The following is a 72089-nucleotide window of genomic DNA, read 5'->3' as shown; positions in this document are numbered from 1 at the left end:
TGGTTGGGAAATGCATATATTCATATGAAAATGGGTCTTTTCCCACCATCTTTGGTAAAAACAGAGGACATAAGAAAATCAAGGCCTGAAAGGAGGTTGGGTCCGTGTGCATTATGTTCTAATGCAAAATCCAAAGGGCCTTATTAGGGTCTAGGAATCTGCGGATTCTGGACGCCCTACCAATATTTGTTAAGAGTTCCAGCCAATGTTGTTAAAATGGACGATTCAAAAGGGCAGCTTCATGTGTCATTTGATTAATTTTTAAATATTTTTAAGGGGTTAAAAGTTGTCTAATTTTTAAAATGTTTTTTATGATCTAATGACACGTCATCTGATGATAAAAAGTTGTCAATTCACGAACGATTCAATTTAATTCGATTCTTGGGTATTTTTAAGAAACTGGTTGACCTAGTGAACCGATCTTAACAACAGGGTTTCCACCCAACCACATGCAAATGCGCTATCTGGAGATGGCTTGGAAACAGTTGCGTCATGCCAAATGATGAGCCCCAAATTTATTTTTTGTGAATTTTTATATAAACCCGTTGTTGATTTTCGCATATAACAACTCAAATAACACTGAATGTAAGCAAATAGATATTCAAATCATTTAAACATTTAAATGACTTGAAAACAATTAAATATATAAACAATAATGTCATATACAAATCATTCAACAATGCTTTAGAACATTCAAGAGTGGTTTTAGTTTAAACATTCGAATCATTTAAAGATTCAACAGTGGTTTTAGTTTAAAAATTCAATTAAAATCATTTAAACATTCAATAATGGCTTCAATTTTACATTCAAATCATTTAAACATTCAATAGTGGTTTTAGTTTTATATTTGAATAATTTAAACATTCAATCAATGATAATATATACAAATGAATGACAAACAAATGACTATATTAAAATTCATTCATAGAAATATTCAAATGACATTATATACAAATCAATGAGTTACAATGTTGATCTTTGAATATATAAAATAAAATAAAAATTAATCAAATAAATTTCTATGGTTGAGGATGTTGTGATTGTCGTGAACGTAACTCCTCGATGACCTTATTTGCATTCTCTAGAAGGCCAACTTGAATACATATTATATCCTCTTGAGTATGTACCATATTCTTCAGCATACATATTTCTTTAAGTGTAAGAACCAACTCTCCCTCCAATCCACTTACGATTTTTTTGTGCTTCTCTCCAACTTTCTTTTCTCCTTAAAACAACCTATTTTTCATTGAAGAATATGCAACATGTTGGAAAGCTACAAAATTGTCATTGGTGGCATGTTCCATGGACGACAAGCCAATATTTTCGTTGTCCTTGTGCTAGTCTTGAAGTTTGGAGAGGAATACCGTTGAGTAATCCTTCATCGTATGCGATGAAAATTTGCTAATTGCGTGATGGTGACTAGTTGGTTGTTGAACAAACTCAAATTGTCAAACAACTCAGCTAGCCATTTGACGCTCAACTCCATTCATGTCGTGTATCCAAATGTTCTTCCTGGTGATGTCTTTTGTCTCCATAACCGCATAAGCATTTTGCTACTCCTCCAACAAGCATTCATAGGGGCATCGGTTTACCTACATTTTCTTTATAGTTAGGCCTACAAACATGCATTTATTTAAAAAACACATAAAATATCAATAACAATACTTATATTTACCCTAATTAGCCTGCAAAACGATGCAACGTAGTCGGCACGTGACATGTGAGGATCCACCAATCTTCAATCATGGCCATCTTCATTGCATGATTGACTCCATATTATGACACATGAAAATTCATGGGCAACGTCACACATCTTTGGCCTTTCAATGAATATATGCTCTCATATCCAAACTTGCATAACAATGCTTAACAAAGATTAATATACAGTATGTATCAAAATATAATATGTAAGTATAGGAATAACTATAAATCAAAAGTTTAAGTACAATGAAAGAATAAATACCTCCAACAATAACACCATCTTGACAAGGTTTTTTCTTTTGTTTCTCGTGCTACTTAAACTTACACACAGATGTGCAAGTGTGGCTGCTCTTCATGCATATTGATCGATGCGATCAAGGTCTTCCAATAGTTCAATGTATGATACATGGACCGGCTTCCCAACAGGGTCGATGAATAAGTATAAGCCAAAGAAGTGTAGTAAAAATACTCTCACTATCTTGTCCACCCTACTACCTCTCTTCCCTCCAACACACGATAATTTTTTCTTTATCCTCCTCGCCTTACTAGGGTCATAATTGCTTCTAAGCCACAAAAACTTGATTTTATCGGTTTCAAACACAACATCATCTGCTTGCAAATAAGTATCTCATAAGTGGTTAAAATTTCTCCACTGATGCCCACTAACTGGTTCCACATGGCACTTCAGTCCGGTTATTCATGTCACCTCCTTCAATGTGATTGTCATCTTAAGATCTCTGAACTTGAATATGTTGGTTGTTGGATTCTAAAACTGCACAACGGCCTCTAAGAGGGGGTAATTGATGTTTCATAGTTTGATCTTCAAGAATTTATGAAAATACATTTGATCTAACAACTCCTTTTCTTCCTCTGTTAGTGTTAAAAACCATTGGTGTTTTTGGTTCTAGTAAAGCCGATGCATGCAAAATGTTGGTTCTTCTAAATCAATTGGATGAGAATCCTACAATCTAAATTAATTTTACTCAAATCATTCAATTTTAATGAATTCATGTATAATAGCAATATATATATATCAATTTAATCAATGAAATTAGTTAATTGCAATGGATTTCTACATATTGTACACATATATGATAAACTAATCAATTGCATTTATGTATAATAGCAATATATATATATATAATCAATGAAATCAATCAATTGCAATGAATTTCTACTTGTTTATAAGCACCTGACCTTTTTTCCCGTTGTGACCTATTCATCAAAGCATGCACTTTCTCCTGCACATGGAGATCAACATCGGACTCCTGAGCAGTGTTCTTATCCGACCCAACCACGTGAGCCTCACTTACATCTACTTTCTGAGGAGGGTTCACATTAACATCAACTCCTTGGTCAAGTACCTCCTCCACCCTCTCACCACTACAGGTGGTCGCATCTCCAAATTCATTTATCTGAGCATTGTGGTTAGTAACAACCTCATAGCCAGCCAATGGGTCACCCTCCCCCTCCTTAGATGCTTCTAAGATAGGAGAAAAGATTGTGCCTACAAATTGCTTAACTTTTTCTGCACATTCTACTTTAGATACTAACCACTTTGAAATTTATATATGTTAATTGTAAGACCATTTATGTTGTGCATCCAACTCATTGCTTGAACTGTATGTGGTTATTGATGGTGCATTTTTTATGAAAAATGTCGGACACTTACATTTTTGGCAATGGACGTGGCTCCCTCTCTACCCACTTATGCACACTTAGTCGTGCTTCTAAATTACCAGGATGACCTAGTTCATAGTTCTTTATTGGCTTTTGTTGTTATGCTTGAGAAATTTCAGATGATGTGGGTGTGGTTCCATTCTTCTTATTGGCCATATTATATTAATAAATAAATTCAAATTTTTCTACAATAACAATATAGTGAATATTGAATAAGCATTGCAAAAAACAAACAAAATATTTGCATTAAAAAAAATATATTGTGCTTACTGAAAATAATAAAAAAACATTTCATTTCAAGCAAAAAAAAAAAAGTAAATATTGTTTCATTCAGTCGTTAAACAAAATGGAACAATATTTGATTCAACTGTTAAACAAAATAGAACAATGTTTGATTCAACCATTAAACAAAAGGGAACATTGTGCTTACTAGAAAAACACACCCTTCGATGATTCGACAACGTTGAAATGCCTTCAATGAATAGGTGCCAAAAATATTTGACGAAAATAGTTGTCAAAAGGGAAGTAGGTTGGGGACCACTTATTGGAGACAAAAGACAAAAAACCCTTAAATTATGCAAAAATAATAAGGTTGGAGACCACAGTGGGTTTATATATTATTCAAGAAATTCATAAAAATAAAAAATATCGCATATTTGTTATAATTTTGTAAATATTTAAGTACAATATTTGTGATATATGAAGATTCACAAATAACTTTATGTGAGAGCGTTCAATATATATAAAAAAGCAAGCTATTTGAAAAATTAATGGTAAGTGCTTCGCATATAAATTTATGCGATTTCGAAGAGTATATGCAAAATAGTAGGATATTTGCGAGAGGTGTTTCACAAATATATTTATAGGAAATATTAATGAATATGCTAAATAGTAGGACATTTACGATTTTGGTGGTTTCAGTTTTACCAAAATTTCATAAATAAATTTATGCGAGTTCGTGAGGTCTAAATTCATATAAAAAAAACTGTGATTCTAGATTTAAGTGGGTATTAAAGATAGCCGACATGTGGTACAATTTTATCGCAAAAAAGGCCTAAATTCATAGTTGTGAAGGGTAAAAATGTCTTAACAATGCCAGATATTTGCGATTTTGAACACCAGGAGAATATAAAAAATTACCGGGTTTTAGGAAATCAGGTCAAATTACTTGTATAGTACAATCATTTTCTAATTGAGAAAAGAATAAGACAACTACCTTTTGGGATGATTCTCTATTCCTTTTAAATGAGATGAACTAGTGAGAATATCATCAATCATAAAGAGTTAGAGCCTTCATATTTCTTACATATAGCTATGTTTTGAGTTAAAAAGGTTGCTTTCATTTTTCAAATTCAAGTTGCTAAAAGTGTTTTGCATCTAAAGAGCTGAAACATTCTTATTTCTTACATGGGTTTGCAATATTATTTTTCAAAATCATTGTTTTTTTTTATAACAGAGCTGAAGGAATTAGGGCCCTCTCCCTTTTACAAATAGCATTCAGTCAACCCAGGCAAGCCAAATTTCTGTTGATGCTACCAGGCAGTTATTCAACCATCCATGTGCCACTGGGGTTCGAACTTGCAACTTTCCATTACATGGTGACTTGCACAAATTGCTCCTACCAGATGATCAGAGTCCTTGTTGGTAACTTTTTGAGGCTATAAAGGTCATTTTCCCTTTTATAGTGCAACTTGCTAAGTATGCTTCATTGCTTTCTACATTGTTTTCTCCCCTCCAAAACAAGTTTGAGACTTTACCTCAAAAAGTAACCAAGTTAAAAAATGTTGTTTTGATGAGTTGAGCAGTGTTTGCATCTAGTTTGCTCATTCTTTTATATTGTTGTTTTCAAACTCAGTAGCTGTTTTTCATTTGGATTTTTAGCTACTGCATTTTCCGGGAAATGACTGAGACCTGAAGTCTGAATCGAAACCGCTAGACTGTAGAAGATGCAGATCAGGTGCCATCTAAAACTGTGCAGAACATAATGGCAAAATTTTGATGTGAGCTGAATTTTTCCTATTTTTTCACCCATAATAAACGAGCCTAAAAGCCACTATGGGGTCACTTGTGTGCCCGGTAGGGTGGTTGCGAGGGTGTTGAGATGAAGGCACCAGATCAAACCCCACTGGTGTACAGGTGTGTCCTAAGCTTTCAGAGGTGGGCCATGTAAGGCAGGATGCTCGTGGAACCCACCCGGGGTTTTCCTTGCTTCGACGAGGGTTGCTCATCGTCAAAAGGAGCCTAAAAATATCATGTCTGCTGTATCTCTAATTGATGCATCATTTTTTTTTGGTGGAGTTTCCTAAAAGATTTGTCTACACAAAACATGACATGTTTGGCTAGTAAAATTTTTTTTTTGAAAGAAAAATATTATTACTAGATAGTGAAAATTACAATATGCAGACCAAACGATGAGATATCATTAGAAAGCCAATCAGTACCATAGGTAGGATAAAAATTGAAAGAGACATCTTAATAGGATAACCAAAAACCATAGAATTACATGGGAAACAATCAAGCTATAAGTCCACATCCCAGCGTCAAATGCCAATGCAAGTAAGATTGATAGTAGGCTCGTTGAATCATCAGCCATGGTTGTTCGATAGCAGGCCAATTGAAGCAGCAACAACCAATTCCCCGCTCCAACTTGCTTTGGTTGCGCAACCTCTTATCTGAAATAAGGCAGGCTTAATCCTGAAAGTCTAGTAGACCTCTCTGAGCGAAGTACACTACCATGGAATCAGAGCCCAACATTTCCATATAGAATTCTAAAGGAGCCTAAGCACTCCCTTCCGAATCCCTGCAGCGGGATTAGATTTTGTAGTAGAAAAACCAAGCCCTCTCCAGGGAAGAGTCTTGGTTACAAGAAGGAATGCCACCTGCGATGCCAGATGCTTAGATGCTAAAGAGGAAGAAAAATAAGAAACACAAGTGCTGACGAAAGGAGGGTCGTACGCATAGAGCAAAAATGAGCAATGGATGTCGCATCATACCCCCTAGGGCAATATTGTATGTATTCACACACCCACATGAACACACACACTCACGCATGCATGCATATCCACCCACTCACACACACATAGATACACCAGCCAATTTTAGACCAGGATTCTTCTATTGTCCAGACACCAAAAATCCTTCCCTATCCATTTTTTGAACCTTTCTTTTTAATTCCAATTTCAGCAGAAAACAAATTTTGTTCCAACTTTGGTATTTTTTCCTGAATAATCTATCATTTCTTCTCTAACCATATTAGACTCCACGCTGACAGCCACCAGACTCTCCAAACAAACCTTCACTCACCACGACGATGTTGAAAGTGCTCAGCAGTCAGCACAACCCTTGGAAAATTAAGATTCTCTCAACCAATAATAGTCATCCCAAACTTTTCTCCTCAAGGAAGTAATGAAAGGACACTTCCAAAAAGTATGATGCACCTCTTCTTTATGACATTGGCAAATAGAACACCTACTTGTCAAATGGAAACCACATTTTCAACCAGTCCTTCAGTTTGAATTTTTTCATTGAGAATAAACCAACCTATTAAGGAGGCTCGATGCGGTAAGCCAATCCCCAATAGCACATCCTTGAGCAACCAAACGATCGATGGGTCATTCATAGACAAGTAGAGAGAGATGGTTGAATTCCTCCCATCCTTCATAAGCTTCCACACGAGAAGCTAAGATAAAGAGATGATATTGATGCAAGATATAAGAGAGTTCTATTGTCTGAACACCACCTCTAATGGATCTCTTCTAAGAGTTAACTCTCGTTCATTGAAATTTGGTAAATAATAATCTTTTACCATAGCATAATACTTTTGGGCAGCTTGATAAAGTTGAGAAAATTCATCACACAAAAAGGTTTCATCGTACTACACATCTTGCCAAAAAAGTATGCTTTCCCCATTGCCAATGCTCACCTTAATGAATTGGCAAAAAATATCAATCACTTGTATCCACTTCTTCCAAATACTCGGTCCCCTCTGCCACCTATAACTTCTGCTCCATCTCCAAGTCACATAATATTTCTTTTGCAAATAATCCATAACCATCTAACAAGAAGAGCCAAGTTAAACTTATGAATGTCTCGAATACCCAACCCTCCAAAGATCAATGATTTTTCAATATGACCCCACCCCATCAATGCCTTTGCCTTTCCTTCCAAGCTCCCATTCCAAATAAAGTTCGTAAAATTTTTTGTAAGCTTTTTTTCAACCTTTCTTAGCATTTTAAAATTTTAAATAAAATGTAGGATCATAGTAGAGATGCTAAATTTTACCAAGGTGATTCTCCCTGCCTTAGATATGAGGCGGTTCACACAAGACTGGGTTCTTGCTCGAATCTGGTCTTCCACCCCACCCCACCCCAATGAGACTCGCTAGATACACCAAAGGTGGAGAGGCAAGCCTAGGTATGTGAAAGGTAAATCACCCGCCACACAATAAAAAATGTGATAAGCTAAAGTTTGCTTTAAACCATTGTCATCATCATTGAATACCAAAACTTGGCTCTTACCTCCATTCATTTTCAAACCTAAAATTTTAAAATTACCCACGTTACTAATATGTTCTCTCCAGTAGCCTCACCAAACACTAAAGTGCCATCCACAAAAAGAGGATGAGTGATAGAGTTGGAAACCCTACACTTGTGAAAAATCTCATTTTCTTGAGTTGAATTAATCATCACTGACAGTGCTTCCATTGCCATAATAAACAATAAAGGTGATAATTGGTCCCTTTGTCTAAGCCCCCTCTTAGACTTGAAAGGATCACTTCTCTCCCCATTTATGGATATAATTATAGGAACAGCTCGGAGCAAACCCCTTATCCAAGAGATCCATTTGTCACCAAATTTCATACACTCCAAACAATGAACTAAGAATTCTTAGTCAAGTCAAAATATTTTCAAGATCAAATTTCAAAACAAAGGATGGCGTACCTGATTGCTTTATGGAATGGATGGACTCATGAGCCAAAATGCATGGCTCATATAATCTTCGGCTAGGAATAAAAGCAATTTGTGAGGAGAAAATAATGGAGTGAATATGAACTTTCACTCTAGAGGCCAAGGTTTTAGATATAATCTTAAAACATGAACCAATTAGTGAAATAGGCCGAAACCACTCAATATCTTCTGCATTAACTTCTTTTGGAATAAGAATGATAGTCGAACGACCCAAAATGCTTGAAATGATGGCATTAGCGTGAAAGTCATTCATTATCATAAGCAAATCAAATTTGACATACTTCCAATTTTCTTTGAAGAACTCAATAGAAAAACCATCTAAGCTCAGAGAGTTACCATTGGGTAGAGTAGATACCACTTTTTTAATCTCCTCCATGTTGAAAGTTGCAAACCATCTTGAACTGCAACACCCAAAGGAGTAAAATCCATAGCAGACGTACCAAATAAAGTTGTCACTAAGTTAGAGAAGCGGTTTAGGAAGAATTTTGTAGCTTTCGCAAGAATATTGGGACCCTCCCACTGCTGCCCCTTAGTCTTCAAAGTTGAGATATGGTTCCTTCTCCTTCTCGTGGAAGCACACATATGAAAATACTTGGTATTTGCCTCCTCCGCATGTAACCAATGCACTTTGGCCTTTTGCTTCCATTTTATTTGTTTTCAGAATCTCCATTAATTTAAAGATTTAACCAAAGCTTTTTAGAGCTTTTCTCAATTCCAATAGCTCTATAACATCATCTATGCTTTCCTCCTTTTCCTAAATGGCTTGAAGTTGGCTAGTAAATTAACTATGGAGTTTTTATTTTGTTTTATGATGTGTTTGATTGCCTGCATCCTTAAACTCTCAGAAGATCCAAAAAAATGAGGTTCTAATATACATGCATCTCTTCTCCGACTCCTTTAGTCTGATCATCATTTCTATTCATATGAGATTCAATGATAAAAAAAAGTATTAAGTCTTAACAAGATGTTTAGAGGTTTGTTTTGTTAAAATTTGCATGAACATAGCCCATTTTTGTTTGAAAATGGGTATCTCCTCACACTCAGTGAAATGAACACTCCTCCAAGTACCAAAGGAGGCTCCGCTTGTCTGGTAGGAGCAACTAGTGTATGCCATCTTGTGTTGGGATGTTGCAATTTCAAATCCCAATGGCATCATTGTATAACTGGTAGGGGTCTACCAAACCCCAGTTTGCCTTTGAAAAAAACACTCCTCCAGGTAGGTCCTACACTTTTCATAAGAAAAAATGGTTTTTGTAGTGACTTGTGCCCCTCCCCCCTTAGAGAAAGTTTTTTAATTGATTTTTTTTTGTGCCCATTTCTCATGGTAGTGACTGCAACAATCGGACCCTAGAGTGGAAAAAAGTTGCAATATGTGTGAAATTGTGACATGTTCACTTTGAAAGTTAACCCCTATGAGATTCAATGGTGAAACAATTACTAAGAATTCAGAACAAGGAGTTTGAGTGGAAAAAAGGTGCAGTACGTGTAGTGCATGTTTTCTTTGAAAGTTGTCTTTCGATATGAGTTTTTTTTTAACGGTGGGCACTAGGGAGTTTTAATGCAAAACAATTTACTAAAAGGGCGTTTGTTACACTCCCAATCAAGGGAAGCCTCTTTCCTTTGAGAGAGACACTTCGAAGGGAAAGTGCTTCTCGGGGAAGAAAGGTATGAATCTTTTTTTATAGGAAAGCTGCCCTTTTTGCATTTATTATGTGGGTCCTACCATATATTTCCCATAGACATGTTTGTTTCACTCATTGTAGGAAAGAGGCCCTATTTTGAAGAAAGATAGCCTCTATTTCATGGGAAAGGGCTGAAACAAACACCCCCTAATGGCACATTTGCATGTCACAGAAATTAGAGGGTTTTCACACCTCATCCTATGTGTTCTCGTGGGCCTTACCACAGCAACATAAATGGGGGGGATCCTTTTTTGCAAGGAAAAAGAGCATTTTTTTTAATGGATGCTCCACCCTGCCTTCCCCCTCCTTTGGATCATAGTGTCATTGCCTTCAATGGGCTTGCTTGAAAAGACCAACTATGGCCTCTCTTACCTACTAGCAACACCATCCATAAGTGGTTGATATATTTGGTGTTCATTTGCATATGGCTATTTTTTTATGAGGAACCCTCACTGAAGCAAGTGAAACTTCGGGTGGGGCCCCACGACCACCCTTCCATACGTGACCCATCTCTGAAAGCTACAAACACACCCATGCACCTGCGGGGTTTGATCCGGGGTCTTCAACTCAATACCTTCACAAACACCCCACTGGATGATATATTGACATTCATTTGCAAATGCGTATGTTACTCTAATACTTCAACTTGCATTCATTTGTGTCATTTACAGATACCACCATGGTACTCTTCTAGAACCTTTTTCGCCTCTTCCTTATCTAGGCATTTGGGAAGCTCACTACTATAACCCTTTTTATAAACAAAAAATAACCATATTGTACAACAAAAATAATGCATTTTCTAAAATCTCCCACAATTTTTGAATTTTCTCCATGTCCAAATTCATAAATTTATGTGTTTAAAAGAACCTTTTTACCCTTCACAGAAGCAAATTTCCTTCAAAAATGTGTATTTCCTTTCAAATATGCAAATATGCAGTTTTTCTCTTAATTATGTGAATTTCCTCATAAATATTTGAATATATGAATTTCCTCCAAAATTTCTTCTAAATATGTGAATTTCTTCTTAAATATGCATTTTCCCTCTCAAACATATGATTTTCCTTCTAAATATGTGATTTTTCTCCTAAATATGTGAATTTCTTACATTCTGGAGCGAGGTATAATATTTCAAAAAGAGAATTTTGCATGAGCGTTATGAAATGGGGAAGACGCATTTATTTGTTGTGCAAAACTATAAGAGAAAAATCTCATATTTAGGAGGAAATTCACATATCTAGAAGCAAATTCTTACATATACATGTTCTTGACTTGATATTTGATTGTTACTCGTTTGATTCTAGTATATTTTCTCTATTGTACATTTAATACTTGGACAAAGACACAATTTAATTTCATGCATGTACATATATCCTATTTTGTTGTATTTTAGGAGAAAATCCATATATTTGGGAGGAAAACCACATATTTAGAAGAAAATTTATATATTTAAGAGGAAATTTGAATATTTTAAAGAAAATTCACGTGTAAGAAGATTTATATATTTAGGAGGAAATTTAAATATTTGAGAGAAAATTCACATATTTGGGAAGAAATCACATATTTAGGAGGAAATTTACATATTTAGGATGAAAATCACATATTTTGGAGAAAATTTGTATATTTGAGAGGAAATCACATATTTAGGAAGAAATTCATATATTCATATATTTGGGAGGCAATTCATATATTTGAAGGAAAATTGCATATTCACATATTTGGGAGGAAATTCACATATCTACAGAAAATTCGCTTGTGCAAAGGGTAAAATGCCTTTTAAAGCAAAAATTTTATGAATTTGGACATGGGGGATTTCAAAAATTATGGGGTATTTTGAAAAATACATAATTTTTGTTGTATAGTACGATCATTTTTTTTGTGAAGGACCCCACATAGAAGGTAATATTTTTGGGCTAGTCTTCTAATGGCTTACTTGTCTCTTTGATGAGCTTTCTCGAGAAAAGTTCTATTCTCTAGAAAGTTTTTGATATCATAAAACCAAGTTTTCTTATCATTTGGGCCATGGTAGTTGACCTCCTCCAAACTGGCCTTCTCTCTCTTATCACAGGCTAACTTTTTTAATTTTTTAATAGAGAATGATATTTGATTATGCCCCTGCTCTATCTCGATAATGGAAGCAAGGTTAATTAGGCTATCAACAAATTGATTGTTATTTCTTCTAACATGAGAAAATTTGCATGATTTAAAATTTTTTATCAATTCCAAAACTACTTCCACATAGGAGGCTAACCTTTCTTGCTTGGTTTTTCATACCTCGATGACTTGCTTGATCACCAACATTTAATCTCCATGTGCATGGACCTTCTTAGCTCCCACTTTAATAAAATTGTTCAATCCTTGGATCAAGACCTCATATTCCATTATGTTGTTGGTACCATTGATATTTCAAGAATAATCAAAATACAATTGTTATATTTTTTCTTCAAAAAATAATCATACTATATGGCAAATTTGATGCATTCTCCCAAATGCCTCACAATTTTTGAAATTTGCTTGATGTCCAATTTTTCAGGGTCTCAACTTTTTAAGGACCTTTTAAAACTTAGCATGAGCAGATCTCTTGATTTTGTGCATTACATCGCAATGCTCTCCTAATCTTGCTAAATTTTACTAAAAACAAAATTTGCTAGATATTTTAGCAGAAATCATAAATTTTGCACAATATACAATGCAAAAATGGTTACTTTGCATCCCAACATGTTCTCCACCTCGCAACCCCCATGTGAAATTTCTCCTTGCTTATTTTGCAACCCCCATGTAAAATTATGAATTTCACGACACTGCTTGAGAAAATCCCTTACAAATTTTGTCAACAATTTTGCGTTGGTGGTTGTGAAATTCTACTTTAGATGTGAAAATCATGAAAAGTTTATAGAATTCATGAACTTAGAGTGCGAATTTCATCAAGAGTTTCGCATTGGTGGTTGCAAAATTTCTAAAATGTTTGCACAATTCATGAAAGGTTTGCATATAAAATGTTTCACATGAGATAATGCAAAATTCCTTTTCACTGTAAGATTTTTGTAATCATTAAAAGCAATGTTTCATTTCTTAAAACCTTTGATGCATAACCTAGAGTTATTTTTCCATAGCATAGGGTTCTTGTGGTCCCCAAACCTCTTCCTCTCCATCAAATTTTTTTGGTGACTATTTCTGGCAAATTTCTTTGGCAAAACAATTGGAGAAAATTTGCACAATTCAATTTTCAATTCAAACTTTATTTCAAACTAAGAATTTTTTTTACTATTACACAATTCAAACTTAATTTCAAACTAGGAATTTTCCTTTTATATACAAAATTCAAACTTCATTTCAGCATAATCACCTGTTATATATACAATTCAATATTCATTTGAAACTTCTATATAACACAGTCACCTGTTATATATACAATTAAATCTTAAATTAAAATATATTTCAAACTTCAATTCAACAAAGTATCACCTATTATATACACAATTTAATTTTTAATTCAAACACATTTCAAACTTTGTTTCAACAAAGTGCTACCTGTTATATTCACAATTCAATTTTCAATTCAAACATATTTCAAAGTTCATTTCATCACAGTCACATGTTATATATACATTTCAAGCTTCATTTCAAAGCATTTTAAACTTCAATTCAACAAAGTGCCACTTGTTATATATACAATTCAATCTTTGTTTCAAATACATATATATATACAATTCAAACTAGTCAAATTGGTAAGAAATAATTAAATTATAACTTCATTTACAATAATATGTATAACAAAGTTTAATATTATTTTTATTTTACAAAACAATCCAAAAATATGCAATCACTGCTCATATTGCTTAAGGCACTGCAATAGCTCATTGTTGACCTTATCCATATTTTTTGTAAGGTCAGCTTAACTTTGTAGCATGGCGTCCTTTGCTTTAAGTAACTTCCTTAGCCTGCCAACTTCTTCCCTTAAAAAGGTCACCTTTGCATTTGCTCTGGTAGTACTTTTTCTTGCATGTTTCAGACTCCTTGCCCTAACTTTCTCTTCCATGGATGAGTTGTTGATGTCTTCCCCACCATCATACTAGACTTTAAGTTCAAATTCAAACAATGTTAGGCAATTCTTCTTCTGATCCTTGTATGTGCTATGGACGATTTTGCTTATTACACCAGGGCGATGGGGTGGTTACTGAATAAAACCAAATTATTGGATCACTCAGTTGGATAGTTGACGCTCAACTTTATTCATGTTGTGCAACAAAATATCCTTCATCATGAGACCCTTCACTGCCACAACCACATCTTGTTTATCCTCATCCACCACATCTACATAGAGGCACACCATGTTACCTACGATAACATTTTATTCATGGTTGATCCTATATCACATTATAGCAAAAAATATAAAAAGTTATTTCAAGAATACTTACATTTTTCATGGTCATCTTGCGCAATGTTGCAACACAAGCTTTCTTGAGGATATGAGGATCTAACCCTCTTTGATCATTCCTACCATCATCATTGTTTGACTGTCTCAATATTACAGTATAAAAAAATTCAACAAAAATTTCACGTCTTAGGGGCCTTTCAATGGATATGTGCTCTCATTTCTTGACCTACAAGGATTAATACAAATTAACATACAATATAGTATATCAATAATTTCTACATAATGAGTATAAATCAAAAGTTAAGAAAAAATGAAAGAATGAATATCTCCAACAATACCAATACTTCAGCGATGTTTTTTTATCATTCCTACACTCATTCAAACTTGCATGTAGATTGCAAGTGTGATATCTCCCCATACATACTCATTGACATGATCCAGTGAATGTAAATTTTCTATGTATGATCATTGGATTGTCTTCCCACCAATGTCGATGAATAAATATATGCCAAAAAATTAGAGCAAGAATGCTCTCACCTTCATGTCCAGACTATAAATGCTTTTTCCTCCAAAACTAGGCAGCTTCCCACTCAAACTCTGTGAAACGGTAGGGTCATAGTGGCTCCTCAACCATCCTAACTTAAACTTGTCACCTTCAAAGGCTATCAAAAAGTTGATTTTCAAATATTTTAAACTGCTGAAAAAAAATTAGACATAAAAATTTTTCAAAACCTCATAAATGGCTAGACATAGTCTAGCCAATTTTCATAAAATAATGAAAAAAATAAAGAAATAAAAATGAAACGAGGATCTTATCGGATGATCCGCGCTTGGTCCAATACTTGAGGCCTCCCACGGCTTCTTCTAAGCTTTTAAAAATGTCTGCAAAAGCAACTCATAGAAGGAATGGTGGCGGTGGTTCAAAGGATGGTAGATGGGAAAGAAAAGCTAGCCCAAAAAACTCCTCAGCTCGCTTGAGGGCCCGAAAATCTCCTCCGCCGGATCGCACCCAAAAAACTCCTCGGTACGAAGATCAAGCTCCTTTAATGGCTGCCGTAGTGCTGCAAACAAAAATCAGAAAATTAGTAAAAGCTTGACACAAAATTAAAACACATAAAAGACATGGAAAGAAAGAAGGTGGAAGATGCCTGGAAAACTCCTTGGCTAGGAAATGGAAGTGGTTGGTGCTGTGGAGAACTTCTTGAAATTTTGGACAAAACTGCAACAAGAGGGGCGTCCCCTATTTCTTTGTTTCATTTCTCAAAATTTTCAAAAACACTCTTATGAAAAAGTATTTTCAAAAACACTCAAAAATTCTCATAAATTGTTGGGCACCCCTTTTGGAAAAACATGAATGGAGCTTGGGTTGAGTCAATGTGATCCAAGATCCAAAAATTCATCATTCTTATATGGGTCTGGATCTGGATCCCGACTGGATTCATTCTATTACACGAAAAAGCCCATAACTTCGCCAATTTAACTCAGAATTGGATGAAATTTGAGACGTAGCTTTCTATGACTTGAATCAACATAAACATGGGTTTTAAATCTAAAAGTATGGATAATGACATGCATATTATGTTTAACTTATAATGTATTTCATGCATTATCAGATTCTCTCATGCTTAAATGTTGCTAGTCCTCGAGCAACACCAAAACTGAAAACATAATGAAACTAACTAACTACTAATTGATTCTAGCTTTCATTTTATGCACATGTAAGAGATAACGTATGAAAAGAAGCCGCACCCCCACAATACAAATATTTTTTATCAAATTTTTGTAAATCTCGTAATCATCTACATGTCTTTTTAGAAATTTGAACACCTTCATGTCGTCATCTTTCTCTCCTCACTTGTATGGTTTCTGCATAGTTAAATTCTCTCTTTCCTTTCTAAGCAGTGAATTTTTCTTTCAAGCTTTTGTTTTTTTCAATTGAGCTCTACATCCATCATCAGACTTCGTAACCCTTATAATGAGCATTGGGGTGATAACTCCCAGGCCAGACGACCTTAGGTACCAAATACAAAGATTTCTCAGCCTTAATAACTCGAGTTACTAGGTCCTAGACTTTTATAGTGTATGTAGCCTTTGTTGTGTGCAATGTTATCGCCTATTAGGCTTTTTATTGGGTTCATGTAGCGAGCTTTAGGTTGATGACTCCCAAACCAGACGAATTTGGGGCCTCAGGTGTAAAACACCCCTTGGACTTAATTACTCAAACTCGATAGGCCTCACTAACAATGTCTAAGCAAAGTGTTCGACCTCCCAATTGCCTCTTTTCAGACAAATGAAACACGTCAACTAGTGTCTGTCTTTACTACTCAAGTGACAACTTAGAAGACTTAGAACAACTACATTTTCTCTACAATGTATGTTTTCACTGCTTTTATTTATATTATACTATGCATTATCATACAAGTAATTCTATCACGACTCCCACAATCACATGTTTTCTTTTCATCAAAATCTATGCAACAATTAGTCCTTTTAGATCATTTTTTTGAAAAAAAAATTGAACATGAGATTTAAAATTCTAAGCATATGTCAAATCCTACAAGCAACATTCTATGAAAAGCTGAAAATTGAGTTTCTAAAAAAAATAAATTTTTAATAATCCCTCCCCCATGCTTAAATAGTGTTGTCCTCAGCAGCACTCCTTCATGCTTAGATGAAATTATATGCATATATGAATGTGCCACAAAAACATATATAGATTGAGACAAGGATAGATACAACCTGACTATGTGTTAAAGCTCATCTGAATACTCCATTGCCACGTCCATGCACCACCGTCGTGCACACTCGGATGTATGATTTTCTGTGAACTTGACATGAAGTTGACTTCTTAATTGCTTCTCCATCCTCGTGTCCTGTAAAAAATAATCACCATTCTCGCACAAGAGATTAGATCAAATTACTAATGAAATTAAAAGAAAATAAAAAGTAAAGCAGATATTGAAAAATAAATGAAAAATCAAATTCTACTCCTATGTACATATGGTACATGATTTCTACTTCGATCCTATTCTATTCTTCTCTTAGGCACAATATGTCTGAGCACACTCCCCTCCTTTGACACAACATAAGACATCTTAACAAAATCACTGTCTAGGCTATCTTCTACTGTATAACATACATAGATTGGATCTCTAAACAACTGCAAGTCTGAGTCTTCTTCTAGTAACTTCTGAACAATATCTACATAAAAATAAGACTCATCTGTGATGGGTATCATGACAGCATCAAAGATATTCAATCTCACCTTCTTGTTGCCAAAGGATAAATCCATCGCTTTGGTACGATAGTTGATGCATGCATTGGTCGTTGCCAGGAACGACTTGCCTAAAATGATTAGAGTTTGGCGCTAGCTATCCACATCCTCCATATCTAGGATGATGAAGTTGACTGGAAAATAAAACTCATCGACCTTCACTAGCACATCCTCTATGTTTCTTCTCAGAATCTTGACAAAACGATCTGCTAGTTGCAGGGTTATAGGTGTCAGCTTCATTTCTCCTAACTCAAAAGAATCATAGAAATATGCAGGTAGGATATTCACACTAGCCCCTAAATCCAGCAATGCTCTTGCAATTTTGATATTTCCAATAACACGAGATGATCGGGGCGCCAGGGTCCTTGAGCTTAGGTGGAGTTTGATGTTGTAACATTGAACTCACCTGCTCGGTCAGAAAGACCTTGGTAGAAACTTTTCCTCTAGATTTCTTCTTTTGTGTATATAGTTCCTTCAGAAATTTGGCGTATGTCGGCACTTGCTGAATGGCATCCAACAAGGAAAAGTTGATTTGCACTTGCTTGAATACTTTAAGCATGTCTTTCATCTTAACCCTTTGTTTGCTAATGCCAATGGGAGATTCTAATGCTTTAGGATAGGATGGTTTAGGGACATATTTTAGGGGTTCCTCCTCTTGCTGAGGGGACTCACCTCTATCCTTTATCTTATTGGGGGTGGACGATTGAGCAGAAGTAGATGGCATGGTCTCACTGGGCTCATCGGTCATCTCTCTTAGGGCTACATGATAGTCGTGTCCACTCCTAAGGGCCATCACTATCTTAACCTGTTGTTGGTATCAGTCATGTGCAGGCCAAACATAGGTTCCTTGCCCTTAGGGCTCATGACAGGTTGGTTGGGTAAACTACCCTCAGTTCCCCACGTTAAGGCCTCTGCTAATTGTCCTATTTGCTGCTCAAGCTTGGCTATTGATTGGGTATGGGAACTTAGCACTTGGTTACACTTCTCAAAAGCAATTTGATTGAAAGTTGTCACATCCTGAAGTGCTTGGAGAAGTTTCTCCTCAAAAGACGACTGTGGAGCGGTCTCTTGAGGGATAACTATAGGAAAGATTGGAGAGGGTTAGGGATAGTTCAGCCTCTAATAAGTATGAGTGAAAGCACTAGGCCTAACTTGTTGACTCGAAGGGATAGAAATTGATGCTTGTCAATTTCTCCATGAAAAATGAGGATGGTTTCACCAACCCTAATTATATGTAGAAGAATATAGGTCATGCATGGGTTTGGCGAACCCCTGAGCATTCTGAACTTGTTGGATAGAGAACCAAGACAAGGTCGTCCCCTCAGACTCCTCAGAAACCATCAGATCTAGACATGACTATTCTTTAGACAATCTGAGTAAATGTCCAGGAACAAAGCCACGTGAGTCTCAAGATTTTCCGTCCCATTGAACTTAACGAACTTTCTGGAGGTGAGACCCAAAGGTTCATTGTCTTGACTCAGGACAAAATCCTGAATCTCATAGGGTCTCCTCTCTCCCTTAGTTCCTTTCATCTAACGGTTCATGTCTCTTAGTTTATCTTCCAAATTTTGGACACACTTTTCATACTCGTTGGGCTGGGAGGATGTGGCTCTGACTGTCGAGATCACTATCTTTGGCACACTGATAGACTGAACATTTTTTGTCAAGACACTCAGACTCTTTTGTCTATGCATATGTCTATAACTTCTCAATTTGGCTTCATTTTCCATAAATTTTTGTTGTATCTCATATATCATCAATTTCAGGTTGACGTTGGAGTTTTTCAATTCCTCCAAGGCAGCCACTCTTGGAAAATTTTGAACTATTGCCCTTCCTTTATCTGACATCGTCAAAAAATAATTAATGAATGCTAAGATACAACTCTAATAACACACCTAAGATATAAGAAAAACAGGCACTGGAGCACCTATTCCAACTGTTATAAGCTAACTTCTGTCCACCAACGATGAAAATCAGAGAAAATAGCAAAAATAACATAAGTATATTAAGAAATTAGCTTTTTAACACCACCAAGATTACCCTGATCTGATGAGCTTTCAGAGAGAAATGCTTTTGAAAGGCAGACCATTCAGTGACTGTTGTCTGTGAACCAGATTTCCATCTCAGATTTTCTAACCCTAAAATGAGGACCCTAGAAGGGTTTTTTATTATGGCCCAAAATAGCAAACTTTTAGATTTGTGTCTCATCTTTTCAATGACGATAAAAACAATAGTTTTCAACATTGGAGCGCTGAGATACTGTAAAATCCGTGAAATTTATGAAATTCTAAATGAATAAAAGGGAGCAGTTATGTGAAATAGTAAGATTTTAAGTTAAGCATTACAATTTTTATGACTTGTGGTTTCTAGAACGAAACCGATAACAAACTCTCACAAGTGGTTTTGGATTCGGATCTTGGCGAGATCCGATGATCCGACCCGGTTCACAAGTCCAAGTAAGGAAACCTGATGGTTTCGGGATGATAGCGTGAGATCCGAAGCACATTTAGAGTAAGCGAGTGCAAGTTTAGACCAAACGTGTGAAAAATCCATGTGAAAACGAAAGAAATCCATCAACAGGGGAAAATGTCCCACTGTGACATAAAGAGAATTTTCTGCAAAAATAAACACCAAGTGATGGTGTGGTGTTGTGGTAGGACACACGGTGTGTGATACCACCACCCAAGTTCAAAACCCCTTGTGCACAAATTATTTTTTTTCAAGAAAGTGATTATTTCTACCTTGGTGAAAAGGGTAAAAACGTGGGATTATGTTAAGCCTAAATTTTTGGCCTTTTTCATCTAGCTCTACCAAGGATTGAGGAGAATCCCAGGTGACATGGAAGAGGGATACCCATAAAGAAAATAGTGAGGGAAGTTAGAGGAAATCATGCCAAAGAGAGGAGGGGGCATTGTTGGAAATAGACATCACCCACCAAAAACGTGAGATTTGGGTGAAGATTTAATGCTTTAAAAATTTAGTAACTTCCCCCTAAATAGAGGAGTTAAATGGGAGATTTTGGTAAGGAGTTATATTAGACGTCTCTCTCTCTCTCTCTCTCTCTCTCTCTCTCTCTCTCTCTCTCTCTCTCTCTCTCTCTCTCTCTCTCTCTCTCTCTCTCTCTCTCTCTCTCTCTCTCGGTGGTGGTCGACCTCCATTGGTGGACGGTGTGGACCTCCCTTGCTGAACGCGTGAACATTCATTATCGACGTGGGGTGCCGCTCTAACGAAGAGAAGGGATTGCAGCCTTGCCGTCGTGAGACTCCAAAGAGGTAAGGAGCATTGCTATTTGTATGTAAGTGGTTGATGCCTTGTTGCACATCTATGTTGCAATATCATAGAGTTTACGCGACCAGCACCACCTATATGTAGGTAGGTTTAGGGCCTCGAGACCCAGGTGGCATGAGTTGAAACACCTACTCGCCAATATGTCAATATGTAGTGGTTTAGCCAATGGTTTTCACCCTTGGCCAATGTTGGGGCATTGTGGTGTTCTTTGTAAGGGCATTATGTTCCTATGTGTATGCCTGGTGATATGTAGTACTTATATCAAAACCTACAGTTCGAATCTATGTTGGGAAATGCATATATTTTTGGTGTGGGCGTTAGCCATGACGGATTCAAGATCGAAACAAAATAAAGTAGTCAAATGGCGTGGAACCTTAAGTATCTCGGATTATTATTCATGAAATTATTGTTTGGTTGTATTTTCTTGTTCAATACACCTTTCATACTTTGTAGATTGAATGGTTTTAATCAAGTCTGAAGTTATGTATACGTGATTGCTATTTCACATCATGGTAAAATAAAGATATATCATTCCTATTGGGTAATTCAATTGGATTCGATGTTTTGAGTGTGGAATGCACTCATATTTATAGTTGAAAGATTCCATACATTGAGGATGAAAGGGGTGGCAAAATAGTCCATTTAGAATGATCAAAATGTTTGAAAAATAAAAAGATACACCCTTTTAAAAGTTACAGAAAAACGGCAAAATTAGTCGACTGGGACAATAGTTAGTCGACTGATAATATGTTCAGTCGATTGATAAAACCTTCAGTCGACTGCTGCAAAAATTTCCAGGAAACAGACATTCTGTTCAGTCGACTGATAAAACCTTCAGTCGACTGATGCTAAAATTTTTCCAGAAAACAGACATTCTGATCAGTCGACTGATAAAACCTTCAGTCGACTAATGCTAAAATTTTTCCAGAAAACAGACATTCTGATCAGTCGACTGATAAAATCTTCAGTCGACTGATGCTAAAATTTTTCCAGAAAACGGACATTCTAGTCAGTCGACTGATAAAATCTTCAGTCGACTGATGCTAAAATTTTTCCAGAAAACAGACATTCTGATCAGTCGACTGATAAAATCTTCAGTCGACTGATGCTAAATTTTTTCCAGAAAACAGGCATTCTGATCAGTCGACTGATAAAACCTTCAGTCGACTGCTGCTAAATTTTCCAAAAAAATTGATATTTTGTTCAGTCGACTGATAAAACCTCCAGTCGACTGCTGCTAAATTTTCAAAAAAACAGACATTATGTCCGGTCGACTGATAAAACTTTCGGTCGACTAATTTTTATAAAAAAAAAATATCATGTTTTGCTTATAAGATTTGAAGCAAAAAGGTTGGTCGACCGGTGAGCCTATTGGTCGACTAATAAACATGAAAAATTGAGTAAAGAGTTTTTTAAAATGATTTTCATGAAGGGTTCTTTTAGAAAAGTTTTTCTAAAGACTTTTTAGGTGAAATGCAATTGAAATATCTATGAAGAAAATAGTTTCGATGGTAAACTAAATATGTGATTCACATATAGACTGTAGGATTATGTCCAATACATGGAACACACATGATAAAGTTGGATAATGTCATGTTGCGGCATAACCAGTGGGGGTACGAAACGTACACTCGAGCTCATAAACAAAACTGAAAATGCCGAATGTTTAAGTACTCGACACAAAGTTGAACCAGAATTGTGAGAAATTATGGTTGGTGCCTTTGAGGCATTCGATGGGTAATGTGCATATACTAAGATCAACCTGAGAATGAGTTGGGGTTTTGAAAATCCCCTGTGGTGCAAATGACTTGCACATAAGAATAAATAAAATAAAAAAAAATATGCACACATAACCTAAATGTGGGATTCTGGGTATACCTGAAAGATGGTATATGTTACTGGTTTCTCAAGGTTCTGGGTACATCTGAAAGAAGATGTATGTTACTGGATCCAAACAAACAAGAATGAAAATTTATACACATATAAATTAAATATGTGGGATTTTGGGTATACCTGAAAGATGGTATATGTTACTGGTTTCTCAGGGGTCTTGGTACATCTGAAAGAAGATGTATGTTACGGGATCCAAACAAACAAGAATGAAAATTTATACACATATAAATTAAATATGTGGGATTCTGGGTATACCTGAAAATGGTATATGTTACTGGTTTCCCAGGGCTCTGGGTACACCTGAAAGATGGTGTATGTTACTGGACCCATGGTCTACCATGGAGAGGGTAGGTGGTACAAGCTTCGTGGACATTCTTGTTCTTGTGAGAGCTAGGCGTCTCACCCGGTCCTCAGTCCACAAAGTTAGGGGACCAGGACTACCAGTATGTCCTAGGTGGTGGATCCAAGTCTTCTGCAGAAGTACAGGGTGCATCCTAATTTTTGTTCTAGCCACTGGGGAGTTCTCTCTCGGTCACTGACCATCCCCTTTGGATATCCGTACGGCTAGTCATACGGGTTATTAAATAATAGACCCCCGTATGGTCTCGGTCCGCTACGAGGTCTATGCCTGTGCGTACCCACAGGGTAAGAGTAAGATAAGCATTAAATAATTTAAGTTGACTAGAAACTTATCTCTGAAGAATTATATTCTGTTGAGTTGACTTTAGAAAAACTTGTGGAATCTACAGCTTGTACTAATGTGGATAAACATACCTCTAGTTCAGTCATCTTTTGCATTGTATCATGAATTAGAAAGCATAATCATCTTCTTAGAATGTTATAAACTTCCATGCTAGTTATATCTGCAGTACTTGCACATATTTGTACACAGGTCACTGAGCACCACATATAAATATAACGCTTCTTACACAGACAGAGGAGTCTGACCCTTCTACTTTAAATGTTTTTCAGGTAGCAACTAATTGGAGCATCGGGGTGTCGTTTTGGATAATGCCAAGAGATCTCATTTATTCAGTATTTTATGTTTGAACTCTGATTAGTAGATTTACATTTCTGTTATGGGATGTAATTAATGACATTAATGTTTCAATTAATGAATGGTATGTTTAGTACTTCTCTGTTTTACCCTGTAATGCGCCCGACTTGTGTTTTTCGCACTTCCGCTATTTCAAAAAAAAAATTTTACTCCAAAATTTTTACTATAAAAAGTTGGGGCGTTACAACTTTGGTATCAGAGCAGGACTGAATAATTTAAGATCTTGGCTTTTTCAGCGACTGCGATGACTCTGTAAGTATGTAGTAATGTTATTTTTATAATGTAGAAACAAAAATCATATGAGTATTTCACGAAATTATGCCTAAGGTTATAATGAATTTTAAAATTGCTCAAATAGATGGCTTGGGCAAACCGCTGCAACGATATTATGGAAACGGTACATAACCTGGCCGAAGTAGTAGGCCAGCAGACTACGACAATGCAGCAGATGAGCGACAATCTACAACATGTGGCCCATGAGAAGAGTACAAACGGTGGGACTATGTCCTACAAGAAATTCATGGACATGGATCCTCCTGCTTTCTCCGGAAAGACGGATCCAGAAGCTGTTGAGAGTTGGATCCGGGAGATTGAACGTATCTTCCGTGTACTGGAGGTGCCCGAGGAGCGTCGGGTGGACTTTGGGATATATCGTCTCAAGGATCATGCTGAAAAGTGGTGGGAAACTACCAGGGCAGTCAAGTTCCAGGATGGTTCTATATCTTGGACGGAGTTCGTAGAGGTTTTTAACGTTGCCTACTTTCCAAAGCACGAGAGGGCGAAGAAGATGCAGGAGTTCTTGGACCTACAGCAGGGTGAGATGTCCCTCGCCGAGTACATCACTAAGTTCCACAGTTTGGAACGCTATTGCCCAAATGTGTATACATCGGATGAAGATCGAGCAATGAAGTTTGCTCGAGGCTTGAAGACGGGCTTGAGAAACCGTCTGTATACTCGAGGGCCAAAGAACCTTGACAAAGTCATTCAGGTAAAATCACTATATTCCTTGTGATACAAGTCTTATTTTAAGTTATCAAAATTAACACTTAGACTAGCAAGAAACGTTGACTAGTTATCAACTATCCTTGTTATTCAGGTTGCGACTCTCCTCGACGATGACTGGAAGGAGGGGCAAAAGTCGCAAAAGAACAGAACGGGGGTTCAGAAACCCGGGTTCAAGAAGAAGTTTGGTGGAAAACGTTTCAACCATCAAACTAAGAAACCAAGGCATGATGGAGGTACCCGACACATGCCAGGACAAAATCAAAGGTGTCAGAAGTGCAATCGCTTTCACCCCGGACAACAATGTCCCCGTGAGACAGGAGGATGTCTCTACTGTGGAAAGATGGGGCACTACATTAAGGAGTGTCGGAAGAAGCTGGCCGATGATGCACGGCGCGGCACTGGAGGACAGCAGCCACAACAACATCGTGCACCACCACAGCCTCAGGCGGCTCCACAACGCGTAGCTGGACGTGTGTATGCTACTACAGCCGAGCAACTGGAGAAGGGGGGCCTTGTGCAAGGTACCGTGCTTGTTTCGGGCCAAGCTGCCTTTGTCTTATTTGACAGTGGAGCTTCTCATTCCTTCATTTCTTTATATTTTGCAAAACAACTTAGAATCTCCACAGAATCATTGAATCAAGAACTAGTAGTATATAACCCTATAGGATTCAATGAAATTTGTGTGAACTACATGCTAGAAGTGGAAGTTATTTTAGGAGAACACAACTTATCTGCCAACCTAATCATACTTGATATGACGAATACGATGTCATACTGGGTATGGATTGGCTCTTTGAACACTATGCTAGAGTCCTCTGTAGAGAAGGAAAAGTAATTTTGTCTCGACCGGATATGCCGAAAGTGGAATTTCGATTAGCAAAGCCTGGAATCAAGAAAAGGGTATTTCGACCCTCAAGGCTCAAAAGTATCTCCGTCGGGGAGATATGGCTTTCTTGGTTAGTATGATCGGAGGTGAAACAAAACTAACTCCGCTTGAGGATTTGGAAATTGTCCGCGATTTTGCCGATGTATTCCCAGAAGAACTTCCTGGACTTCCTCCTCAGCGGGAAGTCGAGTTTGGGATTGAACTAATGCCGGGTACAAAGCCAATATCAAGAGCACCTTATCGGATGGCACCAGCAGAGTTGGAAGAACTGAAGAAGCAGTTGCAAGAGCTGATGGAGCGTGGTTTTGTACAACCGAGTACGTCTCCATGGGGAGCACCGGTCCTGTTCATGAAAAAGAAGGACGGGTCTATGAGACTATGCATAGACTATAGAATGTTGAACCAAGCAACTGTGAAGAACAAATATCCTCTACCCCGTATCGAGGACCTATTTGATCAATTGAAAAGAGCAAAAGTCTTTTCTAAGATTGATTTGAGGTCAGGTTATCACCAGTTGAGAATAAAAGATGAAGATATCCCAAAGTCAGCATTTCGAACCAGATATGGGCATTTTGAGTTTGTGGTAATGCCATTTGGACTCACTAATGCCCCAGCGGCATTTATGGACCTGATGAATCGGGTATTCAGGCCATACTTAGACTCCTTTGTCATCATCTTCATTGATGACATACTGATATACTCGAAAAATGTAGAGAAACACAAAGAACATCTGAAAATCGTTTTAGAAACCCTTTGGACACATCAATTATATGCCAAGTTCTCGAAATGCGAATTTTGGCTTGAAGAAGTCATGTTCCTTGGACACGTAGTCTCGAAGGATGGAGTTTCAATAGATCCCGCCAAGGTTGAAGCTGTGATGAATTGGTCACAACCAAGGAATGTCAGCGAAATTCGAAGCTTCCTAGGATTAGCTGGATACTATAGGTGATTCATCCAAGACTTCTCCCAAATCGCTATGCCAATGACAAAGCTTCTACGAAAAGGGGTAAAGTTTGAATGGAATGAGAAAAGTGAAGAAAGTTTTCAAACCCTTAAAGCTAAGCTTACCACAGCTCCGGTGTTAGCCTTACCGTCTGGAAGCAGAGGATTCGTGGTGTACACAGACGCTTCTGGTACTGGATTGGGGTGTGTATTGATGCAGCACGACAAGGTCATTGCCTATGCATCACGACAACTGAAGATTCATGAGAGGAATTACTCAACGCACGACCTGGAGTTGGCAGCGTTGGTTTTTGCTTTAAAGGTTTGGAGACATTATCTATATGGAGAGCAGTTCGAAGTCTTCACTGATCACAAGAGCTTGAAGTATCTATTTTCTTAGAAGGAACTTAATATGCGACAAAGAAGGTGGCTCGAGTTCATCAAGGACTACGAATTTACAATCTCGTACCATCCAGGGAAAGCAAATGTTGTTGCTGATGCCCTTAGTCGTAAGGCTGGGGGAAATCTTTCTAGCCTGGTAAATCTTGGATGGAAGATGATTTATGAGTTCACAGAATGGAGACCTTTCTCCGATGATCAAGGCGTACTTAGGTTGTCTAGCCTGACTGTACGATCAGAACTACGAGAGCGGATCATGATTAAGCAAAAAGAAGACTCGCAGTACAGGAAGATGGAGGCATTGGCGTTGCAAGAGAACACTGTTTTCCAGCGTAAAGAGGATGGAAGTATATGGTTTAAAGATCGACTATGGGTACCGAGTGATCCAGAGACCAGAGAAGAGTTATTGGCAGAGGCACATAAGGGCAAGTATACCATTCACCCGGGCAGTACCAAGATGTTCAAAGATCTTCAATACTGGTACTGGTGGAATGGTATGAAGCGCGATGTTGCAAGGTAACCAATTCACGAGAAAAATTTATGTGTTCTAATTAGGTTGTTCTTTCTATTATATAAGATCAGAATTATGCTAATTTTTGCTATCATTCTAGATACGTCGCAAAGTGCTTGACTTGTCAACAAATCAAAATCGAGCATCAAAGGCCAGGAGGAACGATGCAGCTGATGGAAATTCCTCAATGGAAATGGGAACATATCACGATGGATTTTGTGATGGGGTTACCGCGAACCCGGAAGAACCATGACTCTATTTGGGTAGTGGTTGACCGACTCACTAAGTCAGCACATTTCCTACCGATGAGGAAGAATCAGTCACTTGAGAGCTTGACCGACCTGTATATCCAGGAGATAGTACGACTACATGGGGTGCCTGTCTCGATCATATCTGATAGAGACCCTCGGTTTACCTCACGACTGTGGGGGCAGTTACAAAAGGCATTGGGAACTAAGTTGAAGTTCAGCACTGCTTTTCATCCACAAACCGATGGACAGTCAGAAAGGACCATACAGACACTGGAGGACATGCTACGTGTCTGTATGTTGGATTGGAAAGGCGAATGGGATGCTCACGTGGTACTAGCAGAGTTCGCCTACAATAATAGCTACCATGCGAGTATTGGCATGGCGCCCTTCAAAGTACTGTATGGGCGGCCTTGTAGGTCACCAGTATATTGGGATAAAGTTGGCGAAAGAACAGTTGAGTCACCAATGGTACTTCAACATTACACTGAACAAATGCAGAAGATACGAGATCGACTTAGAGCAGCACAGAGTCGACAGAAAAGCTATGCGGATCAGCGACGCAGAGAGCTTAGTTTCGAAGTGTGAGATGCAGTGTTTGTCAAGGTATCGCCGACCAAGAGCGTTTTCAGATTCGGAAAGAAGGGAAAGTTGAGTCCTAGATATGTCGGACCTTTCCCGATATTGGAGCGGATCGGCGAAACTGCTTATCGAGTTGAGTTACCATCTCAACTTGCCAAAATTCATAATGTATTTCATGTATCAATGTTGAGAAAATACATTCAAGATCCGTCACACGTGATTCAGTTCGAGGACATCAGTGTGCAAGAAGATCTAACCGTAGAAGAGAGACCGATTGAAATCGTGGATCGCAATGAGCGGGTGATACGAAATAAGATCATCCCATTAGTCAAAGTGAGATGGAGACATCATGGCTTAGAAGAATGCACGTGGGAACCGGAAGCAGCAATGAAGGACAAATACCCACAATTGTTTGATTGATATGTATTACAAATTTCGCGGGCGAAATTTCTTTTTAGAGGGGAAGGATGTAAAACCCGTGAAATTTATGAAATTCTAAATGAATAAAAGGGAGCAGTTATGTGAAATAGTAAGATTTTAAATTAGGCAGTACAATTTTTATGACTTGTGGTTTCTAGAACGAAACTGATAACAAACTCTCACAAGTGGTTTTGGATTCGGATCTTGGCGAGATCCGATGATCTGACCCGGTTCACAAGTCCAAGTAAGGAAACCCGATGGTTTCGGGATGATAGTGTGAGATCCGAAGCACATTTAGAGTAAGCGAGTGCAAGTTTAGACCAAACGTGTGAAAAATCCATGTGAAAACGAAAGAAATCCATCAACAGGGGAAAATGTCCCATTGTGACATAAAGAGAATTTTCTGCAAAAATAAACACCAAGTGATGGTGTGGTGTTGTGGTAGGACACACGGTGTGTGATACCACCACCCAAGTTCAAAACCCCTTGTGCACAAATTATTTTTTTTCAAGAAAGTGATTATTTCTACCTTGGTGAAAAGGGTAAAAACGTGGGATTATGTTAAGCCTAAATTTTTGGCCTTTTTCATCTAGCTCTACCAAGGATTGAGGAGAATCCCAGGTGACATGGAAGAGGGATACCCATAAAGAAAATAGTGAGGGAAGTTAGAGGAAATCATGCCAAAGAGAGGAGGGGGCATTGTTGGAAATAGACATCACCCACCAAAAACGTGAGATTTGGGTGAAGATTTAATGCTTTAAAAATTTAGTAACTTCCCCCTAAATAGAGGAGTTAAATGGGAGATTTTGGTAAGGAGTTATATTAGACGTCTCTCTCTCTCTCTCTCTCTCTCTCTCTCTCTCTCTCTCTCTCTCTCTCTCTCTCTCTCTCTCTCTCTCTCTCTCTCTCTCGGTGGTGGTCGACCTCCATTGGTGGACGGTGTGGACCTCCCTTGCTGAACGCGTGAACATTCATTATCGACGTGGGGTGCCGCTCTAACGAAGAGAAGGGATTGCAGCCTTGCCGTCGTGAGACTCCAAAGAGGTAAGGAGCATTGCTATTTGTATGTAAGTGGTTGAGGCCTTGTTGCACATCTATGTTGCAATATCATGGAGTTTACGCGACCAGCACCACCTATATGTAGGTAGGTTTAGGGCCTCGAGACCCAGGTGGCATGAGTTGAAACACCTACTCGCCAATATGTCAATATGTAGTGGTTTAGCCAATGGTTTTCACCCTTGGCCAATGTTGGGGCATTGTGGTGTTCTTTGTAAGGGCATTATGTTCCTATGTGTATGCCTGGTGATATGTAGTACTTATATCAAAACCTACAGTTCGAATCTATGTTGGGAAATGCATATATTTTTGGTGTGGGCGTTAGCCATGACGGATTCAAGATCGAAACAAAATAAAGTAGTCAAATGGCGTGGAACCTTAAGTATCTCGGATTATTATTCATGAAATTATTGTTTGGTTGTATTTTCTTGTTCAATACACCTTTCATACTTTGTAGATTGAATGGTTTTAATCAAGTCTGAAGTTATGTATACGTGATTGCTATTTCACATCATGGTAAAATAAAGATATATCATTCCTATTGGGTAATTCAATTGGATTCGATGTTTTGAGTGTGGAATGCACTCATATTTATAGTTGAAAGATTCCATACATTGAGGATGAAAGGGGTGGCAAAATAGTCCATTTAGAATGATCAAAATGTTTGAAAAATAAAAAGATACACCCTTTTAAAAGTTACATAAAAACGGCAAAATTAGTCGACTGGGACAATAGTTAGTCGACTGATAATATGTTCAGTCGATTGATAAAACCTTCAGTCGACTGCTGCAAAAATTTCCAGGAAACAGACATTCTGTTCAGTCGACTGATAAAACCTTCAGTCGACTGATGCTAAAATTTTTCCAGAAAACAGACATTCTGATCAGTCGACTGATAAAACCTTCAGTCGACTAATGCTAAAATTTTTCCAGAAAACAGACATTCTGATCAGTCGACTGATAAAATCTTCAGTCGACTGATGCTAAAATTTTTCCAGAAAACGGACATTCTAGTCAGTCGACTGATAAAATCTTCAGTCGACTGATGCTAAAATTTTTCCAGAAAACAGACATTCTGATCAGTCGACTGATAAAATCTTCAGTCGACTGATGCTAAAATTTTTCCAGAAAACAGGCATTCTGATCAGTCGACTGATAAAACCTTCAGTCGACTGCTGCTAAATTTTCCAAAAAAATTGATATTTTGTTCAGTCGACTGATAAAACCTCCAGTCGACTGCTGCTAAATTTTCAAAAAAACAGACATTATGTCCGGTCGACTGATAAAACTTTCGGTCGACTAATTTTTATAAAAAAAAAATATCATGTTTTGCTTATAAGATTTGAAGCAAAAAGGTTGGTCGACCGGTGAGCCTATTGGTCGACTAATAAACATGAAAAATTGAGTAAAGAGTTTTTTAAAATGATTTTCATGAAGGGTTCTTTTAGAAAAGTTTTTCTAAAGACTTTTTAGGTGAAATGCAATTGAAATATCTATGAAGAAAATAGTTTTGATGGTAAACTAAATATGTGATTCACATATAGACTGTAGGATTATGTCCAATACATGGAACACACATGATAAAGTTGGATAATGTCATGTTGCGGCATAACCAGTGGGGGTACGAAACGTACACTCGAGCTCATAAACAAAACTGAAAATGCCGAATGTTTAAGTACTCGACACAAAGTTGAACCAGAATTGTGAGAAATTATGGTTGGTGCCTTTGAGGCATTCGATGGGTAATGTGCATATACTAAGATCAACCTGAGAATGAGTTGGGGTTTTGAAAATCCCCTGTGGTGCAAATGACTTGCACATAAGAATAAATAAAATAAAAAAAAATATGCACACATAACCTAAATGTGGGATTCTGGGTATACCTGAAAGATGGTATATGTTACTGGTTTCTCAAGGTTCTGGGTACATCTGAAAGAAGATGTATGTTACTGGATCCAAACAAACAAGAATGAAAATTTATACACATATAAATTAAATATGTGGGATTTTGGGTATACCTGAAAGATGGTATATGTTACTGGTTTCTCAGGGGTCTTGGTACATCTGAAAGAAGATGTATGTTACGGGATCCAAACAAACAAGAATGAAAATTTATACACATATAAATTAAATATGTGGGATTCTGGGTATACCTGAAAATGGTATATGTTACTGGTTTCCCAGGGCTCTGGGTACACCTGAAAGATGGTGTATGTTACTGGACCCATGGTCTACCATGGAGAGGGTAGGTGGTACAAGCTTCGTGGACATTCTTGTTCTTGTGAGAGCTAGGCGTCTCACCCGGTCCTCAGTCCACAAAGTTAGGGGACCAGGACTACCAGTATGTCCTAGGTGGTGGATCCAAGTCTTCTGCAGAAGTACAGGGTGCATCCTAATTTTTGTTCTAGCCACTGGGGAGTTCTCTCTCGGTCACTGACCATCCCCTTTGGATATCCGTACGGCTAGTCATACGGGTTATTAAATAATAGACCCCCGTATGGTCTCGGTCCGCTACGAGGTCTATGCCTGTGCGTACCCACAGGGTAAGAGTAAGATAAGCATTAAATAATTTAAGTTGACTAGAAACTTATCTCTGAAGAATTATATTCTGTTGAGTTGACTTTAGAAAAACTTGTGGAATCTACAGCTTGTACTAATGTGGATAAACATACCTCTAGTTCAGTCATCTTTTGCATTGTATCATGAATTAGAAAGCATAATCATCTTCTTAGAATGTTATAAACTTCCATGCTAGTTATATCTGCAGTACTTGCACATATTTGTACACAGGTCACTGAGCACCACATATAAATATAACGCTTCTTACACAGACAGAGAAGTCTGACCCTTCTACTTTAAATGTTTTTCAGGTAGCAACTAATTGGAGCATCGGGGTGTCGTTTTGGATAATGCCAAGAGATCTCATTTATTCAGTATTTTATGTTTGAACTCTGATTAGTAGATTTACATTTCTGTTATGGGATGTAATTAATGACATTAATGTTTCAATTAATGAATGGTATGTTTAGTACTTCTCTGTTTTACCCTGTAATGCGCCCGACTTGTGTTTTTCGCACTTCCGCTATTTCAAAAAAAAAAATTTACTCCAAAATTTTTACTATAAAAAGTTGGGGCGTTACAACTTTGGTATCAGAGCAGGACTGAATAATTTAAGATCTTGGCTTTTTCAGCGACTGCGATGACTCTGTAAGTATGTAGTAATGTTATTTTTATAATGTAGAAACAAAAATCATATGAGTATTTCACGAAATTATGCCTAAGGTTATAATGAATTTTAAAATTGCTCAAATAGATGGCTTGGGCAAACCGCTGCAACGATATTATGGAAACGGTACATAACCTGGCCGAAGTAGTAGGCCAGCAGACTACGACAATGCAGCAGATGAGCGACAATCTACAACATGTGGCCCATGAGAAGAGTACAAACGGTGGGACTATGTCCTACAAGAAATTCATGGACATGGATCCTCCTGCTTTCTCCGGAAAGACGGATCCAGAAGCTGTTGAGAGTTGGATCCGGGAGATTGAACGTATCTTCCGTGTACTGGAGGTGCCCGAGGAGCGTCGGGTGGACTTTGGGATATATCGTCTCAAGGATCATGCTGAAAAGTGGTGGGAAACTACCAGGGCAGTCAAGTTCCAGGATGGTTCTATATCTTGGACGGAGTTCGTAGAGGTTTTTAACGTTGCCTACTTTCCAAAGCACGAGAGGGCGAAGAAGATGCAGGAGTTCTTGGACCTACAGCAGGGTGAGATGTCCCTCGCCGAGTACATCACTAAGTTCCACAGTTTGGAACGCTATTGCCCAAATGTGTATACATCGGATGAAGATCGAGCAATGAAGTTTGCTCGAGGCTTGAAGACGGGCTTGAGAAACCGTCTGTATACTCGAGGGCCAAAGAACCTTGACAAAGTCATTCAGGTAAAATCACTATATTCCTTGTGATACAAGTCTTATTTTAAGTTATCAAAATTAACACTTAGACTAGCAAGAAACGTTGACTAGTTATCAACTATCCTTGTTATTCAGGTTGCGACTCTCCTCAATGACGATAAAAACAATAGTTTTCAACATTGGAGCGCTGAGATACTGTAAAATCCGTGAAATTTATGAAATTCTAAATGAATAAAAGGGAGCAGTTATGTGAAATAGTAAGATTTTAAGTTAAGCATTACAATTTTTATGACTTGTGGTTTCTAGAACGAAACCGATAACAAACTCTCACAAGTGGTTTTGGATTCGGATCTTGGCGAGATCCGATGATCCGACCCGGTTCACAAGTCCAAGTAAGGAAACCTGATGGTTTCGGGATGATAGCGTGAGATCCGAAGCACATTTAGAGTAAGCGAGTGCAAGTTTAGACCAAACGTGTGAAAAATCCATGTGAAAACGAAAGAAATCCATCAACAGGGGAAAATGTCCCACTGTGACATAAAGAGAATTTTCTGCAAAAATAAACACCAAGTGATGGTGTGGTGTTGTGGTAGGACACACGGTGTGTGATACCACCACCCAAGTTCAAAACCCCTTGTGCACAAATTATTTTTTTTCAAGAAAGTGATTATTTCTACCTTGGTGAAAAGGGTAAAAACGTGGGATTATGTTAAGCCTAAATTTTTGGCCTTTTTCATCTAGCTCTACCAAGGATTGAGGAGAATCCCAGGTGACATGGAAGAGGGATACCCATAAAGAAAATAGTGAGGGAAGTTAGAGGAAATCATGCCAAAGAGAGGAGGGGGCATTGTTGGAAATAGACATCACCCACCAAAAACGTGAGATTTGGGTGAAGATTTAATGCTTTAAAAATTTAGTAACTTCCCCCTAAATAGAGGAGTTAAATGGGAGATTTTGGTAAGGAGTTATATTAGACGTCTCTCTCTCTCTCTCTCTCTCTCTCTCTCTCTCTCTCTCTCTCTCTCTCTCTCTCTCTCTCTCTCTCTCTCTCTCTTTCTCTCTCTCTCTCTCTCTCTCTCTCTCTCGGTGGTGGTCGACCTCCATTGGTGGACGGTGTGGACCTCCCTTGCTGAACGCGTGAACATTCATTATCGACGTGGGGTGCCGCTCTAACGAAGAGAAGGGATTGCAGCCTTGCCGTCGTGAGACTCCAAAGAGGTAAGGAGCATTGCTATTTGTATGTAAGTGGTTGATGCCTTGTTGCACATCTATGTTGCAATATCATGGAGTTTACGCGACCAGCACCACCTATATGTAGGTAGGTTTAGGGCCTCGAGACCCAGGTGGCATGAGTTGAAACACCTACTCGCCAATATGTCAATATGTAGTGGTTTAGCCAATGGTTTTCACCCTTGGCCAATGTTGGGGCATTGTGGTGTTCTTTGTAAGGGCATTATGTTCCTATGTGTATGCCTGGTGATATGTAGTACTTATATCAAAACCTACAGTTCGAATCTATGTTGGGAAATGCATATATTTTTGGTGTGGGCGTTAGCCATGACGGATTCAAGATCGAAACAAAATAAAGTAGTCAAATGGCGTGGAACCTTAAGTATCTCGGATTATTATTCATGAAATTATTGTTTGGTTGTATTTTCTTGTTCAATACACCTTTCATACTTTGTAGATTGAATGGTTTTAATCAAGTCTGAAGTTATGTATACGTGATTGCTATTTCACATCATGGTAAAATAAAGATATATCATTCCTATTGGGTAATTCAATTGGATTCGATGTTTTGAGTGTGGAATGCACTCATATTTATAGTTGAAAGATTCCATACATTGAGGATGAAAGGGGTGGCAAAATAGTCCATTTAGAATGATCAAAATGTTTGAAAAATAAAAAGATACACCCTTTTAAAAGTTACAGAAAAACGGCAAAATTAGTCGACTGGGACAATAGTTAGTCGACTGATAATATGTTCAGTCGATTGATAAAACCTTCAGTCGACTGCTGCAAAAATTTCCAGGAAACAGACATTCTGTTCAGTCGACTGATAAAACCTTCAGTCGACTGATGCTAAAATTTTTCCAGAAAACAGACATTCTGATCAGTCGACTGATAAAATCTTCAGTCGACTGATGCTAAAATTTTTCCAGAAAACAGACATTCTGATCAGTCGACTGATAAAACCTTCAGTCGACTAATGCTAAAATTTTTCCAGAAAACAGACATTCTGATCAGTCGACTGATAAAATCTTCAGTCGACTGATGCTAAAATTTTTCCAGAAAACGGACATTCTGATCAGTCGACTGATAAAATCTTCAGTCGACTGATGCTAAAATTTTTTCAGAAAACAGACATTCTGATCAGTCGACTGATAAAATCTTCAGTCGACTGATGCTAAAAATTTTCCAGAAAACAGACATTCTGATCAGTCGACTGATAAAATCTTCAGTCGACTGATGCTAAAATTTTTCCAGAAAATAGACATTCTGATCAGTCGACTGATAAAACCTTCAGTCGACTGCTGCTAAATTTTCCAAAAAAATTGATATTTTGTTCAGTCGACTGATAAAACCTTCAGTCGATTGCTGCTAAATTTTCAAAAAAGCAGACATTCTGTCCGGTCGACTGATAAAACTTTCGGTCGACTAATTTTTATAAAAAAAATATCATGTTTTGCTTATAAGATTTGAAGCAAAAAGGTTGGTCGACCGGTGAGCCTATTGGTCGACTAATAAACATGAAAAATTGAGTAAAGAGTTTTTTAAAATGATTTTCATGAAGGGTTCTTTTAGAAAAGTTTTTCTAAAGACTTTTTAGGTGAAATGCAATTGAAATATCTATGAAGGAAATAGTTTCGATGGTAAACTAAATATGTGATTCACATATAGACTGTAGGATTATGTCCAATACATGGAACACACATGATAAAGTTGGATAATGTCATGTTGCGGCATAACCAGTGGGGGTACGAAACGTACACTCGAGCTCATAAACAAAACTGAAAATGTCGAATGTTTAAGTACTCGACACAAAGTTGAACCAGAATTGTGAGAAATTATGGTTGGTGCCTTTGAGGCATTCGATGGGTAATGTGCATATACTAAGATCAACCTGAGAATGAGTTGGGGTTTTGAAAATCCTTTGTGGTGCAAATGACTTGCACATAAGAATAAATAAAAAAAAAAATATGCACACATAACCTAAATGTGGGATTCTGGGTATACCTGAAAGATGGTATATGTTACTGGTTTCTCAAGGTTCTGGGTACATCTGAAAGAAGATGTATGTTACTGGATCCAAACAAACAAGAATGAAAATTTATACACATATAAATTAAATATGTGGGATTCTGGGTATACCTGAAAGATGGTATATGTTACTGGTTTCTCAGGGGTCTGGGTACATCTGAAAGAAGATGTATGTTACTGGATCCAAACAAACAAGAATGAAAATTTATACACATATAAATTAAATATGTGGGATTCTGGGTATACCTGAAAATGGTATATGTTACTGGTTTCCCAGGACTCTGGGTACACCTGAAAGATGGTGTATGTTACTGGACCCGTGGTCTACCATGGAGAGGGTAGGTGGTACAAGCTTCGTGGACATTCTTGTTCTTGTGAGAGCTAGGCGTCTCACCCGGTCCTCAGTCCACGAAGTTAGGGGACCAGGACTACCAGTATGTCCTAGGTGGTGGATCCAAGTCTTCTGCAGAATTACAGGGTGCATCCTAATTTTTGTTCTAGCCACTGGGGAGTTCTCTCTCGGTCACTGACCATCCCCTTTGGATATCCGTACGGCTAGTCATACGGGTTATTAAATAATAGACCCCCGTATGGTCTCGGTCCGCTACGAGGTCTATGCCTGTGCGTACCCACAGGGTAAGAGTAAGATAAGCATTAAATAATTTAAGTTGACTAGAAACTTATCTCTGAAGAATTATATTCATTTGAGTTGACTTTAGAAAAACTTGTGGAATCTACAGCTTGTACTAATGTGGATAAACATATCTCTAGTTCAGTCATCTTTTGCATTGTATCATGAATTAGAAAGCATAATCATCTTCTTAGAATGTTATAAACTTCCATGCTAGTTATATCTGCAGTACTTGCACATATTTGTACACAGGTCACTGAGCACCACATATAAATATAATGTTTCTTACGCAGACAGAGGAGTCTGACCCTTCTGCTTTAAATGTTTTTCAGGTAGCAACTAATTGGAGCATCGAGGTGTCATTTTGGATAATGCCAAGAGATCTCATTTATTCAGTATTTTATGTTTGAACTCTGATTAGTAGATTTACATTTCTGTTATGGGATGTAATTAATGACATTAATGTTTCAATTAATGAATGGTATGTTTGGTACTTCTCTGTTTTACCCTGTAATGCGCCCGACTTGTGTTTTTCGCACTTCCGCTATTTCAAAAAAAAAAAATTTACTCCAAAATTTTTACTATAAAAAGTTGGGGCGTTACAGATACAATCTAAGAAACAAGAATAGGTCTAAAAAAATGATTGTTTTCTCAATTTCTACACATTTATGGAGGCCTTAGAGGCAGAATCTGAACCCATGCCGAAAATGAGAACTATAGGTACAGTTGTCTATTTTCCAATGAATCCTAGAATGAAAATATATGACCTATGGATAGGGAGATATGGTGATACCAACGCGGTAAGGTCAAACATGAAAGAAAACAAAGACTTGGATTTTGACCCAGGGTGGATCCATTGTTCAAAAAATAAAACAATATAAAAAGTACTAACCTCGTAGTGCCTAAAAAACCTAAAGTTGTCGATTTTGGAGTCTAGACAAGTGGTCTCATTGTGATCACCATTTCATTGATCTCCAAATTTTAAAAAGAACAAAAAGAGGATTTTCCAAAAGAAAATTTTAATTGGGATAAAAAATCATATCTGAATTTAAGAGTTTGTGGGGTCTTCTCTTCAAGCTGCACACCTTTCCTCCTCTGTTGAGAAAGGATTAGCTTCCCCAAAAACTTGAAATCTTCAACATGGGCTTCAACTTGCTAGTTCGCGTACCTTTTATGCATGTCCTAAAAATAGAGCAAGCTTGATGGCATATGCCACTAAGGCTCAGAAAAAGGGTAGAAACACGAATAATATTCAAAAGTTAGGAAATTTCACACTTATAAATAAAATAAATAAACTAACAAGCAAACAAAATCTCACATTGGTCTTAAGTAGCCCTTTCCTACAACATGACGAGCACGGTGAAACTCGAGCAACACTTTGGCTAGGCATGAGCTCCTAAGGTATGTGAGATAGAGGATCTGGGTCCTAGGATAGGCTAAATGGGCTTAGGTAGGCTAGAAGGATTAGGTTTAGTTGTGCATAGATTTCAGCAGAGTATAGGTATGGCTAGATCTGAGACTCTATATACCAGAATGGAGGGGTGCACCCCCCATTTATAGTTTTTCTGGCCAATCTAGTTACAATTCTCGCAAATCCATAATTCATAGATTTGGATCCACCCAAGGATAAGATGGTGGGAACATATTGGCCTAAGTTTGAAAAGGCTTTTTCTATTGGTCAAGGGTCCTTTTTAGCCTAAATCTAGGGATTAAGTAGGCTAGATAAGATTTAGGAGTCTTAAGATTAGGATAGACCTTATCTCATAGTTTTGTGAAATTGAGATAAGAAAAATGGGCAGTTTCTCCAAAATAGTGTGTTTTTTTTTTAATTCAAAGAGTCGTTGACAATATGTGTTGCTAATGACAAATGTTGCTAACGACACGCGTTGCTAACAACACTTGATATCTCTTAATGACAATCCATGTGTTATAGAAAAGTGTTAATGGCATATCATGGATTTGACTAACTATTAACGATAATCCATGTATCATTAGTAATTTTTTTGTCAAAACTTTGGATTTCGATTTCAGATTCACCTAATTTTTGGCTTGTTTGAAAGCTAATATCTTCTATTTTAATTTTTCTCTTAGTCAAAACCTTTGAAAAAAGCCATTTTGAAGGGCAAAACGAGGTTAGAATTGACATTTATTTTGGGAAAAGCCAAAACATAAGAATTTTGATTTATGAAATGACTTGGTTAAAAAATGGGATGTCTATAATGGGTAACTAACCCCTTAGTGAAAATTTATAATATTTTTAGTTTTTTAGTTTTTTTTTTGCATATCTGACTTTTCATATGTGATCTACATATTAAGTTTAGTAGGAACTGACCTTTGGATCATGTTTTTCATGTATATGCCATATTTTACAAGGGTTGAAAAATCAATGATCTACAATGTACCAAATTTTTAAACCTAAAAAAGCTGATTTTTATGTCAAAAAACTATGTTGCAATGGTCATTCTTACTATTTTGACCATGTTGAACACATAAATGATGTCAGATTTGGTCAAAACAGCCTCTCTATATAAGTTTCAACTAGGGGGGTTCTTACCAATGCGGGTAACAAATGATGTCCCATATATATATATGGGAGAAAATATAAGGTGGTTTTGTACCATGTTATCATGATAGATCTAACCATACATATGGGTTTAGCATGGTTTATATATTATATTATAAGGTTTTATCATATCTAATACATTATAAGATTGTATTTTTGGGTTAAGATTGTATTTTTGGGTATGTGAAAATCAATGGTTCACAATTCATGAAAATAAGGGTGGTCCAGAAATTGTATAAAACATTATAATTCAGTCAACTTTAATACATGAAAATAGCAAATAAAACGTGTTAAACATGATCCAATAGTTAGATTTTGCATTTGGAGCTTAGATCTATGTAAATCAAATGTGTACCATCATAAGTTATGGTTATATAGTATATTAGAAGGTTTTATCATGTCTAGTACATTATTAGATTGTGTTTTTTAGAGTGAAAATCAATGGCTCACAATTCATGAAAATAATGGTGGTCCAGAAATGGTAGAAACATCCTCTCTCTCTCTCTCTCTCTCTCTCTCTCTCTCTCTCTATATATATATATATATATATATATATATATATATATATATATATATATATATAGAGAGAGAGAGAGAGAGAGAGAAACCTAAAAAATGGTCATGGTGCCAAATGAGAACTAGAAATGTGGGCATTTTCAATGCTGTTGTTTTTTTGCAAATCCAACCATATAGATGTGTTCTGACATGATAAATTTGCTAAGAATCAACTGTTGGATCGTGTATTTTTTATGAAAAATTGTGAGTTTTGAATGCTTGAATATTTATGAAGATTATGAGTCATTGACTTTAAAGCCTTGAAAAATCTCGTTTATGCATCATAATCCGGATGATTCAAGAGTTGATCTTTATAAAACCAAACATGTAGATCACATATGTATTGTTAGATTTATGAGAAAAGGAAAAAATCAATGAAAATCGCAGTCCATACGGTACTCATATTTCCAGTTCTCATATTATATTGGCTATATATACCCTACACCACCCACTTTCCCATTTCTTTCACAAACCCTAAGGCCACGTTTGTCTAACCCCATAAAAGGGGAAACCAGCGGAAACTGAAATCCCCACGGTTTCCCTTGAAACCCTTTGTTTGGGTTGAAAATGTGTGGGCCCCACTCGCTCTTTCCTACTTGATGTTTGTTTCAACCTAGGTGGGAAAGAGCGCTACTTTCATATGAAAGATGCCTTTCACATGAAAGTGGTGCATGAAACAAGTGGGTTTAGGTTGAATCGGACCTACCTTAAATTATTTTGTATCCAGTTTCGGTTCGGATGAAACTAAAGCAAGAAATATAGTTTTTGGGTTTGATCGTTTTTTAAAACAGAACAAATTTCTTTGCCTGTATATATGTTCATTCTATCTTCAATCAGGTCAAAATCAGGTAAAGATCCGATCCAATTAAAACCCCACTTGCGAGTCATGGAAATGCTAATTAGGGATGAAAACAGTTCGAATCCAAAACAGCTAAATACATGAGGATTTGGATCATAATCAAATCTGGAACAGCAAAAAATTGCAAAACGTCCATCCCGAATTCGACTCATTTGCACCACTAGTGCTAATAAACTTGTAGAAATTTTGTGGTATATTCATTTATTGTGAAATTTTGGAAAAGTGAAAATAGGAAAGAAAAACAACTTTTCTAACTGTTCCAAACAAAAGAAAAGATTTGAAAGGAAACTTTTTCTAAAAAGTATGATTTTTTATAGGAAAAAATCTTTCACCTGAAAGAGCGGAGGATTTTTTTCCTATAAAAAGTTCTTGTATTAAGGCAACCATTCGCCCACAATACATCTCATTCCATGGGCTAACACAACAAGAGCTTCCTCTATCTTCATCATCCACTCACCCACCACCATTATAAGCTCTCTCTCTCTCACCACCATTTTCAATTTCTCACATTTTTCCACTCTGATTTCTCATACTATACAAACAAGTGAACATTTTTTATTTGGAAAAATATCATATAAAAAACTTCTCATAGCAAAATTTTCTTTTCCTATGAAAATTTTTCTTGCTTCCAAACGTGCCCTTAGACAAATATTTTAAAGTAACTTAAACATGAATTACTGTCTATTTATTTGAAAAGATGAACCTCAAAATTGCTATCTTTAAAAACATAGGCCCTTTTTTAAATGTAGGGTACAGCATTGATCTCTATTTGAAAATTTTCCTTTAGTATATATGCATCTCAAATGCGAAATAGTATTTTTTTTGTTTCATGAGGAACGGGGAAACCACCCCCAGAATCAAAGACCTAGTCGGCCATACTTATGGTCGGTCTCAATAGTGTAAACCTGTGGCACACCTAACACAAGGGGGTGACACTCATGGGAATGGAACCTTGACCACCTGCCTAGTGGCCATGGCCCCCTCCCATTGGGCCAAACCCCTTGGGGCTAAATGCAAAGTAGCATGTTGTTATTCTTGAAAGCGTGAGTAGGTATAAATATGTGGAACAAATTATGCTAAGGTATGGGGCAGATATGGAGTCGGATAGTGTGCCGGACTGTATTGATATGCGACTGATCTGAGATGGAGGTCACACTTACTAGATAACAAAACTACATCATACTCCTTTTCACGAAAAATAGAAAGGTTATGTGACAGCAGCACTATTATATACTCCTTTTCACAAGAAAAACAGAAACTTTTAAGAGCGTGTGATCAGTCTTAAATCATTCATTCGAGGGTTGCAATGTTTGTATACATCAAGAACGGAGAGCATGTCCTATACAACAATGTTACATATGACAATGAGAAAATGAGTTTCAAGCTTGAAATTTGCTTCAAACCCAAGACCCGGAGTGCGCTCATTCTCTTCTTATATTTAGTTTCCAAGGCCTAACTCAGCTTCAATGTCGTCATCCTGCTCAAAAAGCTTCAGAAATCTTGCCTGATCTTGTTCCCTCTTCCTTTTCTGCCAGTATCTGTATATTGCTATGCCCCCAAAGACAGACAAACTGGAAGCCAAAACTACCACCAGTACCATCAAAAGTATGCTTCTATGTTTAGTAGTATTGCTGCTTGTTGAATTAGAATTATGGCCACCTGCATTCATACCGGTTGTCCATTTAAATATTGGGTTATTCATGCCTTCAAAATGTACATTTTTTATGTTCTTTTATGGATGGTGTCTTTAGATATTGCCAGGACAACCAATTAAGGTACAACCGGACACGGAAATACCAACCATGTTCAAGAAGGCACTGAGGACACAGAAAGGTGGCATTGAATTCCTTGGCCTTAAAATGTGTGTATCTGCCATCAGGCGTCAGGAAGTCATCTGGGCACAGCTCCCACTCATCAAATACATCATCGGACATTATAGTGTCTTTCTCATACAGGCCACACCTCTTGCATTTCTTATCTGGAAGCTCTGTCAGAGGCTGCACGATAGGTGTTGAAAAGTTAAGCAGAAACTTTTTCACAAGTCAAATAACTACATAACGATGAAACTTCAATTACTGACACTTGAAAACCGCACTTAAAACCTCCCATTAGAAGCATCCTCAAATTTAGTTGAATTTTAAATTTTTATGTGATCATTTGGGTTAATACCAGTGTGAGAAAGAGAAAAACAGGAGAGAGAATGGAAGATAAGAAGAGAGGAAGGAGAGGGGAAGAGTTTGGAATCCAATTATTATGGTATAAGCAAATTGTAAATAGCCCTGGTACTAGTAAACCATTTATCCATCTCTTACTAAGAACGGTGAAGATGCCTCTAGTCACTAAAGAAGGAAATGAGAACATAACACGTTATAAAGCATCTAAATTACAATGTACCATAAATAAATTATGTGTTTTACCACGTAAAGTGGTTGTTAACTTCTATATGCTTTGTGCTTAGACAATGCATGGGGAGCCTATAAAAGGGCACATTTTTATTGCAAAGAAAAGCTGTGGAAAGTTTTCAGTCATTCACAGTTCAAACGGACATATATGGTTTTAGTGGCACTATATGCAGCTTCAATACTTGAGCAATCAACTGCATTTTTTTTCTTCACCATAACACAGAACTGCCTCATACCCAATGTAAATCTACCATCCATTGACCTTATCCTATTGGCATTAGGCTTCATATTACCATGTGTTGGAACATAGAATTGCTTTTCAGGTTTTCCTTCTGGTGTCTTTAGGATTCCACATGCAAGTCAGATGTGAGAGTTTAAGGAAGCATGAGTGAACTAACTGGCTATATTCATAGGATACCTGTCTTGAAATTTGATGGTTAGACATATAAGATAGCAAGATTTATTGTAGATTCCCATATGCCAAGTTCACGATTTGGTTTAACAAGAGTCCCACCCACTTTGCTATTAGCGTGAGGTCCAGATTCATGCATGAGGGCCTAGATCCAAATCACGTCAAATCCAGATCACCCAACGTGCATCTTGTATTCAAGTCTAATGTGCTTGTTGTGTTTCCTTAAATTCCCCTCATTAATATCTTTTGTATTTTATGTAAATGAGGGTATTTTAGTCATGATGTATCTTAATTGTAAAGTTAATATATAGTTACAAGAGACATGATTTTTCCATATTGGGGATTTTGTGTGTTCAGCTCAAAGCCCTACTGTCCTCTTTTCTCTCTGTAGGAAATTCAGAAACCCTAAATCTAACATGCTATTAGAGCCATGATTCGTAACAGGGATAGAGAATCTTGGTGAACTTCAAGATCCGATTTTTTTTTCTCCAAGTAATAGTTGATTCTTCTAATTCTCTTTTTCTTCCTGTTTTCTTTATTCTTCTTCAAATCTGCACCCTCCTTTTCTTGCTATTCCTTTCTCAAATCTGCATTTCTACTTGTTTCCTCTTCCTCCTCGAATCTGATTTCTTTCATCTTATTATTTCCTCTTAAATCAAATCTGCATTTGGGTGAATCTCTATTTCTTGAAATCTTGGGTTGAAGTTTTTTTAAATAGATTCTCGTTGAATCATGCATGGGTCATGATTTTGATCTTTATTTTTATTTTATTCTTTCTTTGCCTGAGAATCAGATTGACGTCACCCTAGATCTCACGTTTTCGGTTTGTGATAATCAGGAAAAATCAATTTCAAAGTTGATCTTGATATATTGGGTTGCTACAATTTTATTCGTGGCAAATATCTTTGATTGTTAATCTCACGTTTTATTTTACAAAAAAAAAAAACAAGACAGATTATTGTCTCCTATTGATGCTGATTTTCTGCAATCCCTTTTGTCGAGTGATATTGCCTCTTATTGCTTATCGGCTATGTAACACGGACTCTTCTAATAGGGCACTGCACCTGCACCGCACCCGCACCCAGGCGTGTAAGACATTTGGAAACAACTTTGTTTCTGTTAGGTGAAGTCAACCACACTGAGGTCCATTTCTATCCAAAAGTAGATTCAGTTAACCCTAATCAAGTCTATTTTTATCTATATTATATATAAATACATAAATGCACACAAATACACATAGTGCTAACTTAAAACTGTAAAAAATTATACATATATATGTATCCTCCCCGCACCCCCGCACCCCTGCACCCAAGTTTTTTTAAAGTGCCACATCGCCACATCCGCACCCGTATCCGCACCCACACCTATGTGACATAGCTTATTGGTTGTCCTCATTTAATCTTATTGCATCGTTCCTTAGTTCATCCCTCATGGATTCAAGTTCTTCTTCAAGATCTATATCTACCAGTTTCCTCAGTCAATTGATTTCTGAAAAATTAAATAATTTCAACTATCTTACCTGAAAAAGACAGATTGTTCCTTTTATTAGGAGTGTCGCTCCACCTGAGTTTTTTATGCAGGAAGATAAAGATGACAAAGGGTTTGCAATCACAACGAGGATCGTTCATAATCAAAATTTCATCAACTGGATGAAAACGGATCAAGCTTTAGTCGCCTATATTACTTTCACTTTATCGCAAGAGGTATTAGTGGGAATGCCAGATGATTGAACTGGCATGGTGTTGTGGAATACATTGCATCAAACTTACTCCCAAATTTCAGAGGCCAAGATTATGTATCTGAAAAGAGAGTTCTAAATGTTGAAAAAGGAAGCACCCATGTCTATTATGGAGTATTTTAATAAAATCAAGTCAATCACAGATCAGTTAGCACTAATTTGAAGCCAAATATCTAAGAAAAACAAAAATCAGCAAGCTTTAGTTGGTTTAGGACCTGAGTTTCACGTGTTGTCCACTACTCTGCAATATGCCGAGACCATTTTTTATTTTGATTATCTAAAAGACTTCTTAGCTATGAGATGTCATTAAAGGGGATGTCAAATACAGAGAAGGGTGATGCAAACTCACATGATATATTGTTTACGGGATCCTTTTCAGGCCGTGAACGTGGAGGAGGATGTGGCAAAGGCAGAGATTATACTTAGGGAGGACGAGGAATTCTTCCTACTAAATTCTTCCTACTAATAAAAGCAAAGTGTTGGTTCAAAGATGATCTGAGATACAATCATGAAGCTAGAGGTAAGCCTATGCCTAGAGATCAAGAGCAGAACAAGGGACAAAGTGGCCTTGACAAGGATCATTTGTTGGTTGTACCTTCTAGACTGAGCTTTAAACAAAATGATCAGGGTGTTTGGTACGTTGATTCAGGAAACGCCAGCCACATCACAGGTGACACAGGTAAATTCTCTAAATTGATTCCTTATTCAGGTAAAAATAACATTATTACAGGAGATGGTAGACGCCACCCTATCACACATTCTGGAGATATCTGTAAAAATGCCTACTAAGAGGCAACAAGCATACACGCACAAATACTTGACAAACAAAAGTGCACAAATGCACTTACACCACACTTGCACAAATAGATAAAATACACAATAGAGAGCAAGCATGCACTTCAATAAAAGAGAAAATGCTTGAGGCTCTCAAGCTTGCAAAACAAAAGGGGGAACACCCCTATTTATACAAATGCAAAAGGCCACATGGGGGGGCTCCCAAAGGAGTCATTGGGGAGCCCCCAACAGTCACATTTGTGACCGTTGGAGGTCCCCAACGACTCTATTAGGGGGACCCCTAATGTGACATATTAAATAAAAAGAATAAAAAAGAAAAATAAAAGAAAAAAGAAAGAAAAGAAAAAAGATTACAACATATTCCAAGTGGAATATGCGCAAGATGTGAAATTACAATAATACCCTTTTCAGGTAAAATAATAAAGATATATATATATATACTTATATAGAGAGAGATACGTATACATATATTTAAAATATGTATATGTATCTCTATGTATATAAGTATATATATATATACTTACAACATTGGTTTAGGAGATATATTTTAACACCCCCTCAAACTTACGGTGCGAGTTTGTCAAGAAGGAAATGAAATCTGGGCGAGCAAAGAGCCTTAGTGAAGAAGTCTGCTAGTTGATACTTAGACGTCACGTACGGGAGATCAATGACCTTCTTCAAGTATTCTTCTCTGACATAATGGCAGTCCATCTCTATATGCTTTGTTCGCTCATGAAAGGTGTGATTCTTGGCAATATAAATTGCACTTTTGTTGTCGCAGTATAACTTTGTTGGTTCTTTAATAAACACTCCCATATCTTGCAGAAAACGTCGAATCCATACAATTTCCATGGTAGTGGATGTCATGGCTCTATATTCTGCTTCGGTGGATGACAGAGAAACCTTCTGTTGCTTTTTACATCGCCGTGAAATTATAGACTCACCTAAGAAAACACAAAAACTAGTGGTGGAGTGACGGTTATTAGGATCACCTCCCCAATCAGAGTCAGTATAAGCAATTAACTTTAATTCAGAAGAAGATAAAAATACTCCCTTATTTACAATTCTCTTTAGATATCTAATGATGCGAAGAACAACACTCATATGAACGGTTGTGGGAGCATGCTGGAACTGACTAGCTATGTGAATAGTATGAGACAAATCAGGCCGAGTGATGCTAAGATACATCAACGAGCCTACCAATTGCCTGTAAGGAGTAGGGTTGGTCAGAGGGATTCCGTCATCAATCTTCATTTTTTATCCCACGACTTCAGGAGTGTTGCAGACTTTGTCATCAGAAATTCCTGACCTATCAATAATCTCACAGGCAAGTTTAGAATGAGATAAAAAATAACCACGTCGAGAATAAGCAACTTCAATTCCAAGAAAGTGTGTCAGAAAACCTAAATATGACATCTCAAATTTCGAAGTCAAGATGGACTTAATACCCATGACTCCTTGAACATCATCACTTGTAATTAACATATCATCAACATAGAGTAATAATATCACAATCCCTGCATCAAATTTTCTAGTAAACAAAGCAGTATCAGTATAACAAGAGGAAAATTCATTTTCCAGCATTACACTGGTAAATCTATCATACCAGGCTTTGGGAGCCTATTTCAAACCATAGAGAGCTTTTTGTGAAATGAAATGGGGATCTTCGAAACACGAGCTTTGATTAACAAGAGCAAGTGTCAAGAATGACACTAAAGCATAACCCTTAAAAAGGGTATAACTGGAAACAAAATAAAAATAAAAATGTATTCTTTATTGATATGAAAAACCAATTGCTTAAGAAGCATTGGAGTGAAATACAAGAGGGGCTGCACCCCTTTATATACACAGCTGAAAGAGGACTCAATAGAGCTGTTGGGCACAGTCCAACAGCTCTATTTAGAGTTGTTGGAATGTGTCAGTCCAACAGCTCTATTAAGAGTTGTTGGACTGTGTCAGTCCAACAGCTCTATTGCTAGTCAAGTCTGGACAGGACTTGACTAGCAACAGTCATTCTAGTTCAAACTGAACTAGATGACATAAAGACAAAAAATAAAAATAAAGGAAAAAAAATACAGAAAAGAAAGAAATTAAAAATGTATTTATATATATATAATAATATAATATTATTATATATACATATATGTACAGTTTTACATTTTAACACTCCCCCTCAAACTTACGGTACAATGAGCGAAAGTTTGTCTAAGAGAAAGTGAAATCGGGGAGCAGCGAGAGGCTTTGTAAAGAGGTCTGCTAACTGATATTCTGAAGTGACATATGGCAGATCAATTATCCCGTGTAGATATTCCTCTCTGACGTAGTGACAATCCATTTCGATGTGTTTGGTGCGTTCGTGGAATGTTCTGTTACTGGCAATGTAGATCGCACTTTTGTTGTCACAACACATTTGTGAAGCCTTTGTTGCTTCAACTCCCATGTCAGCAAGCAGTCGTCGGAGCCAAACTACTTCCATGGTCGTGGTTGCCATGGCTCTGTATTCAGCTTCGGTGGATGAGAGAGATACCTTCTGCTGCTTTTTACACCTCCACGAGATTAATGATTCCCCTAAAAAGACACAAAAGCCAGTGGTTGAGTGTCTGTTATTGGGATCACCTCCCCAATCAGCATCAGTATATGCAATTAAATCAAGAGAAGAAGAGGAAGATAAGAAAAGTCCTCGTGAAAGAGAGGACTTGATGTATCTGATAATACGCATGACTGCTCCCATATGAACAGAAGTAGGAGCATGTTGAAATTGACTTGCTGTATGAACAGCATGTGCTATATCTGGTCTGGTAATGGATAGATAGGAAAGTGCCCCGACAAGCTGTCTGTAAGGAGTAGGGTCTGCAAGAAGTTCTCCATCATCAATCTTCATTTTAACATTAACAACTTCTGGAGTGTCAACTTTCTTATCATCAGTAATACCAGACCTGAAAACAATATCAAAAGCAAATTTAGTCTGAGATAATAAATATCCTCTAGGAGAATAAGCAACTTCAATGCCTAAAAAATATCTCAACAAGCCCAAATCAGTCATTTCAAAATGAGATTTAAGAAGTGTTTTGATTGTTTCAACTCCCTGTTTATCGCTTCCGGTGATAATCATATCATCCACATAGAGAAGAAGCACAATGATCCCTGCATCAGAATTCTTAATAAACAAAGCAGTGTCAGTTAAACAGAATTGAAAACCAATATCAATCATAACACGACTAAACCTATCATACCAAGCTTTTGGTGCTTGTTTAAGTCCATAAAGAGCTTTTTCTAAGCGAAGGACTTTACCCTTAGGAATACTTAGACCAGGAGGGGGTTCCATATATACTTCTTCAACTAGCTTTCTATTTAAAAAAGCATTTTTGACATCCATTTGAAAAATAGACCATTTTTTGATAGAAGCTAAGGCAATTAAGGTTCGGACAGTAGTCATACGAGCCACCGGAGCAAAGGTTTCTTCATAATCAATCCCATATTCTTGGGCATAACCTTTGGCTACTAAACGGGCTTTATATCTTTCAAGAGTACCATCACTCTTGGTTTTAATTTTATAAACCCATCGACATCCTATAGTTTTCTTCCCTGGAGGAAGATCTTGAATATTCCATGTAGAAGCCTTTTCAAGTGCATCTAATTCAACTTTCATGGCTTCTATCCATTTGATATCATTTTTTGCTTGAAAATATGTGGATGGTTCTTCATATGAGTGAATTAATGCAATAACTGCCCTATATGTGGGTGAGAAAGACTCGTATGATACAAACTTTTCTGGAGGCCTCGAGATTCGGGATGATTGTCTAGTTGGAATGTTAGAATATTTCTCAAGTGCACATGGAGTATTAGACTCTTGTCGCCTGGAATATTGAATACTAGTATCTCTATGAACTTCTTCATTTTCAACATTAAGATCAATAATTCTTGGGTCATCATCAAAGTTACAATCAAGGTCATATTCATCAGATGTTGATGTTAGATCTAGCAAAAAGGAGTACTCAGTGACGTCTTTTAATTTTCTAAAATCAAAGAAGCTCTCCTTTTCAAGAAAGGAAACATTTCTAGACACATATAGTTTATTATTTTTGAAGTCAAAACATCTATAACCTTTCTGGTTTTCAGCATATCCTAAAAAGGCACAGGGAATCGCACGAGGGGAAAGTTTATCATTTTTGTCAGTAAATATGAAACATTTGCACCCAAATATTCTTAATCTAGAGTAGTCTGGAGAAATGTTCATAAGTTTTTCAATGGGAGTGATATTTTGTAACGAAGAAGATGGCATCCTATTAATGAGATAGGTGGCAGTTAAGGCAGCTTCTGCCCAAAAGTCTTTAGGGACTTGATTTGCTATTAAAGTTCTAGTGGTTTCTATAATATGGCGATGTTTTCGTTCTGCCAGTCCATTTTGTTGAGGTGTATAAGGACAAGATCTTTGATGTGTGATGCCATGCAATTTAAGATAATTTTGAAAATCTATGGATAAAAACTCTCCCCCTGAATCTGTGCGAAAAATAGTAATATCATTTTGAAATTTGTTTTTAACCATATTATGAAAAGTTTGAAAGTATGAAAATACTTCAGACTTATGTTTGAGAAAGTACATCCACGTATGTCGGGAGAAATCATCGACAAAAATAACATAGTAAACAAATCCTCCTTTAGAAATTACTGGTGCAGGACCCCAAACATCCGAGTGTATTAATTCAAGTGGTCTTGAAGAGAAAAAGGTTCTGTTCTGAAATGGTAATCTTTTCATTTTGCCGAGAATACAATCTTTACAATCAAATGATTCAGAGTTACAAAATTTTCCTAGATTTGGAAAATGTTGGATTTTGGCTATATGTGGGTGACCAAGTCTCTTATGCCACAGTTCCAACTCTATTTTTTGAATATTATAACAAAAAGCTTTCTTCGGCATTTCCAAAAAATCCATGTAATAGAGTCCTCCTTCTCTATGGCCTTCCCCAATCAGCTTGCCTGACTGGCGATCCTGTACCCAACAACCATGAGAAGAAAAAGAAATATTACACCCATAATCAGAAATTTGAGATACAGATAAAAGATTTAAATTTAATTTGGGAACATGTCTAATTTCTGGAATAAAAAAATTTTTTGTTTTATAAATTTTTTCAAAATCTCTTATTCCTTCTATTTCAAGAGAAGTCCCATCAGCAGTAAAGACCTTTGACACACTTGTTTTATTTTTAACACATTTGGATAGACTTTGATTATTTGGGGTCATATGAAAAGATGCACCAGAGTCAAGAAGCCAAGAAATTTTACCTAAATCAGAAAAAGATGAGGCTGCTGCGCCGGTTGAAGCTTCAGATGAGGAAGAGGCACCTTTGATGAGAGGCTGAAGGATCTCCATTAGTTGGGCCAGGGAAACTGGTGCATCCTGATCTTTAGGATCCGATCCAGCAATTGCAGCTCTTTTTTCTCTCAGCTCCTTAAGTTTGGGACATTGTGACCTGTAGTGTCCCGGTTCATGACAGTGATGACAAATAACTTTCTTCTTATCATAGTCACCATTTTGTCGGTTAAAGTGAGGAGGCCTATATGATCGAACATGATTCCCTGGTCTAGACACGGCTAAAACGGAATCATCTTCAATTTTTAAAGAACCTTTCCGGAGACGATTTTCTTCCATTGTTAACTCTTCAATAGTTTCAACAATAGAAGGAATTTTTCCCCGGTGAAGTAGGGCCGATTTAGTGGTTTCAAATTCCGGCCTTAATCCAGTGATAAACTGGTAAAAATGTTCAACATCGAGTTGTTTCTGACGAAGCTCGATGTCTTCGGCACAATGCCACTTTGGTTCTAAAAGGGAAAGTTCTTCCCAAAGTTCGGACAACCCATTGTAATATTCACGAATAGTTTTGTCTCCTTGTGTCATCATTCGAACTTTTTCTTGGAGGTTGCACACGTGTGCAATATCTTTAAGGGAATACATATTCTTAAGGTATTCCCATGCCTTATCGACATGATCAAATTTGGCAAGACTTGAGCATTTTTTAATGTCAACGCTATTGATAAGCCATGACATTATCTTCGCATGAGATATTCTCCATTCTTTCCATTTCTTCTCGTATGAGGCAATAGCCTTGATTTTCTCTTCTTCCGATAAAGGGATGTCTTTATCTCCCTCCTTTTTAGTAAGAGATAGCTTAGGTTCCGAATCGGAACCATCCACAATCCCCCATAAGCCTTTTCCCCATATATGGTGCTTCATGATTGAAGCCCATGTTACATAGTTCGTATCGCTTAGTTTCATAGACATGATGGTGACTTTATCATTGTCATCCATCGATTACAAGGAGAGAAAGAATAGGGATAGAAGAGAAACAAGAAGGAAAATGAGAAAGAAAGAAAAAAAAAACAATACAACAAGATGTGAAATCTTCTCCAATGAAGTGATAAAACACTTCTCTTCAAGTGGCGAACACTTTTGCAAACGGGCACGGAAACCGAAGCAGCTTTTCCTCAAGATTTAGTACTTTCGCGGCTTTGATACCATGAAATGAAATGGGGATCTTCGAAACACGAGCTTTGATTAACAAGAGCAAGTGTCAAGAATGACACTAAAGCATAACCCTTAAAAAGGGTATAACTGGAAACAAAATAAAAATAAAAATGTATTCTTTATTGATATGAAAAACCAATTGCTTAAGAAGCATTGGAGTGAAATACAAGAGGGGCTGCACCCCTTTATATACACAGCTGAAAGAGGACTCAATAGAGCTGTTGGGCACAGTCCAACAGCTCTATTTAGAGCTGTTGGAATGTGTCAGTCCAACAGCTCTATTGCTAGTCAAGTCTGGACAGGACTTGACTAGCAACAGTCATTCTAGTTCAAACTGAACTAGATGACATAAAGACAAAAAATAAAAATAAAGGAAAAAAAATACAGAAAAGAAAGAAATTAAAAATGTATTTATATATATATAATAATATAATATTATTATATATACATATATGTACAGTTTTACATTTTAACATTTTGAAGGCGAAGAACTTTATCTTTATGAATCTTTATGCCTGGTGGGGCATCCATATAAACTTCTTCGTTAAGATCACCATTTAAAAAAGCATTTTTCACATTCATTTGAAAAATGTTCCAATTTTTAATAGACGCAATAGTAATAAGACATCTAACTGTAATAATTAATACCATATTCTTGTTCATACCCTTTTGCGACTAAGCGAGCTTTGTATCTCTCCAGAGATCCATCGCTCTTAGTCTTAACCTTAAAGACCCAACGACAACCTATAATTTTCTTTCCTATAGGTAGAGTTTGGAATTCCCATGTCTCAGCTTTCCTAAGAGCATTGAGTTCATTTTGCATATCTTATTGCCATTCTATACATTTTTTAGCTTCTTCAAAATTTCTTGGTTCAAAGTAAAAATGAATAGCGCTAAGACAAGCCCTATATTTGTGTGAAAACGAATCAAAAGAAACGAAACGAGTTGGATGTCTCCTATTCCTTTCGGATATTTTGTGGTCAATAGTAGGAACAGACTCACTATATTGATCAATAGCACTTCTGAAAGATATATCATCATTACTAGACAATAAGTCAAATAAGAAAGAGTAATCAACATTTTCTTGTTGAGAAACGTTCTTTTCAAAGCCGCTTTCGTTTTCTAAGAATGTCACATTTCTTGAGACATATAACTTATCATTTCTAAGGTCATGACAACGAAACCCTTTTTGAGTTTCGGAATATCCAAGAAAGGCGCAAGGAATAGCCTTGGGAGAGAGCTTGTCATTCTTATCTGTAAGTATAAAACACTTACAACCAAAGACTCATAACCTATTATAATCAAGCTCTATCTTATGTAATACTTCAAAAGGAGATATATTTCCCAAATTCCTAGATGGTAAGCAATTTATAAGATACACAGAAGCAAGAGTTGCTTAGGCCCAAAAAGTTTTAGGAATATTTTGGGATATAAGAAGGGTCCTAGTGGTCTCAATGATGTGCCTATGTTTTCTTTCGGCCAACCCATTTTGTTGAGGGGTTTTAGGACAAGATCTTTGGTGAACAATACCACTATTCTCAAGGTATTCCTTAAATTGATTAGAGAGATATTCTCCTCCAGAATCACTTCTAAATATTTTTATGTTACTGTTGAATTGATTCTTGATCATTATATGAAAAGTTTTAAAACATGAAAACACTTCATGCTTATACTTAAGAAAATAAATCCATGAATATCTGAAAAAATCATCCACAAAAATTACATAATAAGAAAATCCTCCTTTTGAAACAACTGGTGCGGTTCCCCAAACATCTGAATGAATAATTTCGAAAGGTTTAGAAGAGAACATAGTTCTTTGCTCAAAAGGCAAACTTCGCATTTTTCCCGAGAATACACTCTTTATAAGAAAATGGACTTTTACATAGATCTTTTGCAAAATATAAGTAAGACAACTTGGTGATATTAGGATGACCAAGTCTTTTGTGCCACACATTTACATCTTTGTGTCGGACAACATTACAAAAAAAATTTGGAACTTGAAAAGAGTTCATATAGTATAAGTCTCCCTTTCTAAAGTCTTCCCCTATCAATTTCCCGAACTGACGATCATTTATTAAACATTTATCAAAAGAGAATTTAATATCACAACCATGGTCCGATAGTTGAGAAATAGAGAGAAGATTTAAGTTTAGCTTAGGTATAAATCTAATTTTTGGAATAAAAAAATCTTGAGTTTCGAAATTACCTATGCCTTTAATTTCAAGAGAGGTTCCATCCGCAGTGGAAACAAAGGATGGAGAAATATTTTTTGAATAATCAGAAAGAGAATATATATTTGGGGACATATGAAAGGATGCACCGGAGTCCAAAAGCCAAGAGACTTTACCTAGAGGAGAAGAGGTAGACACGACGGCACCGGAGGTAGCTCCCTTTAGGAGAGGTTGAAGAGCTCCCACTATTTGACTTAGAGAGAGAGGTCCACTTGAAGATGCCCCCTCCTTTTGCGGTATACTGGTGATGGCCATGGCTAGAAGCCTCTTCCATTTGGGACATATGGGTTTGATATGCCCGGGTTCTTTACAGAAATGACAAATAATTTTTGCTATAGTCCTTTTTCTCTCTTTACCCACTATTTTCACCTTGATTTTGTGGTTTAAAATGAGGAGGACGATAGGCTTTTACATTGTTTTTGGGTCTTGATACGACATCGACCCCATCTTTTTTTTCATAATTACAAGGAACGGCAAGAACATTTGATCCTTGTTTACCTAAACCGATACGGGTCTCTTCACCACTTAACTTGGTGAGAACATCTTCAAGAGAGGGAGGAGAAAGATGATAAAAGAGATGACCTTATTTGCTCAAATTCGGGCCTTAGTCTATTCAAGAAGTTGAAGAACCGATCTTCTTCAAGTTGCTTGTGACGGAGTTCTATTGCTTCTCCACTCCATTTAGGCTCGAGCATAGCAAGCTCATACCAAATAGAAGAGAGGTCGGCGAAATATTCTCTAATAGTCATGTCGCCTTGTTGAAGAGTAAGAGCTTTCTTTTGGAGGTAGTATTTATATGATAGGTCTCTTGAGGTATACAGTTTTTCAAGATAATGCCAAGCTTCCGAAGCTTTCTTGAACTTGATAATATTAGCATTAATCTTGGTTTCAACCGACGAGAAAATCCAAGAAAAAAATCTTAAAATCCTTCATTTCCCATTCATCATGTTTCTTGGAGTAATCCTCAAGCGCTTTGATTCTTTCATCTTCCTCTAGAATCTTGATTTCTTAATCTCTAACATTAGTAATCTTTGGTTCGGGTTCCGGGATTGTGCCTTGCACATAACCCCACAAACCCTTCCCTTTTATGTGGGCCTCCATGTTCCCGGCCCAAACATGATAGTTGGAGCTATTTAGTTTAAAGCCGAGAGCAAAGGAGGACTCTTTTTCGCCCATTAGAGAGTAAAGATGGAGGAAGAAATACGTACCAAGAGAAAATCTTTAGGTTTTACTTGCACAAGATCCTTCTAAAATATTGAAGAAGCAAGATCCACCACTTCAATCTTCAAAACACCAATGGCACGCTTTTTGAGGCACTCGAAAAACAAAGAATCCCACGATCCTCTATCACCAACCTTGCTCTGATACCATGTAAAAATGCCTACTAAGAGGCAACAAGCATACACGCACAAATACTTGACAAACAAAAGTGCACAAATGCACTTGCACCACACTTGCACAAATGCGTAAAATACACAAAAGAGAGCAAGCATGCACTTAAGGCATGCACTTCAATAAAAGAGAAAATGCTTGAGACTCTCAAGCTTACAAAACAAAAGGGGGAACACCCCTATTTATACAAATGCAAAAGGCCACATGGGGGGCTCCCAAAGGAGTCGTTGGGGAGCACCCAATGGTCACATTTGTGACCGTTGGGGGTCTCCAACGACTCTATTGGGGGGACCCCCAATCTGACATATTAAATGAAAAGAATAAAAAATAAAAGAAAAAAGAAAGAAAAGAAAAAAGATTACAACATATTCCAAGTGGAATATGTGCAAGATGTGAAATTACAATAATACCCTTTTTGGGTAAAATAATAAAAAGATATATATATATATACTTATATATATAGAGATACGTATACATATATTTAGAATATCTCTCTCTCTCTCTCTCTCTCTCTCTCTCTCTCTCTCTATATATATATATATATATATATATATATATATATATATATATATACTTACAACATTGGTTTAGGAGATATATTTTAACAATATCCTCATTCCTTTCTCCAAATCTCATCCCATCCAGTTGTCTGATGTATTGTGTTCTCCCAATATAATATAGTCTCTGTTTCTAAACTTGATGATATCAGTTTATATGTTGATTTTACTTCATCTTCTGTGTATGTTAAGGACCTTCAAATGAGGAAGACGTTCATAGAAGGAAAAAGGTCTGGCAACATGTACGTCTTTAAAGAAGATCCCTTAGTTGCACGAGCTACTTTGGATAGTCACTTGAAGCCTGAGTCCTCTGTGCGTGTCTTTAATATTTCAAAATTCTGTCAATCAAATGTTTGGCATAGTAGGTTAGGTCATTATTGTGGAGTTTTATTGAAAGATTAGTCTCAAATAAATTGTTGCATAAATCTGTCCTGAGTGAAGAGTCTCGTGATAGTTTGTGTCCTACTTGTCAAGTCTATAAGAGTCATGTTTTGTCATTCAATCTATATAATAAGAGGGCTTCGAGACTTTTTGATATTATTCATTCTGATGTATTGGAACTATCTTCACTTTTCTCTTCTTTTGGTAGTCAATATTATGTTTTGTTTATTGATGACTACTCTTGTTATTCTTGAATATTTTTCTTGAAGCACAAATCTGAAGTTTGTTGTGTGTTTAAGAATGTTTGTGCCTATGTTCGTACTCAATTTTCATTAAATATTCTAAATTTCCAGTGTAATGGTGATGGTGAATACTCGTCAAAAGAATTTATTGCATTTTTACAGAATAATGAAATTAGTCGAAGAGTTTCATGCCCATGGACACCTCAACAAAATGACATTGCTGAAAGAAAGCATCACCATATTGTGGAGAGTGCAATGTCCATGATTCATGAAAGTAAAATTCCCATAAAACTATAGACTGAGGCATTTCATACTATAAATAGATTGCCCATGAAACTTTTGCATAATAATTCTCCCTATTTTATGTTGTTCGGGAAGCATCCAAATTACGATGAGTTGAGGACTTTTGATTGTGTATGTTACGTTCACGTAGACAGTCAGTTGAGAAACAAATTTCAGGATAAAGCCCATGTCATGTTTGTCGTTTTGTTGGATATGATAATAATTACAAAGGCTATAGGTACTATGATCCCAAGTAAAAAAAAATTAAAATATCTAGGAATGGTGTATTTGATGAGTGCAATTTTTCTAATTATCAGTGCTGCCATCATGTTTTTCAAAAGTATGTTTTTCAGAACATGAGCAATGTCGAAGTATATCAGCCCTGGCTAGATGGCAACCTATTTACACCGATGAACAACGTGCAGCAACCAATCATAATTCTGATCAAGTTCATGACATTTTAGAAGATCCTCCAGCTGAATCAGGTAATGACATAGAAGCCAGTTCAGATAATGCAGAGATTGTATCAAGTAGATTTAAAGAAAGATACATTTATATAAGATGCAATCAAAACCATCAACAGTCAGTCCTGAAAGATCAACAACAATCGTTAGATCAAGAGAGTCACTCGAACCAATAAGAAGATCAAGCAAGGTGAAACATCCAATTGAAAGATGGGTAAGTTATGAAATTTTCAACATTGATTTTTAGTGTTTCTTCGCTCAGATTGGAAAGCAGTAGGAACCCAAAACATTTCAGCATGCAGTGCAGTCAAATAGGTGGATAGAAGCCATGAATGAAGAAATGCAGGCCTTACATGAGTGCCAGACTTGGGAGATAGTAAAAAGACCACCTGATAAAAATGTAATTAGGTCGAAATGGGTGTACAAAATAAAATACAAACCCGATGGCACCATCGAAAGATACAAACTCGACTAGTAGCGAAAGGGTTCACCCAAAAGTACAGGCATGATTATGATGAAACCACCATTCAGATCATTTTTTTTCTAGAAGTTGATCACGGGTAGAAACTAAGTCAATTGGATGTGATAATGCACTTTTACATGGGCATCTTAAGAAAGAGGTTTATATGGAGCAACCACCGGGATATAGCGAAGATGATCCAAATGCTTATATTTGTAGGTTAAAGAGAGCCATTTACGGGTTAAAGCAAGCTTCGAGATCTTGGTTTGAGAGTTTCTCTGTTGCAATTCAAGGTTATGGTTTTACTCGATCCCATTAGATCATTCACTCTTTATTTACAAAGGTAACAATCTTATTACTGTGTTACTCATTTATGTTGATGATATAATTGTTACCGGTAGTTGTGATAAACATGTTAAAGAAGTGAAGAGATTCTTAAATAAAAAGTTCAAGATGAAAGATCTTGGTCTGTTGAGATATTTTCTTGGAATAGAAGTAGATCAGCAGGATGATTCTCTTATTCTAACTTGGCACAAATACACGATGGATCTCTACCGGTTGCAACTCTAGTTCTTATTTATCAGAGATTGGGAGCAAATGAAGGAGAACTATACCATGACCCCCACACAATTTAGAAGCATGGCTGGAAAGATACCATATCTTACGTTTACTCGTCAAGATATTGTTTTTGTCGTGAACCAAGTTTCACAATTCATACATTAGCCTAGATTGCCACACATGGAGGGTATGAAGAGAATTCTAAGATATTTAAAGAAAATTGTTGCAGATGGTTTGCTTTACAGAAAAAGGGCAACACATGAAGATATGATGATGGTCACAACTTATTCAAATGTTGATTGGACAGGTGATCCTGGTGAGAAGAGTTTTTTTTGGATATTGTGTTTTTCTTGGAAGAAATCTGGTCTCATGGAGTAGTAAGAAACATAAGGTTGTTGCAACGTCTAGTACAAAGGCAGAATATCGTTCCATAGCTGCAGTCATTGCTGAAATTATTTGTATCAGACATATGTTATATGATTTTGGAGAAGTTATTCCCAAATCAGTATTGTTATGTGATAATCAAGGTGCTATCAAGATTTCAATAAATCTAATCCATCATGGGAAGACGAAGCATATTGAAATTGATCAACATTTTATTCGTCAGAAAGTGGAGGATCAAGAGATAGAGACTAGATATGTCTGGACTGAAGAACAACTTGATAATTTATTCACAAAAAGCCTCGCGAAGAATAGATTTTGGTACTTACGAAGAAAGTTGTTCATAGTTGATAATCATATACAACTTGATGGAGGCTATTAGCGTGAGGTCCAGATTCACGCATGAGGGTCCAGATCCAAATCATGTCAGCTCCAGATCACCCAACGTGCATCTTGTGTTCACGTCTAATGTGATTGTTGTGTTTCCTTAAATGACCCTCGTTAATCTCTTTTGTATTTTATATAAATGAGGGTATTTTAGTCATGATGTATCTTAATTGTAAAGTTAATATATAGTTACAAGAGAAACACGATTTTCCCATATGGGGAATCATGTGTGTTCAGCCCAAAGCGCTATTGTCCTCTTTTCTCTCTATAGGAAATTCAAAAACCCTAAATCTAATATTTGCACCGTAACAACCATTTACCTTAGGAGATGGAGAACATACTTTGAGAAATCACATTACCCAAGTAGGGTCTAACAACTTAACCCTCATTGCACCCACGTACCAAAGGAAAAAAAAGTATGCCTTTTTTAAATAAAAAACGTGATTCAGGACCCATTTTCAACCTTTGTCTCTGTAATCTATTTGATTTTGTCACTTGTCACAACAATGACATCTGCACCTGAAATAGTTACCGAGTCCTTGTCTCCTTGTCACACAAACAAAATGTACTCACATCCTCTTATATCCAGATCTTATTGCAGCATCAATCAAATCTTTGCAGATAATCCAATCCATGCATAGCCCTCTTTAATCTACAAAACTTGTTTCCTTACCTCCTTGGGTTGGAATTATAGTGGAGGAAACAACCATCCTTCTTCCTGGAAACCACCATCATGGTAAGCATTCTTGACAATCAGTTAAGACAAGGAATTGGAGAAGAAAATGACCTAAGTAGAGTTCATTTAGTAATTGGAGAAAATGCTTTTGATAATCCATACACCATGCATTTGTCTTACCTCTCTCATTGCCAATTCTGCTCTATTGCATTTCCACCATTTTTTCATAAGGACAAATAGATGGTTCACAAGACTCACAATCCGCTTTTGCATCCATCTCTCATCACCGTGAGATTCATCAATATTAATTAGAACTGGCAACAAAAGCTTTGTGAGACTTCAGCATACGATTAAGGGTTAACAAACAAAATGGATACTGTTTGCAAAGCCTTTTCCCAAAACAGTAGAGATGAGTCAGTATCTTGGTCCTGGGAGACTGGAAATCGAGTACAGCCTTAAAGATCTAAAGCAGGATAATCTTCTGAAGTTTCCATAGGAGAATTGAGCATTGCAACTCTTCTACAAATCTATCCCCCTTATTTTGTCCATTTGTAGCTTTTGGTTCTGATTTTTATCCTCCTATGTGACATAGTGTTAAAATTGAGAATTGCAACTTTTCTACAAATCTATCTCCCCTATGATATGTCCATTTGTAGCTTTTGGTTCTAATTTTTATCTTCTTATGTGACATAATGTTCATCTTCCATCACTGACACTACAAGAAGACAGAAAGAGGCCTCTATGACAAGTGCTCACTCACTCTCAGAAATAAGACCTCATCCTTAAAAGGAAAAATAAGAAGAGGATGAAGGATGAAAACTATGAATGCACATCATTTTGTAGAGATGGGATCCTATCACATGTATCATTTTCGTGAAAGGAAGCTATCATATGAATAGACTTCTCACCGAATTGGGTGCAACTAATATTTGGTACCATCTCCCATTATTTAGTTTGGTGCTGGAGATGTGAAAAGTAATATAACAAATTTCCATGGGATTCTTCCCTCGTGTTACCTGCATTAGATTCCTCCCTGCATTCCTGCTTGTGTACAACCAGGACTACCATATCAACTTCATGAATCTCTTTTGACACAACTGTTCACATACAGCGGAAACAACAAAAAATTAAGTAGCATTTTGTGACTATTACGCTTCTCAGTATAATTCTTACACTTAGCATGAAAAAAAATACACAAAACAAGAGACATTAATATCATAAAGCACCCAAACCGTGAGCTACCATTTAAATAAACAGGTTGGAAATTTCACCTCACAATGGCTCATCACTTTGGCATCCATAAGTTGGAAGCACTATAGTTCATTGAATCATAGTAGTTGTTTTGCACACCCATCAAATAAGTACAGAGAAACAAGGCAGCAATAATTATTGTACAAGGAAAAAATGACCCAAAATCTAAATCCAAAAATTCCTGCACCAATAACAAGAAAAACAAGCATTTGTTTCTAAATTCTAAACAGAAGAGTAGTTGTGACTGCCATTCATGAAACTTTCTTACAAACATCTGAGACATGGATAGCTCTCATATAAGTGAAATAGTTGGATTTGTACATGCCATAAAGCATCAGCAAATGGCAGTTTTCAAGAAGGTTTAGTAATAGATGGATTGCAGACTGCTGGAAGCAGGTCTTCCACATAGTAATATGGAGGATCTGGTTTCAAAGGAATCAGGCGATTCATTCAAATTTGGGTGCAGTTGTGAGCACAGTGTGTGGTATGCCGGTGTAGAAAATCTGTGGAAGCTTCACCGCAATGAGGAGGAGTGGAAGCTGTTTAAAATCTGGGTGCATACGGGTTTCTTTGCTTCTCTCTCTCAGCAGCCAGGTATCCAAAAAGTGCACATTCAAATTGCTCAAAGTAAAGTGGGCAATCAGTGCAGGGTGGTATTCAGTCTTCAGAACGAAAATAGAGAGTTCCTAAAAATTGGGGTAAGGAAGATTTTGTGCAACGTATTATTTGTGGAAAATGTAGTTCTTGAAGAACTCCTTCAGCTGGCTGTGATTGGGGACAGGTGCATATCCATTTTGTCCCCCAATGTCAGATGGCTAAATTGGATTCACTCAATTGCTGAAGGAAGGAGAGCATGTCCTATCACCATGCGGTGACAGGCAAACCATTTTAACAGGATCTCTACGTTAAAAGGAGATATATCTGTAGTAGTGGGTGGGCTATTTTTGTGGCTTTTACGGGAGATGGAAGAGAAGACTTGGCAGAACAAGTTGGCCAAATGGGATGTCTGGTTGGAGAGCAATACGCATCCTGTGAATGGATAATTATTTTGGGTGTTTTGTTTGCTTTCTTTTGATGCCTGTATAAAATGATTCTTCTTGTGTACTGTTGTATATAGTGTCCGATTAAAGGAAGGGGGCCTTAACCCCAGCGTTTTCATCGGGGAAAAAAACATCATCAGTAAGTGACATGAATTAACATGCTCCTTGACTAACATTTTCCCTAAACCTCTTGAAAAAGTAGAAATCATTGCCACTTCAGAAACAACCATGATAATCAAACTTCTTTCATGTATCATAAGAACAATTGTATCAAATTCCAAATAAGACTTATGACATTGACTTAGGACCTCTTTGTTTCACAGGAAAAAGAGGTTCTTTAAGATTTCTATGCTCAAAGAACAGAAAAGAAAAAGAAGGTTCTTGCAAACCTGCCAAGATTCTTCACCTTTGAAAGCATATAAGTAGTGAGCCTTTTTCACATCAGGCAAAACCGTCCTGTTCTCTCCTTTACATAGAAAATAAACAGTTGGTTCTTTAAGCCATTCATGAGTTGTTAAAATCTCAATTGATTTCAATGTAACAACTCCAGCCGAAAGAATTCCTGCAAAATAAAACCAGCAAAACTCAGAAAATCTCCCACCACTCACATGATACCACACTCCGTCCCCCCTCACCCAGAGTCCAAGCTCAAGATCCCCACACTGTTCCAATTGAGCTTGAGACTGTCATCGAATCGGGCTTGTCAAACACAGTTTTGAATTCAACAAGATTTAACTCGCATCGAACGACAGCCCTAGAGACAACAAGCAGCAAAATTTTAATTCATGCCAATCACGCCATATGTTCTCACCAAAAAATCAAATCAAGTTCAGACATTCACATATCTCTAACAATTACACATTTTAACCATTGACCACATAGAGGAACAGAGTTTGTCCATGCTTGAAACTCTTCACACATGCCAAACAGAAAACCCCCCAAGAGTAAGTAAACAACAACACCGTACGCTAACCTCAAACTGGATTGTCCCTTCATTCCAAACCATGACCTAGATTCCCAATTTTTCCTGCCCAAATATCCCTAACCTTAACCAGATTACCATTTAAATTAACAAAATGAAAAAAAAGACAAATTCCTATGTCCTAATCAATAATCGACCAATAAAATCTTTGGAATATGCACCAATTAATAAAATTAGACTAAAAAAAAACCTAATATCAACAAAATGGGGGTTAACAATTCCTTTTCCTTTCCCTTTTTCCGTTCGATTGGATCATGAACGAAACCGGATCAAGAAAGAAAAGAAGAATTACGGAACGAACGGAAGGAGAAAAGGAAAACGGCGTTTGGATAAGCAGACGTCTCAAGGGCAATTATTTACACAAGGAGATAGAGAGAGAGAGAGGAAACAAACGCCAACAAAAGGGAGAAGAGGGTTTACCTGAAGGGAGCAGCAGGAGGGTAAAACAGAGGAGCGTCCATGGAACCGGAATTCCGATTCCGTAAAACGATACGCCCTTCATGAGGCCGAGTCGGAGCTGGCACAGAGAGAGAGAGAGAGAGAGAGCTTCTTCCCTTTGTGCTGCTTTCTCCCCAACCGTGTGCTTGGTAGCAAAAGACCCGATGCCCCTTTAACTTTTTAACAAATGACGAAGACGTTGAAGATACGTGTTCGGCTGAGATATGATATCCGATCGACCCGAACCCGGGTCGGGTTTAATAGGAACCTTTTGGGTTGGAGTAAGTAATCGGGTAGGGTTTGATATTACAAGACAGAAACCAGTTCCGTTGGATTGGATTCTTATGGAAGGCATCCTTGGTAGAGCTTAGGGCTGTCAATGGGTCGGGTATCCTACCCTTCAGAGTGTATCTTAACCCACCCAATTTAACAATTTGTTGGTTTCGGGTTTTGCCAGGTCACAAAAACAAAATCCTAAACCCGGATCTTTACTAAAATTGCATGTAAAACACTCAAGTAGGTTCTAGTACCAATAAAAGGGGGGTACCCGCAAAAATCATAACCCAAACCCGGCCTGCATATTGCTCGAGTCAGGTTCAGGTCGACACTTTTTATGCCAAGGTTGTTAAATGCGATGAGGCGAAGCGAGGCGTTGAGCCTGCGCTTCGCCTCTGAGGCGTACGCCTCAGGTACTGAGGCGTACGCCTCTCACAACTGGAATGGAAGTGAAGCGGTGGGAGGGGAGGCAGTAAGAGAAGGACCACGCGCCCAGCTGGTACGGAAGCGAGGGATATGCTGGTCGTCTGGTGGTCGGAGAAGACTGAGCAGCAGCTGCAGCACAGCAACTCCGGTGGTCAGTGGTCACAACTGGTCGGAGGTTGATGAGGGGCGCATCACAGCAACGCCTCAGTACCTTGAGCGTGCGCCTCGCCTCTGAGGCGTACACTTCAAGTACTGAGGCGTACGCCTCTCACAACACTGTTTTATGCCATATCCGAGAATTCAGGTTCGGGTCAGATCGGGTACCTGAGACAAATCCGTCCTAATTGAGCTCTCCAACGACCCCAATGAGTGGTGTTCACGTTGTTAGAGCCTCAACTCATTTAGGCTTTGACCGAGCTCAAGCTCAGACTCGGGCTCATTGCGGGCTAGCTCGAGCCAGATAAGCAAGCCCAAGCAGGGTTCTTTTGGATATTTAAAGGTGAGAATCAAAACCAAAACCTCCTTATCACATATGTAATATAAACGACCTAAACATCCAGCAATCTCATTTGATCCATTTCATTCACTGTATTTACTTGTGAACTGGTTTTCAATCGAGAATTGATCAATTGACAAGTATTATGACAACTAGGGATGCAAATGAGTCCAATCCAGAATGGAGGTCTTGCAATTTCTCGTTGTTCCGGATTCTGATCCGAATTCCCATGTAGTTAGCTGTTCCAAATTGGAACCGTATGCATCCCTAATTACAATGACATCTCAACTAGTTGACAACTCTAGCCTCATCACCCATTGTGGTTTCAATTTCAAGATTCCTCTCATCTTTTCTCCAACACAGACTCCCAAAACAAAGTCTTAGAAACATTTAATTTTATATATTTCCCAACTCCTATCAGACATAGACCCAACCACTATGCATAATGACCCCCATCTGAAAGCTTAAATTGAATCCAAGATTGTTGTGCCTAGAAGTTGAATGCTAACACTAACTTCAGAAATATGCAAGGAAATACAAACTCATCTGGTTCTTCCATGTTTGCTATCTCACTTGTAGTCAGGACTCGGGATATCCTAAAACAAGAAAATAAAAAAAAAGAAGTTGAATTCTTTTTTTTCAAAGTTGACTTTGGAGATGGCAGCATAACTCACTGATAACTTTTTATCAACATGAATTTATTTTAATATATTTTTGTCACTATAATTTCACCATGGTATTATAAATTTTTTTATTTCTTTATAATTGGTCGAATGTCGGGCTGAAAATATGTATTAGTCGGCAATATGCATTCGGGTGAGCAGAAATAGGCCACCCAAATTTATATTTTTATTTTTTTTCTCATGAACTCATTGAATAAAGTGTCCAAAATACCAGCATATGATTTTTATATAATCTCTTATATACAAAACTCATTTTAGGCTGAAAAATTGATTCATCCTCTCGAACCCTATTTCCTTATAAATAATTTTGGTATTTTCATAATTTCAAGCATAGAAATGCATATTTTTTCATGACAAAATAACAAAAATATAACATATGAACGTGATATCGCAAATTCTAACTAAAATTTACACAAGAAAATAATAAATTTTTACCCTACTTTAATTAAAACGCAGTTTTTGTTTCTCAAGTCTCACAATACATAACATGCATCAATTTATTCATCTTTTTTTCAAATAGAATGTTCTCTCGAAAGGATGAACCAATTTTTCCCTGGGAAAGTCAAATTAAACCTCTCTTCACTAATCTGAATCAGATTTAACGAAAGCTTTTCTTTTTGACAACTTGATAATTCAAATCTAAGGAAAATAGTTTTTTAATCAAAACAATTTTTGAGAAGGGTTTTCTTTCGAAAACCCTCTCTATTTTAATTTCGACAAATCTAACACCAATCCCATGCATGGAGGGTTTGGTATAGGGTTTGTTTTATTTAAAATCAGAATAAACTAGTGCCTACGAGTTTTGATTTACATCTAAAGAATAGAACCCCCTACCTTTTGTACGAAAACACTACTCTCGATCGAAAAAAGTGATCCTCTTAAGCGAACCGACCATCCGCTTTGTATGATGGCTGTGTCTGGATGATCAGCCCGCTCCACCAACATACGTAGGTTTACTTCTTGGTTTGCATAAGTGGAAAACCTCAAGAAAGATAGAAAACAAAAGAAAGAATAATGAGAGAAAAAAGAGGAAGCTAAAAAAATTAGAAAAGGGGCCAAATAAGGGGTCCGTGAGCCCTTCCTCCCTTCTTATAAACCTATGGAATTAGGTCAAGGGTTGGGTTAATCTAAGACCTTGATCTAATCTAAATGCTCTTTCCTTTCTTTTACATTTTCAAGTTTTCTTTTCTCTTTTATTAATTTTTTTATCAAATAGACTTAAGTTGGTATATATATATATATAATGTATAACATATATATTATATACTATATATTATTAGTGCATATGGGTTGGTCGACACCCCCATAGGGGGTTTTAACCTTTCCATATTGTTTTGGGTCAAGCTTGCTTGATTGGCAAGCAAACAAGCCTTCTTTTATTTTATTTTTTATTTTTTTATTTTTTTTTTATTTTTTTTTTCAATTTCACCTTCCTTTCTTCTAAATTTCTAACCTTCCCATCCTAAAAAATTCTAGGATGGGATGCCCCCCCCCCCCCCCCCCCCTCTTGGGAGGCCCTCCTTAGCAATTAGGCAAGTTTTGACTTTGGTTAAAAATGTGGTTTTTTGTAACTTTTAAAAACCTTTGAATTTAAAGCTTTAACTTTTTTTTATTTAAGTCAACAAGGAGGTGCCACATAGGATGGGATGGCCTACCTATGGACCTCTACCATATTATGCAATTTAATTAAATTATTTTTTTCATTCTATTTTAATTATTTTACTAATTATCTATATTTATTATTTTGTATTTCAATTCTTTCAAAACTATAATTTAAGTTTTAAATGGAATAACTCTAAATGCAACCCGAATTATTTTCAAATGTATGTGAACTTCTTCTAAATCACAATTAGTCTAGCTTAAATATATTTTTTCCAAAAATTATATTTTCTCATCAATATATTTTAAAAATGATTTCCACTAGGGTCGACAAGACCCATTGGTGTTTTGGATATATTCTATTATTTTATTTTTTTATAAGTCTTATTCTAAGACTTAATCTATCGTATAGTCTATAACACAAATTACCATTATCAAATTATCACATATATAGGCATTCACAAAAATTTATGAAAATTCCTCAAAAAATCATGGGTGTTACATCCAAACCCCCTAAAAAAAATTATCCTCAAAATTTGGCTAGGGTTACATACCGAATAGGCTTGAATATTTCACTTTCATCTTTGCTTATGACTACATACCGAATAGGCTTGAATATTTCACTTTCATCTTTGCTTATGACTCCCATGTACATTCTTTGAGTCCGTGGTGTTGTCATCATAACTTCACTAAAGGAATCATCTTATTTCGCAACACTTGCTCTCGTCGATCCAAAATCAATATCGGACACTTCTCGATCATAAGATCCTTCTGCACTTCATCTTCATCATATTGAATGATATGTGTCAGGTTCGATACATATCATCAATGAAGACTATCATAAACAAATCTAGATAGGGTCAAAAAATCATGTTCATCAGGTCTATGAATTTTGCTGGAGCATTGGTTAGCCCAAAGGGCATCACCAATTTATCTTCGATGATTGTGCACTTTTTGTGACAATTATAACAGTCAGACATAATTGATGTCTGACGAGTTCTGAACCAGCTAAATGCCCGATTGGCGAATAAGTGTGTTCCCTATACAGTTTTTTAATATGGTCTTGCAATCGTATCATGCTGCATATCTACTATCAAATTAATTTTATGCAAGGATTAAATGCTCATCATGGGCACAAAATAAATGAAATAATTATGCATCTACTGAATAAAATGATTATGCATCGATTGAATGAAATGGTTATGCATGACTTTGGCATAATCACCACTTACTTTTAAACTGTGCAAAATGAACATGTATTGTAAATGAATGTGAATGCTTAGCTTGGTATGACCACTGCATGTTCATAAATGAATTTAAGTTAAATAAATGCATTGACGCATAAATGTTGTCTCGCATTTGAGGCATGAGCATCCATGGGCCCTGAAGGGGTCGAATTGTGTAAATATGACTAAATAGAGTGTTGCATGAAATCAATTGATTAAAAGTTTAAACATGTAACACTAAATATTGATGCTTATAAGGGGAGGGTAAGCGGTACTAGTTTGGCTTTGTGGATACCGTATTTGAGTATGAAAGGTTTCTCCTCCCCACTTTAGTTTGTTATTAGTTGGTTCATAGTTAGTTACATGTTTAATAGTTTGTTTAGAGTTAATTTAAATCTTATTTTTGGTGATTTTTAGTTCATTAATTATTAGATTTTTGTTTAGTTCTATTAGTTTTACTGTGTTTTGTGTTTTTGTTTTGCAGGAGAGCGATTGGACGTGCAGTGAGCCCCTTTTTGTACCTTCGAAGTTCCCTCTAAGGTCCTCAGAAGTGTCTCCAAAGAGCTCTCAGAGAGCAAAAGAAAACAAGCATTGTAGATAATTCTATTAGCTTTTCGATGCCATGAACCGTTCGTAAAAATTCCTTCGAATGAGGAAGAAACGACTGGTTTAGTGTATGACTATACTTTTATATTCTAACTATCACGGTTCAGTGCTCAATCCAAGAATACATCTCAAAATTTCATAGATTGTGTAAAATTTTGTTAGCTTTCCAATGCAATAAACTGTTCATAAAAACTCTTCCGGATGAGGGAGATACAAACGATTTACCGATCGAGTATGAGGCCAAAAATACGTATTAGCGGGCAATATGCATTCGAGTGAGCAAAAATAAGCCACCCGAATTCATATTTTCATTTTTTTTCACATGAACTCATTGAGTAAAGTCTCAAAAATACCAACATATGATTTTTATATAATCTCTCATAGAAAAATCTCAATTTAGCAGCTGTTAGGCTGAAAAATTGATCCATCTTCTCGAACCCTATTTCCTCAAAAATAATTTTGATATTTTCACAATTTCAAGCATAGAGATGAATATTTTTTCATGACAAAATGACAAAAACATAACAAAAGCATACCACATGCATATGAACATGATATCACAAATTCTAACTAAGATTTATGCATGAAAACAATAGATTTTTATCCTACTTTAATTAAAACATAATTTTTGTGTCTGAAGTCTCACAATACATAACATCATCAATTTATTCATTTCTTTTTTAAATAGAACGTTCTCTCGAGGGGATGGACCAATTTTTCTCTGAGAAATTTGGATTAAACCCCTTTTCACTAATCTGAATCAGATCTTAAGAAAACTTTTCTTTTTTATAACTCGATATTTTGAATAAAAATGATTTTTAACCAAAATGATTTTTGAGAGGGGTTTTCTTTCGAAAACCCTCTCTATTTTAATTTTGACAAATCCAACACCAATCCCATGCATGGGGGGTTTAGTATAGGGTTTGTTTTATTCAAAATCAGAATAAACTCATGCCTAAGAGTTTTGATTAAAGTGTAAAGAATAAAAAACCCTACCTTTTGCGTAAAAATACTCCTCTCGATCGAAAAAAGTGATCCGCCCAAGCGAACCGACCATCAGCTTCGTATGATGGCTGCGTCTAGATTATCAACCCACTCCAGCAATGCATGTAGGTTCACCTCTTGGTTTGCACAGGAGGAAAACCTCATGAAAAAATGAGAAAACAAAAGGGATAAGAATGAGAGAAGAGAGAGGAAGCTAAAAAAAATAGAAAAGGGGCCACATAGGGGGGGGGGTGAGACCTTCCTCTCTTTTTATAATCCAATGGGATTAGGTCAAGGGCTGGGCTAATCTCAACCCTTGATCTAATCTAAATGTCATTTCCTTTCTTTTACATTTTCAAGTTTTCTTCACTTTTATTAAATTATTTTCTTTTTTTATCAAATAGACTTTGGTTGGTATATAGTATGTGATATAATGTATAGCATATATATT

The 72089-nt window shown here is 36.9% G+C and overlaps 1 protein-coding gene across 2 annotated transcripts; it reads right to left on the bottom strand.

Annotated features, from left to right (window-relative positions):
• Positions 1–43023: 43023 nt before the first annotated feature.
• Positions 43024–65482, bottom strand: LOC149839682 (uncharacterized). Of its 2 annotated transcripts, XM_090002744.1 has the most exons (4): positions 65325–65482; positions 64312–64484; positions 43552–43747; positions 43024–43409 (listed from the first exon to the last, which is right to left on the bottom strand). In XM_090002744.1, exons 1-4 carry the CDS (start codon positions 65404–65406, stop codon positions 43189–43191), a joined length of 672 nt encoding a protein of 223 aa, XP_089858870.1. In that variant the 5' UTR covers positions 65407–65482; the 3' UTR covers positions 43024–43188. The 2 variants fall into 2 exon arrangements, with proteins under 2 accessions (XP_089858870.1, XP_089858871.1); XM_090002745.1 differs by lacking the exon at positions 65325–65482 and having other exon boundaries at positions 64329–64444.
• Positions 65483–72089: the final 6607 nt, after the last annotated feature.

The sequence above is a fragment of the Nuphar pumila genome, chromosome 4, assembly GCF_984573655.1.
Source record: "Nuphar pumila chromosome 4, dmNupPumi1.hap1.1, whole genome shotgun sequence".
NCBI classification, from domain to species: domain Eukaryota; kingdom Viridiplantae; phylum Streptophyta; class Magnoliopsida; order Nymphaeales; family Nymphaeaceae; genus Nuphar; species Nuphar pumila.
This window is presented reverse-complemented; position numbering and strand designations above follow the sequence as displayed.

Bases quoted from the DNA above. Each gene is read 5' to 3' on its own strand.
- LOC149839682 (XM_090002744.1), bottom strand. From the start codon at position 65,406: ATGAAGGGCGTATCGTTTTACGGAATCGGAATTCCGGTTCCATGGACG. The intron at 43,748-64,311 runs GTTTGCAAGAAC...CCTATCGTGCAG, and splicing joins AAGGTGAAGAATCTTGGCAG to CCTCTGACAGAGCTTCCAGA. The intron at 43,410-43,551 runs GTTGGTATTTCC...GTATGAATGCAG, and splicing joins TCAGTGCCTTCTTGAACATG to GTGGCCATAATTCTAATTCA.